The sequence below is a fragment of the Nomascus leucogenys genome, chromosome 2 (genome assembly GCF_006542625.1).
Source record: "Nomascus leucogenys isolate Asia chromosome 2, Asia_NLE_v1, whole genome shotgun sequence".
NCBI lineage: Eukaryota > Metazoa > Chordata > Mammalia > Primates > Hylobatidae > Nomascus > Nomascus leucogenys.
This window is the reverse complement of record NC_044382.1, coordinates 152,289,669-152,361,757: the sequence shown is the minus strand read 5'-3', so window position 1 is coordinate 152,361,757 and position 72,089 is coordinate 152,289,669. Positions and strand designations below refer to the sequence as shown.

Sequence of the window (72,089 nt, the reverse complement as noted above, 5' to 3'; positions counted from 1 at the left end):
TCTCTGCCCAGTATTTGCTCCTTTTGATTGATCACCTTGTGCTATATAACCTGAGCGGCTGCAAGCAGCAATCTGTAATTGGCAACATCCGGAAAGCCACTGTCAGCTGCAGGTATCAGAGTCAGCAGCCCGGGCCTGTGGGAGGAAGAGCTCTCCCAGGCGGGACCCATGACATAATCCGGGGGTCCGGGGCTAGCTGAAAATGCAAGGCGCTCTGCTCAATTGTTACCCATTTTAGGATGGTGTCCGCAGAGCATTAAACCCAGCACAGGCCTTTCTGAGTGCGGGCCCCTGAGTGCCTGCGTAGGCCACGTGTCTGTGGAGCTGGCCTCACTCCCAGGTTACAGTGAGGCAGGCAGACCCAAGCCGCACAGATGGGGCCACTGAGTCCAGGCAATACGGGGGGTCTCAGTCAAATGACGTTCATTTTTGATGAGGATTATGGGGTTGGCAGAAATAAGATGGCGAATGTGTCTCTGCAGGGGAAGCCTTAGCTCAAGCTGCAGGCTGACTTCTGATCCCCAGATGAAAATGAGTGAGTGTACATCCCGCTCTCGGCACACTTCAGGAAAGGAAGAACAGGCAGTGGGAGACCCCTCAGATGGGATAGGCTGGTGGTGGCCAGTCCCTCTGCTGTAGCCAGGAGGAGCCCTGGGTGTCCTTAGATCCTGCAAGCCGAGGCTCAGCCCTCCTGCCAACCCTGCTCCAAGGCTCCTCCCTGCCCCAGCAGGCTGTAGGGTCAGAACCCAGCACACACCCCCCAGGGCAGAGTCCTCACCCTTGGCCTGCACCCTGTTTTCCAGCCAGAGCCTCTGAGAGCGGCCATCCTGCAGCACGGCCACCACATGTGTTTAGCAGAGCCAGTGACTGGGGTCTGAGCGACCTGTGAGCTGCTGGGCTGGGCTGGTGCTCAGCATGGGATGGTCCCAAAGGAGGGGCCCAGGTGCCTTGCAAGGCCACAGCGTGACCCTCATAGCGGGGGGCTCTTGAGTGCAGACATGTGTGAAGTGCTGTCCATGTTTTCTTACTCTAGCCTCGTGACAACTCCACGAGGGGCACCGTCATCAGCTCCTGTGGATTGCTGAGAAGACAGAGGCCCCGAGAGGGCAAGTTACTTGCCCAAGGTCACACAGCCGGTGCTGATGGTGCTGGACTCAGACCTGGGCATCCTGGTTTTGGAGCCCCTCATTCTTACCCAAGGTGCTTCTTTGCCACCCCAGGACAGGGTGTGGTTGCAGAGAGGTCCGTGAGCAGGTGTGGCCACCCCTGCAGGCACAGAACACAAGTGTTCTCTCCAAATGATGGGTGTCAGAGTCCAGCCAGCCCTGCTCCTTGATGTGGATGGAATTGAGCAGGGTCCAGATACCTGACCTTGGCTTCAGGGTCTCTCCTCCCAGAAATGTCCTCTGCTGACCTCCATGCGAGGTCAGCATCCTTTTCCAGGCATCCCAAAGTCAGGCGTAGCTCATATACACTGCAGATCAACTCAAAATCACTGTTGATATCCAAGGTGGGGAGCAAAGGCCTCGAATCCCTGTCCACAACAGGACAAAAGCAGTGATGGTATCTGGCGTGGCCCTGCTCAGCTTCCTGTGAGTGGGATCAGGGTGACCATGACAGGGAGGCCATCTGTGCCGACTCTCAGTGTGGCTGCTGGCCGGCTCGCCAGTCTCCTCTGCTTAGCCTCCTTCCCTCTCTGGGAGGAAGCTGAGCACAGCAGGTAAGCAAGCACATGCTGGTGGGAGTGGAACTGCCTAGGTTCAAATCCCAGCACCACCACTTGCCGATCAGGGGGTGCTGGCCTGCAGTGAGTTCCCTACTTTCCCTGAGCCTCAAATTCCCCAGTTGCAAAATGCAGATGTGGCCCCACCAGGGATGCTGTGACCGCCACTGCACTTCGGGCATTCAGAGCCACGCCTGAGGTACCCACTGGTTCTTCTTATTGAGAAATTGAGACATATGGAAGGTGATGTGGGGCCTTTAAGGCTCCTGTCCATTCAGCAACCTCCTTGCAGTTGGCTGAATGATGCCCCTTCTGCCAGACATCCATGTCCTGATCCACAGAACTCGTGAATATGTTCCCTGATGTGGCCAAAGGGACTTTGCAGATGGGATTCAGTTAGGGACTTTGAGAGCGGAGAGTTACCACGGATGATCCGGGTGTGTCCAGAGTAATCTCAGGGTGCTCACTGGGGGCAGAGGGAGCTGTGGCAATGGGAGCTGTTCAGAGACACCATGTGGTCCGCTCTGAAGATGGAGGAGGCGCCAGTAGCTGAGGAATGTGGGTGGCCTTTGGAAGTCGGAGAAGGCAAGGAACAGATTCTCCCCTGGAGCCTCTAGAAGGAACCAGCCCTCCGGACACCTTGATTTTAGCCCGGTGAGGCGTATGTCAGACTTTTTACCTCCATAGCTGTAAGAGAATAAGTCTGTGTTGTTTTAAGGCACTAATCTTGTGCTCATTTGTCATGGCAGCCTAGGAAACTAACGAACTCATAAAGAGGAAAAAGGTTTCCCAATCTTGCTTAACCATGATTAACTGCTGATTATCGATCACCTACCAGGGTCAGTCTGCTCTGGGCCTTACAGACGTTATCTCATTCGTTGCCCCAACTACCCCAGGACATGGATGCTATAATCAGCATGTGCAGCTGAGCAAATAGCCTTTGAGAGGCCACACGGCCTGCCTGAGGCCACCTAGCTGTGAGAGGCAAGGGAGAAATTCGAATCCAGGACCACGTGGCTCCCAAGTCTATGCTCTTTCCACTTTACCAAGCTCCTTCAGTTTCAGGGGATCAGACAGGACCCATTGAGCAAAGCACCCCAACATGCCAGACCAACCATGGCTTTCCTTCCTTTTCAAACCCACATGGAAAGGAAATCCAATCTGTCTGTTCCTGACTCATTTACACATAACTCATCAGAACGTTCTTCAGTTGGAGTCATCTGAAACCCAAAAAGCCTAATGAGCTATTTTTCCTTTGAACCAGGAAGCTGATCCTGCCAGCTCCGGACAGAACTGAAACTTGGAAAGGTCCAAATTCTGTTCCCAAATTAGAAGTGAGGAAGTTCGCTGAGATCTCCACACGGCAGAGTGTAATTAGGACCAGGCTATCTGTCTCCAGTGGGGTCAGGGCCTGGGGCCGGCCCTGGAGCAGGCAGAGCTTCAGGAAGGCCATGGCTGGCTCTTCTCCACAACCCCTCCCTGCAGCGGACAACTGGGAGAGGCGTGGAGGGGTGTGCTGGCGTCACAAACAAAATAGGAATAATAGATGACGACTACAGGACACCTGCTCTAGCCAGGACAACTCTAAGTACTTTACATGAACTGCACAGTGGCTTCCTCGTCATCCCATTTTACAGATGAGGAAACTGACGTCACACACAGATTGATTAAAAGACTCCCCCAAGACGACACAGCCAGAAACCCCGGGCCGGGGTCCTCCAACTGCCAGGCACACCGAGATCCCCAGAGCACTTATCAAAGTGCAGATTCTGACTCAGCAGGTCTGGGGCGGGGCCTGAGACTCTGCACTTCCAACAGGCTCCCAGGGGACACCTGTGCTGCTGGTGTGGGGACCTTCCTTCCAGAGCAACAGGTTAGGGCAGAGCTTTTCCACCCAGGCTGCTCTGTAGAATCCCCAGGTATAATACAAAAGCTCAAAAAAAAGAACAGCTCTGACGGCCAGGACCCTGCCAGACCAAAGCAGTCAGGGCGTCTGGGGTGGGCAGCAGATGTGCATGTTTTAAAGCTATCCAGGTGATTCTAACCTGCACCCTGGGAAGAATTGCCATTCCAGGTCGACGAGTCCAGGGCTTTTCCTCCACGTGGAAGCATTCACTCCCACAGAGAGCCATCTCCCCTTAGCAAGGAGCCAGTTGAGCTGGCATGTCCAGGAAGCATTTGCAGGCCACACCATGCATGCTTGCAGTGGAGCTCAGGCCATGCGTCTCTGTCCTTGCCTATGAAATGGGTAGAACAAGGCAGGGAGCTAACAGGACCTTTGGGAGGAGTAAGGAATTGATCTAAGCGAAACTCTTCAAAGGACACCTGGCTAGTGGCAAGCTTGTCAGTGTCAGCTGTTCTAGTCATTGGGTATTAACTGGGCACCCCCTTGCTAACACACCCCTGGCACTGCATAAGAATCTGCAAATGCTTGTGAATAAATGAGGTCCGGGTTCAAGAAGCAATGAATGAATGGATTCATGAATGAAGGGCACACATCTGAGGCAGGATGCATCCCTGGGCTCCTTCCTGGCTCCCCATTTGGGCATCTCCCTAACAGCAGGGATCAGCTTGAGCCTTTGCCTAAATTAAACAGCCCCCTCTCCTGGGCCCCACCCTCACACAAATACACACTCACTCCCACAGCCCCAGCACACATGTGTGTTTATTTTCTTTGCCATTCACACTTCTCCTTTTACGGTCCCTTCCACTCTGATCCTAAAGGCTTGTCTGATTTTGTACAGAGCTCAAAGCATAGCACTGAAGACACACACCTGGTCTTCCTGCGGTAGGTCAGTGAGTGAAATGGAGAGGCTGTCCAACACTGAGCACCCTAGGGGATACTTCTTGAGTGTCCACCATGCTGGGAGCCATGGAGAGGCACAAAAAAGGAAAAGGTGTGTATGAAGTTCACTCTGCAAGGAGGCAGCAATGTGGTATAGAGGAAGGAGCCACAATCTGTGTGGTGTATGGGGAGTGACCACAGTCTGTGTGGTGTAGGGGAAGGGGCCACAGTCTGCATGGTGTGGAGGAAGGGGGCATGGTCTGTGTGGTGTAGGGGAAGGGACCATGGTCTGTGTAGTATATAGGAAGGATCCATGGTCTATGTGGTATAGGGGAAGGAACCATGGTCTGTATGGTGTAGGGGAAGGGGCCACGGTCTATGTGGTGTGGAGGAAGGGGCCATGGTCTGTGTGGTGTCGGGGGAGGGGCCACAGTCTGTGTGGTGTTAGGGGAGGGGCCACGGTCTGTGTGGTATGGGGGAAGGAACCATGGTCTGTGTGGTGCAGGGGAAGGGGCCACAGTCTGTGTGGTGTAGAGGAAGGGGCCGCAGTCTGTGTGGTGTGAGGAAGGGGCCAGAGTCTGTGTGGTGTGGAGGAAGGAGCCATGCTCTGTGTGGTGTAAGGGAAGGGGCCACAGTCTGTGTGGTGTAGGGGAAGGGGCCACGGTCTGTGTGGTATGGAGAAAGGGACCACAGTCTGTGTGGTGTTGGGGAAGGAGCCATGGTCTGTGTGGTGTGAGGAAGGGACCACGATCTGTGTGGTGTGAGGAAGGGGCCATGGTCTGTACAGTGTGGAGGAAGGGGCCACAGTCTCTGTGGTGTAGAGGAAGGGACCATGGTCTGTGTGCTCTAGAGGAAGGGGCCATGATCTATGTGGTGTGGAGGAAGGAGCTATGGTCTATATGGTGGTGGTCTATGTACTGTAGAGAAAGGAGACCATGACCTACACGGTAGAAAAGTAGGATCAAATGATCTAGGGCTGCACTATCTGGACTGAAAACCTGGGCACCATCATTCACTAGGAGTGTAAGCATAGTTCACATCTGTGTTGGCTACATGTTATAAAAGTGCCTGGCACAAAGCTGATTTCTCAGTCACCCAACAGTTCACTCCTATGTCCAGGCTATTATCATGGGACATTTACTTGGTTACATATTTGTCTGCTCTTCCAAATAAAAGGAACGAGTATTTTTATTGCTGAAACCTGTCACATATCTTATGTATACACAAATAGATTCTTAAGTTAATCCCTCCTCCAAAAGTATAAAATTTTAAAGATATGGAAATAGCAAAGATAACATCAAGGACCTAACTAATCTCCACCTTTGGACACTGTCTCATCTCAGGAAGTCACTGTCTGGGGCCAGCTAAGAGCCATACTATGCACAAACCATACCCAGGACTTCAGGCTGAACCCAAACCCTCCTCACCCAGCCCAGGCAAAACGTAGTGACTGCCAAACAAAACAGGAAGTCCCGCCCCAGGAACTTCCACCCCAGGAAGTCCTGCTGCTAGAGGTGGGCCTTTCCCTGGTAGGCCTATGCTGTCCAATATGGCAGCTCCTCTCCCTACGTGGCTGCTGAGGGCTTGAGATGTGCTTGATTTGAACTGTGAGATGTGCTGTAAATGTAAAATACCTAACCAATTTTGAACAATTATCAAATCACAGTTTAAGAAAGAATTTAAATATAATAATAATTTGTATGTGCATTATAGGTTCAGGTGATATATTTTGGATATATTTGCTTAAAATATTTAAAAAGTTAACTTCTGTTTCTTTTTGATCTCACAATAATCCTGCAGCATTTTCTTGGAGAGATGGGAGAAGGGCCCCAGGCCACAGCTTGTTGAGAACTGCATAGTCCAGAAGCTGGCTTCTGTAGGTGGTTTCACTCTCATCCTCAGAGAGTCCATCTGCCTGGACTCCTCTCCAGGGCTCCTTGCATTTTAAAACTGGGGTTGCCAAGGCCTTAAAGCGCACCCAGCTTTTGCATCCTCCGAGTATCTGGACTTCTAGGGGGACAGCTGGCTGTGATCCCATAAGCCTGAGGGAGCTGTAGGACAACTGGGAAAGTGGAAGCAGAGTGCCTTCCCTACCCCACAGCCCTCCTGCCCTGAGCCTTCCCTGCCCCACCTCCCACTGCCCTGTGGCCCCCTATCCCTGCAAGCCCCTCGCCAGGCAGGCTCCACGTCCTGAGCCCTCTGCTCCTCTTCACTGCTCAAGGAGAGCAGGGCTCCGTGCAAGTGAAGAGGCTGCCATGTCACTTCGGTTGAGTGCTGTTTCCATTAGGGTGACTGTTGACAGGAACGTGTCAAAGAAGACGGATGCTGGTTTTGTCCCATGAGTCCTAAGACCTCAGTGCCACAGGTGGCCCTGAAAGGCCTTTTTTCAGCAAATTACTGCATTTATTTAGTCCTTGAAGGGTTGTATACAGACTCCGCCTGGCTCAGGAGGTGGCCGCAGCCACTTACTCCTGGACGGCCATTGATTCTGGGTGGGGCTGTCCCTGGACGGACTACACTCTACAGACGCAACGTCAGAGCCAACCTGGCTCAAATCCCCCACCTTTTGGCATTTCCTTAAGCATTAGAAGCCCATTTTGTTACTCTTTTCAGTCTTCATTAGATATAACTTCACTGGGACATTTCGACTTAGTTACAGCAGCATGGTGAGCTAAAGAGAACACCATGGAAGATCTGAAAGCTCCCAGATCAGGGAACCACTCACAGCCCCCATGCACCCTCGCACTCCCTGGGTGAGACCTGAAAGCCATTCCCTGCAGAGTGCCTGCTATGCTCCCCTCTCTGTGCTGAGGAAAGCCCTTCAACTAGGATTTAGTAGCCCCATTTGGAAACTGACGTGAGGAGAGGCGGAGACCCCCAGGAACGGCGGCATCAGCACTTGGAGGGGGGCTGCAGTCCCACGACCCTGTGTAGGGTGCTGATCACATAACTAGTAGGAGGCACCACCGTTTCCTGCGGGCCACACATTGATTTTTACGTCGATCAGTCAGGGCGTCACCTCTCCAGAGATGCTACTGAAATAAGCCTAGGCTGGAGGAACTGGATCCCTCCCACACTGCTGGGGGGAATGCAAGATGGTGCGGCCGCAGTGGAAAACCCCTGGCTGTTCCTCAAAAAGTGAAGCCTAGAGTGACCACTGAAAACAGGTATTAATGCAAAACTGTACACAAATATTCTTAGCAGCCTAGCCGTGACAGCCAAAAAGTAGAAAGAACTGTCCATCAGTAGTGAATGGATAAACAAAATGTGATCTATCCACAAGATGGAATATTATTCAGCAATAAAAGGAAAGTAATTCTGATACATACTGTAACATGAATGAACCTTGAAGAGATTATGTCACGTAAAATAAGCCAGACACAAAAAGATTCCATATTTTATGATTCCATTCATATGAAATGTCCAGAATAGATGAATCTGTGGAGACAGAAAGTAGGAGAGCTGGGGGCTGGGGAGAGGTGGGAGAATGAGGGATGACATCTCATGAGCCCAGGGTTTCCTCCCGGGGTAATGGAAATGTCTTGCAACTCGACAGAGGTGGCGGCTGCACACAGTGTGAATGCACTAAATACCACTGAACTGTTCACTTTAAAATGGTTAATGTTATGGTATGTTAATTTCACCTCAATAAATAAAACATTAGAAATGAGCCTGGGGCTGCAGGAAGCCAGAGGCCCAGGCCTGTGGGCTAAGTCCCTGCCCCTGAGACTGCAGATTCTCTATGTGATATGCGGCAAGAGGGCTCAGCACCACCTACCAGCCATTCTTGTGTTGTCTTCATTTTTTCACAGGGTAGGACCCTTGTCTCTTCCTCCCAATGTGGCCAAGGGACATTTCAGACAAATCACCACTATGGTCAGACACTGAGCCTCTGTGTCTTCCACAGAGGACCAACTTCACAAACATCCAGCCCACTGAAGCCATGAGCTCCTCAGCCCTTCCTGAGAGCACGTGGGCACTGCAGACAACTCCCCAGGCCCCAGAAGGTTCTCCACTGCAACAGAGAGGAGCTCTCCTTATCTTAAGTTTCTTTCGAGGACAGCAGGAGAGTTTGCAAGCCATTTCCCCACCTGCAAGTCTCAGCAGAGGGCATCTCTCATGCCTCGTCTCCTGCCTCCCAGTGCCCCCATTAGGCCCGTGAAGCAAATTCTCAACAGGCAGCAAAGACTGATAACTGTCCAGAGAGGTGGTCCCGGCCCCCCTGCCTGAACTCTCCAAAGGGAATTACATGCTTTTATAGAAAGATCACCAGTTTCTCCTGGGTTTTTTAAAACCCAGTAGTTTCTCTCCCACTGCCTTGTTAATGAATTTAGGGCTCCCTTTGTCAATCAGGTTCAAGATGAAGATGTTATAAAGTGAAGCTGGGTGATTGGAAAACCCTGCTTTTTTTTTTTTTTTTTTTGAGACAGAGTCTCACTCTGTCACCCAGGCTGGAGTGCAGTGGCGCGATCTCAGCTCACTGCAAGCTCTGCCTCCCAGGTTCATGCCATTCCCCTGCCTCAGTCTCCTGAGTAGCTGGGACTACAGGTGCCTGTGGAAAGCCCTGCTTTTTAAATCCCCCAACACACACATACACAAAGTTGTTAAAGTCATAATCCTTGGCGTTGCCAAAGGCGTAGAGACATGAATGGCTGCTTGCTTTGCATATATGGACGTGACATTACAACCTTTCTAAGGATGATGTGGAAGTTCCTGCCAGGAGCTTGTAACCTTGATGTGAAACTTCTATGTATCACTCCTTCCGTGTTAATGCCTGTATTTGGAACTTATAGAAAGAAATCAACAGGCAGGTTCACACAGATTTATGTGTAAGAATTTACATTTGCATTGTTAGTTATAAAGGTGAATATTTGGCAACAACCTATGTGCCCAACAATAGAAGATGGTTTAAATAAACAAAAATGAGCTACTAGGAAGACACCAAACTGATGTCCTCACTGTGCTTTTCTCCTGGCTTTTCTGCTCATAGGCAGAATCACCTTCCTTCTCTGGACTTTATCTTCCTCATTTTTTACAACAGGAATATATATAAATATACACACACACGTATATATACATATATATACACTATATATATATATCTTCCCAGGTTCTAGGGGCTAAGTGGCCTTGGTTTTTCCAGAACTGCTTGGGGCCTTATGTATATATATTTCTTAAATAATAAAGAAAAGGAAACATTGCATAAAAAAGGTTCTAAAATTATATATAAAATAATTCAAACTGTGTTTAAAATGTACATAGGGAGAAAGAGACAGAAAGAAATAAAATATAGCAAAATGCATAAAGCAGTTAATCCCAGGATGGCAGGGTTATATTGATTAATAAATTACTCCTTAAACATTTTTATTTTTTAAAAACACTTTCTATAATGAATATTTTGTTTTGTAAGAAATGTGATATCTTTACAACTGAAAGAAACATGTTTGTTTTTAAACCTCTGCCCATTGTAAACTAAAACAGTTATAAAGGAAAATGCAGGAAGGACAGGTACACGTCGGATAATCGCACCTCACACGTTTTAGGTTGAAACATCACACGTGGAGACGCATCATTCCAGGAGGCATGAGTGGGTTGTGGAAAATGGTCTTGATCTCATTTTGTGGCTCAGGAGACTGGGTTCTAGGGGCCAAGGAGCCTTGGTTTTACTAGAACTGCTTCAGGTCTCACCTGGGAAGTGGAGATGAAATATCTCCCTTGAGGCTGTGATGTCACTGGGGTAATGGCTGTGGAGACTGCCCAAGCTGTAAGGAGGAGCCATGCGCTTGGGCACAGCAGAGAATGGACAGCAGCCCCCACCCATCCTGGGTGGCACAGGTTCACTGCTTGCTCCACCTGGAAGGAGAAGAGCCCTGGGCTCTGGGTCCCACCCTGCCCTCACCTGGCCAATTATAGCCATGCCTGGGCCACCTCGTGGCCACCTTCAGCTGAGTGAGGGCCTGGTGAGTGCTCTGGCACTGACCTCCTGGAAGCCTCCACCAAGTCACTTGCCCTCTCTCTGGGCCTTGGTTTTTCCCACTGTAAAGACAGAAGATCTCTAGGTCAGTGTTTCTGAAACCTCATCATTCAAGTTCTGCTAAACTGTCAACATTTTTGCTGCATCTCTTTGCTATCCTGTGTTTATCTACTTAATTTTCCTTAAATGCAGTCTAATTTTTAAACTTTTAAAATTTATTTATAAACATAAATGATATCTATTATCCTTTGATTTTTTCTGAGGCAGGGTCTTGCTCTGCTGCCCAGTCTGGAGTGCAGGGGTGTGATCATGGCTCACTGCAGCCTCCACCTCCCAGACTCAAGCAATCCTCCTCCCTCAACCTCCTGAGTAACCAGGACTACAGATGCATGCCACCATGCTTGGGTAATTTTTTGTACTTTTTTGTAGAAACGAGGTCTTTCTATGTTGCCCAGGTTGGTCTCAAACTCCTGGGCTCAAGCAATCCTCCCATCTCAGCTTCCCAAAGTGTTGGGGTTACAGGCGTGAGCCACCGCACCAAGCATCATTTGCTTTTCAAAAACGTTTCATTTAATAAATATCTTTTTAAAAAACTTTTATTTTAGACTCAGCAGGTATATGTGCAAGTTGGTTTCCTGGAAATATTGCATGATGCTGAGGTTTGGGGTTTGAATGATCCTATCACCAGGTACTGAGCATAATACTCAACAGTTATTTTCTCAGCCCTTGGCCCCCTCTTTCCCTCCCCTCAGGTAGTATGCAGTTTCTATCGTTGCCATCTTTCTGTTCATGAGTACTCCACGTATTTCTTTTTAAAAGGAAACTTTCTATGGCAATTGTAAATGGGAAAGGAACACCCATCAACATAACCATACAAATTATATTCAGTGAAAACAAACTAACATTATTGAATTCGAGCAATACTGTAGCCTGATGAGTTTCCACTCCAAAGGCCTTGGCTTTTATTTTTTATTTTGTTTTAGAGAGATGGGGGTCTCGCTATGTTGCCCAGACTGGTCTTGAACTCCTGGGCTCAAGTGATCCTCCCAGTCCTCCTACCTCAGCCTCCCAAAGTACTGGGATTATAGGTGTGAACCACCACAGCTGGCCTGCTTTTTCTTAAAAGGAAAAGGCAGCCCATGCTAGAAAGGTGTAAGACAGAATAGCACTGAAGGAACACTTTCTACTTGATGTAATCAGAAAGCTGGAAAGACTGGGAGAAATAATGTACTCACTTCTGATGAGATGTATTGACTCCCTGTCCTGTGGAGATGAGCAACGAGACGCCATCAGCTTTGAGGCCTCGGCTCCCAGCTGTTCTCCTGAATCCTAGCAGGCTTCCCAGGCTGAAGGCCTACTTGCTTTTCATAAGGCCCCAGAACAATGGAGGGTGTTAAGCTGTTTATTATTTCAAGTCAGCAGAATTAGCGAAGACTTCGTGCATGGTACTTAAACCTATGCCACCCTCTAGAAATCCAGTCTCTTTCAAGAGATGCAAATTGTTCTCAAATCTCTTATTAGCAATACTCTTAACTGTTGAAAGATTACAGGCCATTAAGAGGTTTGAGAAACCACAGAGGTCCCTGAGAGCCGCGACAGAGGGCTGGAGACACCGAGGGGGTTTTCCTGGGCACTCGGGGTGAATGTGCAGCTCGCTGACTGTGCAGCCCCGCCAGACACCGTGTCCTGGACACTGGACACCTCACATGGCCTCGTCCTCACCACCACCCCGCCCATGGGGAGTATTAGGCCTGTTGTACAGATTTTTCAGTGGAGCTCAGAAAGGTGGAGCCATTCTGTAAGCACACTTCATTCATCCATTTAAAAATGTTTACTAAAGCCTCCTATGTCAGGCATGGTTCTGGGCACTGGAGATACGACAGTGAAGCTGTTACACTGGGTAGTTAGTCAGGTATGAGCGGGGCAAGAGAGGGCTCCCCCCACACACCAGGAGTGTCGGACAACCATCAGCTGATGGTCAGGTGGTTGTTACTGTCTCACTAAAGTCATAATTGGTCACAGCTGGTGCCAGGGACGGGCCTTCTCCTAGCAGATAGAAAACACCTGAAACTGGTGATCAGCTACTTCCCAATAAGATCTCAGGAGTTAGAAGTAATGCAAAACCAGCCAGGGCGCAGTGGCTCACGCCTGCAATCCCAGCACTTTGGGAGGCCAAGATGGGCAGATAACAAGGTCAGGAGATCGAGACCATCCTGGTCAATATCGTGAAACCCCTTCTCTACTAAAAATACAAAAAATTAGCCGGGCATGGTGGCGGGTGCCTGTAGTCCCAGCTACTTGGGAGGCTGAGGCAGGAGAATGGTGTGAACCTGGGAGGCGGAGCTTGCAGTGAGCCAAGATCGCACCACTGCACTCCAGCCTGGGCGACAGAGCAAGACTCCATCTCAAAAAAAAAAAAAAAAAAAAGGTAACGCAAGACCCCGAAGTACGCCAACGTAGAAAGCCCCAGGTCAAAAGGTCAAGCTATACACTTCATCTCTCAAGTCACCCACTTGGCCCTCTTCCAAGGGTACTCTCTTTCCTTCCTTTCGTTCTTGCTCTGAAACTTTCTAATACACTTTTACTCCTGCTTTAAAACTGGCCTTGGTCTCTCCTTGTGCTTTATGCCCCTCAGTCGAATTCTTCCTTCTGAAGAGGCAAGAATTGAGGTTGCTGCAGACCTTCTGGATATGGATTCTCCACCATTAAATAGACCCTAACAGGCAAAAACTACCTGCTTAATGGAACCTGCATTCTCCTGGGGGAAGGTATATATCAGAGATTCAGAGTGGTGTCAGGTGGTGCAGAAAATACCTGCAAATACGAGGTATAGGGTGGAAGGGGTGGGTCCCAACAGCATCGTCTGTGCTTCACCTAGCTCTGGGTTCTTTTTCAACATTTTTCCTGAATATGCTAAACACATATTAAACCCACGAGTGGGTTGCATCAAGGTCAGCATCCTGGTAGTAACAATGCACTGTGGTATGAAAGATGTTACCGTCGGGGGAAACTGGGTGAAGAGCACAGAGATCTCTCTGTGTTACTCCTCACACCTGCCTAGGAATCTACCATTATCTCAGCATAAAACGTTTTTTAAAAATTAAAAAAAAAATCTTTGACCAAAGCCAAAATAGTAACAATGACTCCCATCGGTCAAGTGCTTGGAGAGGCTGATGGTTAACAAACAGCCCTGGAGCCAGACCGCCTGGGTTCAGATCTCAGCTCCACCTGTGGCCTTGGTCAAAGGGCATCACTGCCCTGGGCCTCAGTGCTGACATCTGACAAATGGGTTTGTGGTGGTGGCCACCTCCTTCGGCTGCTGTGAGGAGGAGATGTTTATGAGCAAGGGCCCCACGTGCTGTTTTTTATTGTTATGACTTTGTGGAGGGTGCTGGAAGGCTCTCTACTGAACTTTTATAAGCATCGAGCATTATCTCAGGTAATCCCCATAGCCACACTTCAGAGGCAGGATGAGGCCCACTTCACAGTTGAGAAGACAGGAGCACCTAGAGCTGAGGTTGAGCGGTGGGTCTCTGGGACCTAGAGGTTGCTGGTGGAAGGGAGGGGGCTAAAGGACACCTCCTGGACAGGGGTTGCTACAGACCAGTCCTGCCTACCCCTGGAGAGGCAGGACCCTGCCCTGGCCACACAGGCGGCAGGGCTGCTGGCTTTGGGGCCGGGCTCTGTGCAAACCATCATCTCCCCCAAGGAAAAGCACCGAGGCACCGTGTCCTCTGGGGTGTCTGGGATTCAGAGACTCCCCAAAGCTTTGCAAAGCAAGGGGCCGGTGTGTCCTCCCATCATCTTAAGGAAAAGCTGGAGCTGAAAGTCCACCTCATTCCCAAAATCCAGAATCCAGAAGACAGAGGGCCTCCCTCTCCAGCCGGGGTCCTACTTCTTTTCTAAGCCTGCTCCAATTTTTGTTTTGTTGCCATGTTTTTGTCTCAAGCCTCATGTGTTGTCCCAGCAAAAATTGGTTTGATATTTCCAGAAAGGTTTCTCCTCTTCCCTGAGAACAAACAGACCCTAGCTCCGCACAATTCAAACCCTGAGGGCTCAGGAACCAGAAAGAATAGAGGAGGAAATCGGTGTTGGAGGCCTGGGCGGGTGCACAGGGGAGAGAGGTGCAGCGGGCTCCACATTGCGGGGCCACCCCACAGCAGGCGCTGCAAATCCCAGCTATGGAAGAGTAAACTCGGGCCTCAGAAAGGAAAAGTGACTCCCAGAGCAGCAGAACTGGCTGGGGCTGTGGCTCTGAGGGACACCACTTAAGAAACTCTCTTAAATAATCATCACGTTTTCCAATTTAATAATAGTACCCTCCTCTCTTCTCAGCACTACTGCCCTGCAGAGGTCAGGGGCCGAATCTGAGCTCTGGTACTTACTAGCTGTGCACCTTGGGGCAAGTCTTCTGGGCCTCAATTACCCCATCTGTAAAATGGGCACAAAAAATACGTGCCCCATAGGGTGGTGGACACAGCAAAATACATTAACCGATGTGAGGCTCCTGAAATGGTGCCTGACTCACCAGACCTTCTCTCTCTCTCTCTCTCTCTTTCCCCCTCTCTCTGTCTCTCCTCTCTCTCCCTCTCTCTCTCTCCAAATATATTTGTATGTTAGCTGTCATTGAAGAGGTTTGTGATTTACAGAAAAGCGGGCCAATGTAGCACTGTAAATACTTATAACAAATAGCTGGAATTCATCTTAATTCAACAAGGTTTGAATTTTTCCCAGAAGGCTTTTAAGTTTTCTCTTTTGTTTTGTCTTTCTGCATTTACTAGGAAAGAGAGCCCCACGCTGATGAGAGGGAGCGTTCCTGAGGTCGCTTTTGGGCCAGTCCTGTGCATGCTCTTGGTTTGGACAGCAAGGCCCTGGGACTAGGGTAGGGACCAGCACAAGATAACCAGGGGCCGCTTCACTTTCCTTCAGACCCAACCCACAAACAAGGGGACAGAACAGAGGCGAGCATCCTGGAAACCTCTCCCACGCTGACAGCGTTTCTGCTTCACGAAGAATCAGTCCCAAGCGCCCCTACCCAGCTCACACCACGTCCCGGCTGTCAAGTAGTCTGCAGTGGTGCTTTACGCGCAGGCTGCTGTGGCCCTTGGACCAGGGTAAGCCCCCATCCTGACAGGGCACCGTTAGGGAGCAGGAATTAAAGACAGAGAAACAAAACCTCAGAAGTCTCCAGTTCATTAAATGGAAGCGTATTTCGTAAGTTTGAATATAGAAGTTTAGGCTTAGGGCCGTTCTCAACCCCTGGCTGCACACAGAATTACCTGGGAGCTGGTAGAAAGGAAGGAAGGAAGGAGGGAGGGAGGGAGGAAGGGAAGGAAGGAAGGAAGGAGGGAGGGAGGGAAGGAAGGAAGGAAGGAGGGAGGGAGGGAGGGAGGGAGGGAAGGAAGGAAGGGAGGGAGGGAGGGAAGGAAGGAAGGAAGGAGGGAGGGAGGGAAGGAAGGAAGGGAGGGAGGGAGGGAAGGAAGGAAGGAAGGAGGGAGGGAGGGAAGGAAGGAGGGAGGGAGGGAGGGAGGGAAGGAAGGAGGGAAGGAAGGAAGGAAAGAAAAGAAAGATGGAAGGAAGGAAGGAAGGAAAGAAAGAAAGAAGCCACATGCCCTCAGGGTCTTCTAAATCCCTGGGGGGCATCTGTGCTGTAAAACTCTCTAGGGAATGAGAACTGCTGGGCCTGGGATGAGAGCCTTGGGCTAGGAACAGCAGGAGACAAAGGTCTCTGCAGCAGAAGTGAGCGCCAGCGACAGGAGAATTGGGCAGATCCCTGCCACCTCCCCCAGCCACCCACCCAGACTCTCCTCATCCGTGCACTTTCCAGAGAGCACCGCCTGCCGCCTCCTCCCTTGACCCTGCCTCATCTTCTCAGCTCTGCCTGGCTGTTAACAGCACCAGGGCTTCTCCCCTCTCCCCAAGTCTCTAGCCCCAAAGCTTTTTCAACTCCACCGCTTTCTTATCTGCCTGCCTGGAGCCCCATCTTCACCTCCTTCATCTCCCTCTTTCTGGTTTCCCTTCCTGGTGTCCCAGGCCTGCAACAAACTGAGTGCTGCAGCTATGACCTTCCTCTGGCTCTCTGCTTCTCTCTTTTGATGCTCAAGAGGTGTAAGATTCTCACAGCCACAGCAGGGAAGAAAAAACAGGCTTCTCTGGGCTCTTACTGATTAATTGAGGCAGCCCTTAGGCCCTTCTCAAGCCTGGCCTCCAGCTCTGGCCTCCAGGCCCTGGGAGGGTCGTTAAACACACAGCCCACCCACCCTGGCTTCAGACTTTCATAGCTTCTGTCCTCACACACTTGCCACTACACCTTCCCCTCTGGCCTCATAAGGACCTTCAAAGTAAATCAGGAAGGAATCCTTAGCCTGTTTTCTTTGGAAGTGGGTATGGAAATTCAGCTAGAAGTTGGGGGAGCCAGAACTTAGCCTGGGGACTGGTGATTCTCTCCAGAGCCCTCGGAGCCGGAGCGGCCAGGTGGCAGGTGTGGCTGCACAACCCCTAAGCTTTCGGTGTCCTTCTTCAGGGCCACTGTCCCTCCGGGCAGTAGGCACAGTGGTTAGGAGCCTCACTAAGAAGAGAGGGTGTGACACCTCTGGAGGTTAATGGAGGTGACATGCAGAATGCACCTGGAATACACCTGGCCCTAGAGAGTGCTCTGCAGTGGCCTCTGCTCCCTATCCACCATTCTCTGCGGCACTTTAAAGTCCGTCCGCAGGGTGATCTCATGTGCTGCCCTCACCGCTGGCTGGTAGGACTTACAGGAAGGAATCAGGCCGAACCTCTGGAGTGGGTCTGGACTGAAAAATAAGCTGCTCATCTATCTGTGTTGTGGGGAGGGGAGGCAATCTCCTGGACGGGCCCTGGGAGAGGTTCAGTGTTAGGAGTGAATCTGGGCTAGAGACCTGGGAAGAGGGGAGAAGCCCTGGTGCTGCGTGAATCTTCTGTGTGATTTGGAGATGAGACGTGACTGGCAGTTTCAGACAGATCAGTCAGGGGAGGGCTGTTGGGCTGTGTGCCTTGTTGGGTTTGCATGTTCTGAAGTTATTTGACAATGAAAACAGTAAAGAAGTGAATAAAAATATCCACTTGTGTTTTTGAAGCACTTTTATTCTAAGACCACTTTCAGGGATGAAGCAGGAAAGACATAGTCATCTGCTTGCCCCAGCTCACAGCCGGACGCTGCGGCTTTTGGGTAAGATCTTAAGCAGTTTTCTTAAGGTCTAGCTTTGAGCTTCTGCCCAGCTCCGTTCCTCTGTGTCAGAAGAGTTTAATGAGTAAGAGGGTGGTCACTGAGAGACGCAAAGAGTCTCAGGAGAAAACGTGGCCCAGAAATAAAGGCACGCCCGTGGTCACACAGAAAATGGGAATAAATGCTCAGTCTCCCATCTCCCTAACCTCCAAGGAGACCATAAACCCCAGTTCAGAACTGGCTTGCTGGACACTGCCGCCTTGCAGGGGGGAAGGCAAATATCTCCTCAGCTAACAAATGTGGGGAAGGGAAGCGATTTTATATTCCAAATGCTTTTTTTTTCTTTTGAACATAGACATCTGGTGTCCTATAAATAAAATTCAAAATGTAAATACCGTAAAGCCCATTAGAGAGTGGTTTTCGGTTTGGTGGGAGCACGGGTCAGTTGCTAACCCACTACACCGTGGTGGGAAAACATCAGCCCACACGTGGGTGTTCTCGGCTCCAGCAAGCCGCCTGCGTCACTGCACCAGCCGGGCTGCACTTCGTCTTACGGATAAACATTAAAACACGGGTCAATTGTCTTATATTTATTATGTTGCATGAACAGTTTTAAATAGCTACCTAAAAACCTTTCTGCTTTCATTTTACACATTGGGGAAAAAAACACCTTGTGAAGGGAGAATACCACACTTCTTGCAAGGATCCAAATTCCTGTGCTCACCAATTACGCCCTGGGACATGCACTCGGCCAGATTTTAATATCGGGTTTAAAATGCTCTTCAAAAGACATTTTCTGTTTGAGACATATTAAACAAGCTTTATTTAATAATCCTCAATTTGACTTTTCCAATTTAAATATTTGCTCTGATCAGCAACCATTTGATCCCGGCTTCATTTCAGGCTGAAGAATAATTTCTCCTGGCTGTTTTTCTTCGGTGCTGGGTTGATCCTGGGGCCGAGTGGCTGCTCTCGAGTTCCCTACATTTCTCGAGTCTGTGCTGTGAGTGGAAAGAAACAGAGCCATAAAAAGCCTCTCCCAAAGCTGCTGCATAACGTTTACATTGTACGTCCTCACATCTGTCTGGCTGAAGACAAAAGATATCATTTAAAAGACTCCTCCTAACTGGATAATTATACGGAGAGACTTTATTTTTTAAAGTACAGCATCCGAATGCAAAGAAATTCCCAAGGTGTTCTTTTTCTAGATCTATTCTGCTTTCTACCCGCTGCTTTTCCCCTATTCGGGGATTTTTATAAGAATTGTATACACCAAATGGGTGGTCATCCATTAGCAGTCAAGGATTTTGAGACAGCAGCAAGAAGACGGAGAGTTATTTTAATATTTGAGTTCAATGTGTTTTACAAGAGGGAATGCCACCGTAGATTCCACTAATCTTAGGAACACATCAGATCGATCCTTTGGTTCCCGTCATTACTATTCTGATTTTACTAGCATGATATTTAAAAAGCAAACCTTGAATTTGGTTTTATCTTCTCATGCCACCTTCGGAAAATAGCCACCATGAAGCCCGTGGCCCTGGTCCCCCTCTCGAGGTATCGTAAAGCCATTCATAAGGGCATAAACGCCTGACAACACTCCCTGATACCAGCCCGGGGTAAGTCGGGCAGTGGTGAGGGTGGAAGAAATGCTGTCGGTTATCTGAGCACCCTCTCTACAGAGACTGTGATCCCAGCCTGGGAGGAGGGGTCTTTTGCTGTGAAAGGAGCATTTATTAGCGCAGGGCCAGCGCCTGGTTTATGGACCCCAGCCGGGTGGGAGGATGCCACCCCACCCCGCCTGCAGCCTGCGTCCTGGCCTGAAGTGTTTACTGTCGGGGTGATTTACACCATCCAGGTGTTCATTTGGGAAGCATCTCGGCTCTGAGCTGACGCGGCGATTGCAGTGGGCTTGTAGACCGCAGCGTTTTTCTATTCATCAGGGTCCAGGGGCCAAAAAGACAGTTTTTGTAAATGCTGGCCCAAAGCAGGCTCCTCTCCTGTGATTCCACAAAGGAAGGCTGAGTGACCACGTTAGCCATGTTTCCCGGTGCCCTGTCCGTGTTGGAGAAATGGGCATTAAGTGCAGTTGCCCTGCTCTCTCATGGATCCACTCATCAGATCAGATCCTCCAGGCAGTCCCTGCCCTCCGAGCTTTGGTGGCCGTGTGGATGCTAAGCCGGGCTTTCCTTCTGCTCCTTTAGCACCCCAGGGTTTTTCAAAGGGGTCTTGCTAAGCAGTTTCTTTTCTTAATGGAATTTGGGATTCACAGATGAGCCTGGAGTGATGGCGACTGCTCCATTTCTCCCCAGCCCCACAGATCAGCCTCTGCCGGGTGCTTCCATTTTAAGGGAGGCATTTTTCCGGAGCCGCTTTCTCGAGATAACCACTCTATTATTTTTGCTCACATTTCAACGCAGGTGACGGTGTTATTGTTTTGTAACTGGGTTTCCACGGGGAGTCCCTGACACCTATGCCTGGCATAATTTGAATGCTGAATTAAAACATGCCCCAAGACACTAAATATTGCCTTTTTGATTAAAAAAAAAAACATAGATTTCAAAATTTGTTTTATCATATCCACCTCACCTCCATTTAAAGGAGTTTGGACATTTATTAACATATCCATTTTTACACTTGTACTCATCTTTTCTCCAGCCACTTCTGGTACTCTGATGAAAAAGCAAGAAAATGTATTTTTTGCCTCATAGAACTCTCTCTCTACACACACACACACACACACACACACACACGAGAGCGAGGGAAGGATTCTTGTAGTGAAGTAAAAGATGATTCTTTGTCTATGTTTAATTTTTGCAAATAACTTTTTACTGATCCTGAAAGTAACTTTTTTACCAATCCTGAAAATACTGATGCTGAAATTTTAAGAGCTCCTTTCAACTTAGCTGGTTTTCTGTCCGTAACGAAATTCTCCAAGAATAGTTCTTTTGCACCCTTGCAAGATCGGTAAACGTAAAGCATTTGGTCAAACGCAGGTGGGTTAAAAAGGGGGAACCATTTGATCCAGCTTTAGCAAATAATGTTATTCCTTCTGCTTTGAACTCTATGTTTAAAATAGTCTTTTATGCCAATGATTTGAATACTAACAAATTCCCTTAAAAAGCATCCAAACTTCCCGTTTGTGCTCTTTTCTCCCTGTACTATAGATATGTAAACCTCCCCAAGAGGGTAAAAATAGCATTGATTTGCCGCACTAAACAGGGAAACGTTTGCACCACCAACAACTGTTTAAAATTACTGGTCCTGGGATGAGGAAAAAAATGGCAGAAATAAAACAAAATTTTTTATTTCCAAGCATCAAGTTGAAGCCCTTTCAAGCGATCATAGGCTCCCTGGGAAATGCTTTTTCTCTGTTACCTAGCACAGCCAAACATCAAGAAGAAACGTGAAAAACATCACACTGACCCAAAGAAAATCCAAAGAAAAGTACTGAACAGACCGATTCCCACCCTTGCTATAGACGGAATAAGTATGTGCATTTGTGAACCTTCACTGTTCATCTAAATATGTTGCTTCAACAGATACCCACTTGTGGATACAGACACATGAAAATACACGAGATCACGCTCTATGTTAAAGAATTGCTTAAGAGTATTGAATACTCAAACCCACCGCACAGCACCGGTGCAGCTAAGAGCACAACTGAATGAAACCACCAGATTCATTTATTTTAACCTCCACTGGAGCTGTCCCAAAAAAGCAGGTGACTATTGAAAGTGTTTTTCTGTTTTTTTTTTTTTTTAATTCTAAATAACAAGAGGGATAAAAATTAATGTCATTCTATGGGGTCTGAACATTAAAAGGTACGAGAGAGTTAGCCAGGGCCTGTTAAATGGCTAAACAGATTAGTAGCCTTACTTTTCAACATATAAACATCTGAAACCCGTTTCCTGTTTAAGAAAAAAAAAGTCTAGGTGGATGACCTCGGGCACTTTTTTTTATTAACAAATGTGAATTGTACATCATGGTGGAAAAAAAAATGGTCCACACTTGGTGGTCTTTCTACAGTCTGTATATGGGAGACAGAGAAAAAAATACAAAAATAAACGTTACCTTCTCACTTGCAGGGTGGGCAATGCCATTTCTGCAGCCGTCCAGGGCTCTGGCAAATGTTAAGGCTGTCACTGCAGACAGAATCCCCATGGTCTGTCTGTGTGCCTCGATAGAGTCCGAAGAAAAACATTCCTCGCATTCCTGACGGTTGGTCCTATCTCCGGGCCTTGGACTCGGCCCTGCAGGCTCGTGTCACCCCGTCAAATGGCCTAGGCCACGGCTAATCTAAACCCCTGCCCTCCCCAGCCAGCCCTGCGGCAGGGTGAAAACTGGGACCAATTTGCTGCCTAAACCCTGAGGATACAGCAAGTTGATTCTCGACCTTTAAGGACACCAGCTGCAATTTGTTCAGCCGAAAAGAGCTTAGCGGTTCTGGCACATTCTGACAAGATACATTTTATAGGGTTTGTGCTAAAATTTGATATTGGAAGTTGGGATTCCAATTGTATGCCTCCAGTGATAACAATAGCAGCTGGGACCTTTAAGAAATGTGTGTATGCCTTCTATTGAAGAGTTACATAATAAAAGCTGTTTATGTCAAACACCTTATAAGGGAAAGATTTAGCCTAAATGTCAATATAATATACAATACTTTTCCATATTTAGATAGGACGAAAAAATCTACTATCAGTGCTGCATATAATCTTTGGTTTGGAGTATTAGATCTGTGGGGGCTTTCAACATTTTAAGTAAGCATCTCCTTGCCTTAATTTACGAATTCATCGAGGGGCCTTTTTTTCAATATTGTTTCTGTATAAAAAACAAATACCGATACCTCATTATTTGGTTTTCCAAGTCCTTCTAATGAACGCACACAAAAGAAGGGCACAATTTCATGTTGTTTGATTTGACATTTGTAATTCCCAAGCATGCCATAAAGCCATTCAGCGGTCCCTTATAAACCGAGGCTGCTTCTGTCTCCTGAAAATGGCTGTGGTTTTGGAGAGGAACTGGCTGACCAGAACCTTGATAATTCTGATGAAGGAAGAGATCAGCCGCTCAAGGAAGAAAACCTTTCCCAGCAAAGAAACAGCAGCGCCCAGTTCAAGGCAACATCTGCAGCTCGATTTCGGAGGGGCTTAAATCCCCTCCAGCTTCCCTGGTGGCACCACAGCAAGCTTTCTGAGGAGGAATCCCACCACCAAACAGACAATGACTCTTGTTTACGCCACATGCTTAGGAGTGACCACGCGTGGGCCTGTGAGGCGGGCTTGGCTGGAAAATCCCAGCTTCCCTCTTAGCTTTTCTGCTCAGACGGCAGCACCTAACTGAGATGGGAAGAGAACCCTAATTAGCAAAGCCAGGGGTTCCCCTGCACCCGTGCATGTGGCGGTTCCGTCCCCTTGCTTCAGTTTTCTTTGATGAATTGGACGGTGTGACCACGGGTTAATGAGAAAGCCCAGTGGACGGCGGCACGCACGGTCATCTGGACGTTCTCTGCTCCTGCTCCAGCCCCTGAGCTTCCCGCTGTGGACCACAGCCCCCGTTGGGGAACACAGAGGTCACGGGAGCCAAATGCAAGCACCACTTCTCCTTGGGACCTGTTGGAACCAGGCGACACCAACTTAAACTTGGCAAAACGCAAGTTCAGTTTCTTTTGTTCTGAAGTCACAACTTGGATGTAACAACTCCTAAGCCAATACGATCTGAAAAAGAACTCACTACTGAGCTGCCCCCTTCCCACGGTCCGAAAATTGCTTCAGCCTAAACGGAAGGCAATTTCCTTTTCTTTTATAACAAGAGAATCGCTAAGCTTCACTTAGTATTTTCCCCCAGTTTCACCACTAAATACCAGTACTTAGAAAAACATCCCTCATTGTGTCAACTGCCAGGCTGTCTAATATGTTGAATTTTAAATATGTTGGCTACATGATCATTCTCAGAGAGAATCATGCTCCAGATAAGGACCAGGAAGTGCATCTAAAGACAGCAGGAATATTTAGAATAAAAATGCGCTGGCCCAGAGGTTTCTGCGGAGACTTACATTTGAAACAATGGCTTTCTGTGTTCTGTGTCCCATCCACTCAGTGACATTGATGCCAACTGTCATTATCTACATTTCACATCAGAGGAGATGGAAGGAAAGGAAGATTCAGTTTCACAAGGGGAGAACGTAACAGATGAGGCTTGACAGTAAATAATAATAATTGTATTAATAACCACCTTTACGGAGTTATTGCCAGATGCCAGGAGTTTTCTACTCCTGTTATATCATCATATGTGGAAAGACTCATTTGACCCCCACAACAACCCAGGAGGAGGGACTATTATTAGCTTCATTTGGTAGATGAGGAAACTGAGGCAGACAGCGGCCAGCCCATCGCTGAAGACCAGGCTGCTGGAGAGTGACAAAGTGTCAGAGTCAGGAGCCCAAGCCAGGCTGTCCACTGGCAGAGCTGGAAAAACAGGAGATAAACATCAGCATTGAGAGCCCAGGTCACACTGCCGGGGGTCACAGCCCAGACTGCCACCTGGGTGAAGGAACCATTCTGAGCCTTAGTTTGCTCTTCTATAAACTGGGGAGAGCAATGGTCCCTACCTCATGGATTTTTTGTTGGGATTGCATAAAATAGGGCCTGAAAAGTGCATGTCCCGTTGGACGTGCCCAGCAAACACAAGGTGCTGTGCGTGTGGTCTGGGCTGGCCGCCCACCTACCGAAAGCTCATTCGTCTCACTGACCAGGTCAGGACTGCAAGGTTTGCTCCAGGAATCCGTCTGAGAACTCTGTCCATGTTCTCAAATGCCTGGATGGCAAGGTGGCTGAGGGCAGTATCGTGCGGTCCCCAGCAGCCAGGACTCAGCCCAGCTGACCTGTCCCCAGCCAGCAGAAGATGATCCGCAGATGCCCGCAGGAAGGGGATGCATTGCCAGGTCCACCAGCCCTCCCAGGGAGGCCATGTGCAGAGCCCCACAGACAGCTCCAGGCCTCGCTGCCAAGTCCGTGTCCTATATACAATGTCATCTGAGGGTGGAACCGAACACCCGGCTGGCTTGCTGGCCACCCACCAGCCTTTCAGCCACCCTGGCTGCCCTCTCGTTTCTATTGCACCTCTTAAAAGGCAGATCCCTCTGGATGCTTTCCTCCACTCTTTTCAAAGTGCCCCCGCCCTCACCCTTCAAACATCAAGTTGATGGTTGTACCATGAGCCGCAGGAACAGTCAACAGCCCTGAAGCCACTCAACTCAAGGCCTCAAGGCCCTCCCGACAGCCAGCCGCCTGCCCTGCCACGGAGGCTGGGCAGCACAGCTGGGGGCTTGAGAGCTGGTTCAAATCCTGTGTCTGCCCCCTGCGAGCTGTGTTTGCGCAGGCAAGTAGCTTGCCCTCTCTGAATCTAGTTTCCCTGTCCGCAAAAGCATGGGCAGACACGGGCAAAGTGCAGGCTTGCAATTCTCAATAAATTACGGATTAGCAGATCGCTATTTAACTCAAGCAACAAAAGGAAAATACTTGATTGTGTGGAGAGCAATAACTCTTAAAAATGGGGTGGCTGCCCCATAATAAGAAAAGCTAGAAAAAAATAAATCACAGACGCAGTGATTTGGCATGGTGATACACAGAGGAAACTCTGCCATCAGGAAACAGTATTGTCCATACGTTTTCTTCCTACCTTCTTCAATTACTAAATAAAATCTTCAATCACTGAAAAATCACTGTAGTATAAACAAACATGCCGTTCCCAGTGACATTAGGGTATTCTTATATTTAAAGCATCTATACATTCATAATTAAAATATTAACATTTTGCAAATATAAAAAACTTGAAAAACAGAGTGGCAGGATTGTGGTTGAGTTCTTTTCTGTGATACTATCTTTTATTAACGTCTTCTATTTTTTCTTCCTCAAGCTTTTCTGTGAATTTCTTGCCATATACATGTAGTTGGAACCTCAAAGCAGTTTTACAGAAGTATTTTAAAGTGGTGAACAATATTCTAACACAAAACCATCTTCCTCTCTATTGTTGGGCATTCACGTTGTTAAATTGATCTCTGTTACGGAAATATTTCCCCTGTAGAGCTTTTTACCATATTTTGGGTTATTTCATCGGGACAGATTCCCAGTAGTGATGAGAGTCGAAGGCTATCCACATCGGATGATCCTTGATGGAGCTCAGTGTCACTTATAAAGGAGCCTCCCCTCAGATAAATAAAGAACCTACACTCAGGCAGTCACCTATAGGTCAAAGTTCAGTGGAAATGACCCCACGGATGGGTCTTTGCCTCTGACTTGAATCTGCATGAACTTTTACTGGGAAGTGGAGTTCATGAAGATTTTTTTTAATTGTCGCAAGTTCTTTGGGGAGAATAGCTTTATGGATAACTGGGATTAGAATTAAGGGAATTGTTTACAGATAATACAGAGAAAACATGTCTAGTAATTAATTAACAACAAACCTTAAAAAAGGGAAACACACAAATGGCCATCTTAATATAAAAACAGCCAGTCCCTGAGCTGCATCATCTCTTAAAACCCCCGTGCATTCGTGGTGGAGGGAGCTCATGGAGCCGAAATCACAGAGCGAGGGCTGCGAGGGGCCTTGGAATTCCTCCAGCCCAGTGGCATGCTCAGAAGCCCTGGGGATCTGACTAAAGAGCAGGTTCAGATTCAGCCATTCTGGATGGGGCTTAGGGTCTCATCAGTAACTAGCACCAGGGAGGCCAGAGTCACTGGTCCTGGAACCACACACGGTGGCTGGAGCTTAGAACAGAAAGGACGTGGTTTTCGTCTGTTTGTGGTAGTGGCTTCCTGAAGTCTTGTTTGAGAAGGATTTGGAGCAACAGATCTTAACTTTTAATATACTTTAGAATCACCGAGTGGGGGCTGGGCGGTGGGGTTTAAAAACCTCCTAGGTAGGTTGCACCCCCGGCTAACTGAATTAGAATATTTGGGAGCGGGACCCCGGTACCGGGATTTCTTCAAAGCTCCCATGTGACCCTAATGTGCAGCTGAGGCTGAAAACTGGTCATTTAGATGCTTTGTCGAGCCTGGGCAGGAGGGAGCCGAAGGAGGGACAGGTGATGTCTGCCGGGAGGAAGGCGGTGGTGAACACTGTGAATTTGCCATCACTGATGCGAAGTTTGCAGGGAGTAAGAGACTTACCCAAAGTCTCGACTGTAGTGGAGTTAGGGAGTTAGGAAGTCCATCTTCAGACTCTCACCTTCAGGCTTCTCTTTGTTTTGTCTTTTTTCCTTTTCAGATAGTCTCACTCTGTCATCCAGACTCTCCACCCAGTGGCGTGATGATCACAGCTCATTGCAGCCTTGAACTCCTGAGCTCAAGCAATCCTCCCACCTCAGCCTCCCAAGTAGCTGAGACCACAGGCATGGCCCACCACACCTGGCTTTTTCCTCCTGGCCTCAAGCAATCCTCCCACCTCATCCTTCCAAAGTGCTGGGATTACAGGTGTGAGCCACCATGCCCAGCCGGACTCCAGTTATAATTCAAGATTGACATGGATGGGTAGAGGTCCCTATCTTGAGGTCCCCATTATATTGAGGTCCCTATCAATCGTATTGTACTGTTTGGCCAATAACAGTTAAGCAGAGGCCTGGCATTGAAGTTCTGCCTCAGCAGTGGTGAGAGCCAAGGCTGCTGAAGAAGAGGCTGAGAGAGGACTCAGTGACACCTTGAATTTATCCCAAAAGACAGAAGCCGGTCTGGGAAGGCTGGAAAATGGGGTGCGTTCAAGTGAGCCCCACTGTCTGGGATCCTGGAAGGTCACAGGAAGGCTTCAGACCATGGCAGATTGTCCAGAGGAGAGAGTTAACCGATACCAGCAGGTGAGGGCATCCATGTCAAGAACACGATTTAGGAATCTGGTGTTTTTCCAAATACACTGAGAGTCGAAATTGGAAGTGTGGCCATCTCTGGGATAGTATTCTGAGGTGGCTGCAGGATTTACAGGGAGGACCCTCTGGGTGTCCACATATGTGACAATCTTCAAGCTATACATTTAAGGTTTGTGTACTCTGTACCCTATTCCTGTATGTACGTTGCATTTTGATTGCAACTTACAATTAAGTAAAAATTAAAAGAAAGAAAAAATTAAAAGCCAAGAAAGATAAATCTACAGTAGTCCTCGCCTATCTGCAGTTTTGCTTTCCGAGGTTTCAGTTACCCTGGGTCAATGGGGGTCTGAAAATAGGTGAGCACAGTATAATAAGACGCTGAGAGAGAGAGAGAGGGAGAGAGACAGAGAGAGAGGAATTCAGTCACATAACTTTTATTGCAGTATATTGTTACTGTTCTATTTTATGATTATTCATTGTTCTTACTCTCGTATTGTGCCTCAGTTATAAATTAAACTTTATCGTGGGGACGTACAGGAAAACCCTAGTATACACAGAGTTCCATACTATCCACAGTTGCAAGCATCCACTGGGGGTCTTGAACACCTCCCTTGAGGACAAAGGGGGACTACTGTATCTTACAAAGAAGATGACTGAAAAGGCATAAAAACAGAAAACAATTAACAGAAGGAGTAAGTGACAGAAGATGAACCAATAAAGCAAATCAACACACGAAATATGATGACTGCAAAATGCAATTATGATCCTCTGCTCTCTGCTGGCTTTTCTTACATTTTTGGAGGTTTAGTATTGCATTTCTGTTGAATCTCCCAGGGCATAGGGGCACACTACTATCTTTCCAGTGCCTGTCTGAATCTGCTGTGGGCTGGATTAAGTGCTGAAGTGGATCAGGTGACACTTAAAAGCCTGCAGGGAATATTCCCTCTAAGCAGGGAAGATCTTGGAGGTTTTAAGCAAAAAGAATCCTTGAAGCAGCCCCAGATGAATTATGCCAAGCCCCTAAATAAGGCTCACAAAGATGTGATTAAAATCTATCCTGACTGTAAAGTAGAAATTACATCAAAACTTTTCCTCCTCTCTTTGATGTATCAAATATCAAATCTATTTCTCAAAAATGAAAACAAATTTTCATTTGGAAGAGGGAACATGGGGTGGGGGTGGAGGGACTGTTTTTCCAGATGAGCTAAACAGAGGCTGCATTCGGAAGAGCCACACAGGTGATGACAGGAAGGCTAACAGAGATTTGGTTTCACGGAATGTGTCTGTCATCAAAAGAGACTCAGAGTCAAGGAGGGGATGTCAGATATAGGGAGGTAAGCCCCTGGGATCCTCCCTAGAGGAGCAGGTGCAGCCACCGCAGCCCCGGGCAGCCTGAAGAACTGACGGGCAAGGGCTCAGTGATCCTCCGACAAGGACAGCAGGGGAAATCCATGTTATCACAGGCAAACCCCAAAAGCGTCTCTTGTCTCTGCCTCACTGAAATGTTTCACCACAAAACGTGATCCCTAAAAACGCACCTTCCCCCAAGAGGAATGGAAATGCTAGAACAGAAATTCACATCAAGGTATAAATGGCTGCAAAGCCAGGATGGATGAGGAGCTTTGGGGGCCTGAATGCAGGGTGGGGAGGGCCCTCTAAAGCAGGAAGTGTGGGCTCAGGCCAAGTCCTTGCCCTCTTCAGAGGTGTGAACCATAAAATAGCAGCATGAGCTCTAGGCCATGTCGGCCCTCACTGTTATGGAAGATGTCAATGAGTTCAGGCTTCATTATAATCCATGCATCTTTACAGCCCATGCATCTTTATAATCCACGCATCTTTACAACCCACGCATCTTTATAATCCATGCATCTTTATAACCCATGCATCTTTATAACCCATGCATCTTTATAATCCATGCATCTTTACAGCCCATGCATCTTTATAATCCATGCATCTTTATAACCCATGCATCTTTATAACCCAGGCATCTTTACAACCCATGCATCTTTATAATCCACGCATCTTTATAATCCACGCATCTTTATGATCCACGCATCTTTACGACCCATGCGTCTTTACGACCCATGCATCTTTACGACCCATGCATCTTTATGACCCATGCATCTTTATAACCCATGCATCTTTATAATCCATGCATCTTTACAGCCCATGCATCTTTATAATCCATGCATCTTTATAACCCACGCATCTTTATAATCCACGCATCTTTACAACCCACGCATCTTTACAACCCATGCATCTTTATAACCCATGCATCTTTATAACCCATGCATCTTTATAACCCATGCATCTTTATAATCCATGCATCTTTACAGCCCATGCATCTTTATAACCCATGCATCTTTATAATCCATGCATCTTTACAGCCCATGCATCTTTATAACCCATGCATCTTTATAATCCACGCATCTTTACAGCCCATGCATCTTTATAACCAATGCATCTTTATAATCCACGCATCTTTACAACCCACGCATCTTTATAACCCATGCATCTTTATAACCCATGCATCTTTATAACCCATGCATCTTTATAACCCATGCATCTTTATAACCCATGCATCTTTATAATCCACGCATCTTTACAGCCCATGCATCTTTATAACCCACGCATCTTTATAATCCACGCATCTTTACAGCCATGCATCTTTATAACCCATGCATCTTTATAATCCATGCATCTTTACAGCCCATGCATCTTTATAACCCATGCATCTTTATAATCCACGCATCTTTACAGCCCATGCATCTTTATAACCCATGCATCTTTATAATCCACGCATCTTTACAGCCCATGCATCTTTATAACCCATGCATCTTTATAATCCATGCATCTTTACAGCCCATGCATCTTTATAACCCATGCATCTTTATAATCCATGCATCTTTATAATTTTGGAGCCCCTTTTAGCTGGGTGCTGCGGGAGCTCCCAAGTAGGAGAAACAAAGGGTTAACATAAGGCCTGTGCATGTCCACTAGTGAGCCCAAACCTGAAGGGGATTCTGAAAATGGCAGGCAGCCCCTTCTGGACAGTCCCTACTCTCAGGTAACCCAGGACCGTGCATAAATGAAGAGCAGCCTGGAATCACAATCGCTGTAATCAACTGTAACCAGAAATTGCCCGACAAGCCCCTTTTCTCTCTCCATCATCCGCCAGCTAATGGGTGTGTCTATTCCAATGATGCACCCTAGCACTGGGGAAATAACCAGAGGACAGGTTCAGGGACCCGCCGCGCCCACACTAGGAGAGACCTAAGCTAGAACTCCACAGATCAGTCAGCTTCATAAGCCCCTGGTCATATTGGTAAACCCAGTGACTTTTTAGGTCTCCTAGAATTAGTATCAGTTCAGAGCCAGTGTCTAGGAACCTCCCAAAGCTCTAATTATATCTTTTCCCTCAAAGCCATTACCCTGGTCAATGGCCATTTTTTTCCCCATCCACCCTCTCTGACTCTGAGCCATTCTTGCAGGGCAGCCTGAGTGCTTTCATCAACAAGCACAAATATGTCATCTTCTTGCTTATTAAATCCTTCCTAGAGTGTCTGTATGGTTCGCTGTTCCAACTTGGACACTTTTGAGAGTCCAGGGGGATGTTGCCAATAATTACAGTGGAACAACAGTCACAAACTTGGGACATGCAACAGGCGAACTGGGATGTGTGGTACCTGTGTGTTTTACGGGGCTCCGAATGCTGGGTCCTCGCTCCCACACCAGCCTTCTCCCATCTGTGGAGCCCAGCCAAGCAGATCTACCCTCAAGCCACCTGCTCTGAGACACTGCACATGCAGGTTCCTCTCCGTCGGTCTCCCCTCATTATCTGGATGCCTCTGATTCATCCCTTGGATGCATGCAGAGGCCAAACCCCGGAGTCTCGAGGGTTGTTGTGTTGTGAAATCCCCTTCCCATGGCCCTCACCACACCTGGCCTGCCATCTCTGCCAGGCGGTGAGGACAGGGCTCACCACTGCCTCACCACCATGGACCTTCAGCATTGGCAGTGCCTGGTACATAACAAACAGCCATAAATATCTGTTGAATGAATAACTGGACTTCCTTACATGCCTCCTGCAGAAAGGAAGAAGTAAGGAGCTAGAAAGCTGCTGGGAATTTCTGCAAGTTTCAGCAAACACAGTTTAGGCAGCTTCCTGGCGCTAGCGTGCTGCGATTTTGAAAGACGGCCATCCAGTGGAGAAAGATGAAGAGTCTGGAACAACGTGCACTGCTAGACTGTCTTCCCGGCTGCAAGTGAGACCAGGGATTTTCCTATCCACTGTTCCATGAGTGGCTACTGAGAGGGAACATCATTCTGGGGAACATGGGTCTCTGTGGACACAGCACAGAAATGGGAGTGGGCAGAGGTATCTTAGAGGAATAGAAGGACTGCCTTGGTGAGCCCACCAGGTGCCTTTGCCAGAATGATCAAAATAGTGTCCCTCTGCAGGCAGACCGGGCTCTCCACTGGGGTGAATGGCTTCACAGCTGCCCCCACTCCCCGCCCCAGCCAGGCTGCCCTGCGTAGTCAGCAAACCACGCAACTGTTCCTGCAGCCCTGAAGCATGGGAGCAGAAAGGGTCTAGACCAATGGAATGCCTCCCTCTCCCCTTTCCTCCCCTAAACCCCAGTGTTGGCCTTTGTGGAACCAAATCATAGTGGAACTTTCCAGAAAGCCTGCAATGACGACGTTATTTCTTTGAGGCTGTGGTAGGTGGCTTCTCTTTGTTGCCCTATGTCATACCAATGTTATTTCCTTTTATTATAAATAGGAATTTCGCTCAAAGGGGTGCAGCCTAATACCCCCCGGCTGCTTTGTACTTTAATCAGGGCTTTCCTGCCGAAATGTTTATCTTCCAGCAAAGAGGTGCTAATTTTATCTTGCAAAAGTGGATATCTGCTTACGTCCCCTTCTACCTTCAAGAAAGATAACCAAAAGCATATTATGTCATCTAAATACAGCATCCTCTGAGATCAAAAGGCGTAATGTACACATCTGCCACAGTTGATGGAGCGGCCATTGGCGCGTTCTTCCGCCCGGCTCGCGTGTGCTCCATTGATAGACGAACTTGGCCATTTCTATGAAAGAAACTCCCAGGCGCTCTGTTTGTGCCAGTTGATTTCGATGATATTGGGAGGTTTTGAAATGAGAATCCAAAATAGATATGCCCTTCTCACCCCTCTGTGTAAGCCCTTGCCACAGGAAATGGCACAGGTTCAAATGTTCGTGTTGGAAGCAACGTGGGACTAGATAAGAAGTATGTTCCTGATGGACGTCTTCATGTTTAAAATCTAGTCAAAATGATGCATAGTCAGAGGCCACCTGAGTGTGTCTTCCTTTGACTTGAGTCCTACTTCTAGTTCAGTGTTTTGAACCACATTCCGTTACAAGAGCACGCATGTCAACACAGTACCCACACGTGTACACACATCCATTTGAAGTAAATGCTCAAAAAACTAGATGTGATCTGACGTGCATTGCATGCTGAAACATTTTGTCCCAGTCTGGTCCAGCTTAACACCTTATCCTTTGCTAATCAAAGTGTGGTCCCTGCACCAGTGGCTTCAGAATCATCTGAGTTGGAAATGCAGAATCCAGGGCCCCACTGCAGACCTGCACGGTGTCGACCTGCATTTTAACAAGCTCCCCCGGCAGCATGATGATGTATATTACAGTTTGGGAGTGCTGGTCTATTTCATTTTTCTAAGTGTATATTTACTTTCATAATTTGGCTGCAGCTGGCTAAATCAATGTCCCCACTCAGCAGTGCTTCATGACGCAGGATTGGACAAACCTACCGCAGAACACTAGAACCAGGATTCCGAGGGCTCTGGGGTGGCTGAGTTGGGAAGAGAAAGCAGCATTTGCCTACAATGCTGCCCTTAGAAGGCAGTTTTCCCTTAGGCACTCTCTCAGACTTTGAACCAGGAAGGTGACATCCTGGACACTTGTTCCCCTTTCCCTGGCCCGCTGCTTCCTCCTCTGCCTTCTCGTCAGAAATTCCTCCAATGCTCCTCTCCTCGGCCTCTTAGGTCTCCAATATGCTCAGAAAAGTGAAGACTTCCTATTTAGTGTGGTCTCTGTAAGCTTTGTCACAAATTGAGATTTAAGCTTCCAAGCTTGGTGGGGTATACAAAGACTCCTGGAGATCAGGATGGCGGGGGGTGGGGCGGGTGCTGGCCTGGCGATGTGGCTCCCTTACCTGTCACCTGGGTTAGGGTCTTCTGTCACCCTGGGTGAATGCATCACCAAGGGGCCTTGGATTCCGGAGGGTCTAGCATGAGGCCACTCCTGGGAGACAGAGTATTAAGGAGTGTGAGAGGGATATATCAGATGTTAGGTGAAAAGGCCAACTCTTCCCTCCTCGAATTAGAGCTGAGAATAAAATAAAAATGCCCAAAACATCTTCAGGCACCCTCACACGAAGGCCGATTAGCTCCCTCAGCTCAGGATGGATTTACAAGGATAAAATAAAATTATAAATGGACATAGCTTTGAAAACTGAACAGCATATCGAACTTGCCTGGACTTAACGGCAGGAAGACTGGTTTCCCTTATAGAGTAGAAAAATACGCTGTAAAACTCATTATCACTCACGTGCTGATTTTTAACTTTTTTTAAATTTCAAAAGTAATCACTATCTCGAAAAATAGACAAAAGCACAGAGAAATGATGAAAACCACCTATAAGCTCTACACCAAGAGAAAACTGCTGGCCAATTTGCTATGTATCCCTCAAGACAGTGTTCTGTGAATCCACACACATATAAATGTGTATACATATAATATTTACCACCTTGTGTTCTTACACATAAATGGCACAATATGGAACACATTATTCAGAAGCTTACTTTTTCTCCCAGCAATATGTCTTAGAGACCTTTCTATGCCTACAGTACTTTACCACCTCATTTTTTAAACCAATGCACAATATTCAGTGTAGAAACATTATCGTTTGTTTTACCATTTTTATATTGATAGTCATTTCGGTACTTCCAATTGTCACAAATTGGCATTTAAGCACCCAAGCTCGGTGGGGTTTGCAAAGATACCTAGAGATCCAGATGAGCAGCAGGGAGTGGTCACATGTCCCCGCGTTACTCATGATACTATCATAAAAATGTTTCCAGTGAATACCTCAGACCTGCCTCTTTGTGCACATGTGGGTATTTATTTTCCAAAATGGATACCAAAACTGATGTCTGCGGTGAAGAGATTAGGAGTTTTCGATTAGAATAGGTATTGTCTAATTGATTCCAAAAACAACATACCAATTTATGGGCCACCAATAGAGTCACCCTGCTCTCCATCTTATCCCCATTGCTGGCTATGATCAATTCTTTCATTATTACTGATAAAAGAAAAACAATATCTTGGGGTTATTTTGTTTGTTTGTTTTAAAGACTGAGTCTTGCTCTGCCTCAGAGACTGCAGTACAGTAGTGCCATCATAGCTCACAGAAGCCTCAAAACCCTGGGCTCAAGGGATCCTCTCACCTCAGCCTCCCAAGTACCTGGAACTACAGGTGTGCACCACTATGCCCAATTAATTTTTTTTTTTTTTTTTCTGGTAGAGACAAAGATCTCACTTTGTTGCCCATGCTGGTCTCTAACTCCTGGCTTCAAGCAACTCTCCTGCCTCAGCCATCCTCCTGCCTCAGCCTCCCAAAGCTTATCCTTTGATCATTTTTCTATGTATACACCTATGTGTGTGTCTATCTTTTTATGCCTGATTTTTAAGCGGGCTCTGACTATCTTGGATATTATTCACTCCTCTGTTTCATATTTTTCAAGTATTTTTTCCCAATTGCTTACCTGAATTTTCACTGTTTATGGTGTTATCATATTATTTTTTACATAGTTCAATTTGTCATTTATTTCCTTTTTTACTTTTGCATTTATGTTATAAGGAAAGTTTTTCTATCTTCAAAGTTGCAAATGTGTTCTTCTACATTTATTCCTAACATTTTTAGAGTTCAGTTTTTTACTTTCATGCTTTTTCCAGTTGTCCCAAAACTACTGAATGCTAGATACTCTTCACAATGTATTGGAGTGCCTTCTTCACTGTGTAATACATCCCTCAGAAAGCACCTGTTGATGGACTCTGGTCTATTTCATTGGTCTATTTCCAGATATTTGGGGATTTTTTTCATATACCTTAATGTTGATGGTTTCTAGTTTAATTTCACTGTTGTCAGATTTAAATTTAAATTTAAATGTGGTCAAGTTTAAATTTAAATTTTAAAAATATTTAAAAAATTATTTTTAATTTATTGAGTCTTATTTTCTGACCTAGAACAGGGGCAGAGAAGGTTTTTCCGGAAAGGGCCAGAGAGCAAATATTTTAGGCTTTACCAGCCACAGAGTGTCACTGCTGCATGTTCTTCTTTCTTTAGTTTTGTTTTATTTTGTGCAACCCTTCAAAAATATAAAAATCACTTTTAGGTCATGGTCTGCACAATAAGAAACAGGCCATAGGCCATGGGCCATAGTGCCCCAGAACATGGTCTCCCTTGGTCAGCATGCCACGTGCACATGGGCAGCGTGTTCTGTAACTGTCAGTTAAATCAGGCTGCTTTAGAGTGTTGTTCAAGTTTTCTGTATGTCATGATCATTTTTGTCTATTTGTTTCATCAATTATTGGGATAGGAGTATTGGATTCTCCAACTGTAGTTATGGATTTCACTCTTTCTCCTGTTAGCTCTATCAGTTTTTGTTTCATGCATTTTGAAGCTGAAACACTTTGTCATATGACCTCATGAATAATGATTACCATCAAATCAGATTGTTGAATGAGTGACAAAAACACCACGAATGTCCATGTCATCACCAATCCTCGCAATAACATTTTCAGATGCTCAGTCATAGAAACACCACTTCCCTAGTCTGCAGTTCTTCCAGAAACCAATGGTGAGGTCACTTTGATCAGGGTTGTAAGAACCGGCCCTCAGTTTTCCCATGTGTAAAATGGGCATGATAAGACCCCACCGTATGTGGGAAAGATTAAATGGGACAATATATACGTGTAACACTTAGAGTGGCCACTGTCAGACAGCGTGTTCTCAGTGCACTTCACTGTTGGTATTGGTGTTAGGATCCGTAATCGCAGTATTTCCTAGCGGGGTAGAGGAAAATAAGAGAGGACTTTTGCCAGGCACGTGGCCATGGTTGAGCAGGAAGGAAAGGGGCTGACTGGGGGCCTCCATCTAACAAGATGAGAAGCAGACCAGGACATGTGGGCAGGCTTCCACCACATGGCACGGACTGTATTCTGACTTCCACAAACTGTTGAGATCACATCCCTCCCACTCACCCTGCCAGCCTCAAAAGCTAAAGCCCACTCACCCAACAATAGCTTCTACATTCTCCAAGAATTTAAACCCTGGGCTTCAATGAGAATGCTAATGATTATGAGAACCGCAGTACAAACTAAGTGGAGGCACAGGGATGCTGGAGTCAGACGTGGGCACAGGCTGTGACCTAAACACTTGTCAGGTGTTACTGGTTATGCTTGATGAAACAGTACCGCATAGCAACCAGCACAACACCTTGGGAACAGAAGCACAACAGGCGCAGAGGGTGCATGCGTCCAGGGTGAGCTCGAGTCTGCTGGGTAGCTCCACTGCTCTTGGCCTTACTGACCTGGGCGGCCGTCTCTCACTGCAGCCTTAGCCCAGCACGTGCTCATGGCCTGGCAAAGAAACCGTGAGCCCTGCCGCTGTGGTTGCTCACATCCCATTGGCCAAGTGAGCCACGTGGCTGAGGCCACATGAAGGGGCGGAGCCTGTCATCCCACGCACGTGGGCTCTCTCAGTTCAGCAACAGCAGGCTGAGGGTGGGGAGCTGGAACCAAGGGCATGGTTCACCCTACACCTGTGCACATGGACAATGGCTTCACCTCCGTGGTTCAGCCTGTTGACTGCCATGGGAAAGCAGCTCTGTGTCTCAGGCAGGGAGGAGTTCTGGTTAGGCAGTAGTGCAGCATCAGCAGGTGCTCTGGTGCCCACCCCAGGGACATATTCAGCAAGGCGCACACCCCAGTAAGTGCCTGATGCTCACCCCAGTGCAGGCGCCTGGGGAAGAGGTGGCTTTTCGTCCCACCAGGCCCGACTCTGCCCATGCTGCATTTCTCTAGAGGAGACACCAGTCTCCACGTTCTGTGTATGGGGGTGTTTCTGGTATGTGTGTGAATGTGTGTGCGGTGTGTGTGTATATATATACACATGTGATGTGTGTATGTGATGTGTATATATATATATATGCATGTATGTGATGTATATATATGCGTGTGTGGTGTGTGTGGTACATGTGAATGTGTGATGTGTGTGTACGATATGTATACATATGCATGTGGTGTGTGTGTGTGTGTGTGGATGTGTATGGGATGTGTGGATGTGTGTGTGTGATGTGTATACATCTGGGTGTGCATGTGTGTGATGTGTACACATATGCATGTGGTATGTGTGTGTGGTTTGAATGTGTGATGTGTGTACATGTGTGCAAAGTGTATATATATGCATGTGGTGTGTGAGTGTTGGTGCATCTTGTAGGTGTGATGTGAACACATGCACATGGTGTGTGAGTGCATGGTGTGTGTGGATGTGTGTGATGTGTATATAAATGTATGTGGGGTGTGAGTGTGGTGAGTGTGGATGTCTGTGTAATGTGTGTGTGATGTGTATATAAATGCACGTGGGGTGTGAGTGTGGATGTGTGTGTAATGTGTGTGTGATGTTTATAGATATGCATGTGACTGTACTGTGATGTGTATATATATGCATGTGGGTGTGTGTGGTGCATGTGCTGTGAGTATGATGTATATGCATATGTGTGTGGTGTGTGTGCGTGCAGCGTGAATGTATGTGCTTGGCAACCCGAATGCCAACGTAGAGTGAACGGTACTAGCCCCTGGAAAACAGCTTAAGCTTCCTAATCAGAAACTGCCAAGTCACCTCCCTCAGGGACTTTCCAGTAAACGAATCCAGTCTGTCCTTGTCCCGCTTGGGGAGCATCTTATAAAAGCCTCCCCTGCGCCCCTCGGGGGAGCCCTGAGCAGCCTGCGATCTGGAGCTGCCTGATCCATGAAGCGCTGTTTGCTGAATTACACTCATTAGAATGTTGACGTGCCCAAGTTTATCTTTCAGTAGGTGTGTGGGTGTGAATGTGTGTATGCAGGGGGTGGTGTGTGTGTTGTGTTTCTGTGTGTGTGTCTGTGGTGTCGGTGTGAATGTGTGTATGTGTGTTGAGAATGAATGTACATATATGTGTGTGCAGGTTGTGAATATGTGTGTGGGGTGGCTGCATATATGTGTGTGTTTGTGGTGTGAGTGTGAAGATGTGTGTGTAGCCAGAAGAGTGCCCGAATCTTGCCTTGGTGAAGCCCAGAGTGAGCCTGAGGTTGAAGCAAACCCTGATTGCATGATACAGACATTTTCCCAATAAAAAACCAATTCAAAGCTCTTACCTAACACCCACCTGTGATACTGGAGCTGTCCCTGGAAAGATCTCAACCCTCTCCACGCCTTCCGCAAGATGAAAATACTGCCCCCTTTTTAAGCAGTGGAAGCAGACATTTGCATTGGCCAGAGATAACATGTACACCCTTTTCTGCTATTGGACAGATTTTTTAAAAATCAATCTTATTGAGGTAAAACTGATCTACAACGAAATGTGCTCATTTTAAATTCTGAAAAATATATGTGCCATGTGACCATAACTCCAACAAAGATGTCTTTTACTTAGTTCATTTATATCACCATGAAAATTCCTTTATGCCCCTTCCCAATCAATCTTCCTCTCCAGGCAACCACAGATCAATTTCTATAGCTATGGATTAGCTCAACCTGTCCCAGAACGTCATAGAAATGGAATCACGCAGTATGTACCCTACTGCATCTGACTTCCTTCACAAAGAGTAATGTTTTAAACTTCATCGACAGTGTTTCCTGTATCAGGAATGTGCTCCTTTTTATTGCTGAGTAGCGTCCCATGGTATAGATCTACCGCAATTTGCATATCCATTACCCTGTTGGTGGGCCTTTGGGTTGTATCCAGCTTTTGGCTACTGTAAATGAAACTGCTCTGATCATTTGCATACACATCTTTTTGTGAACAAATGTTTTAATTTATCTCGGGAAAAATACCTAAGAGCAAAATTGCTAGGTCACTCAGTAATTGTACATTTAACTTTATAAGAAATTGCTAAACTGATATTCAAAGGGGCTGTGCCATTTTACACTCCCACACAGTGTATGAGGGTTGCAGTTGCTCTTCATCCTCTCCAACATTTGGCAGTTTTAGTTTAATTTTAGCCGTCTGGCAGGTGCATAGTGTTAGTATACTATCATTTTAATGTGCATTTCCTGATGACTAGTGACGCTGAGCATCTTTTTTTTTTTTTTTTTTTTTTTTTTTTGAGATAGGGTCTCACTCTGTCACCCAGGCTGAGGTGCAATGGTGTGATCTTGGCATACTGAAACCTCCACCTCCTGGGTTCAAGCAGTTCTCTTGCCTCAGCCTCCTGAGTAGCTGGGGTTACAGGCACCCACCACCATGCCTGGCTAATTTTTTTATTTTTAGGAGAGAGAGGGTTTCACCATGTTGGTCAGGCTGGTCTCAAACTCCTGATCTCAAGTGATCCACCTGCCTCAGCCTTCCAAAGTGCTGGGATTACAGGTGATGATGAGCATCTTATTGTATGCCTAATAGACATTGATGTATCTTCTTTGTGAAGGGTCTGTCCAGAAGCATTAACCATTTGTAAAGTTGGATTGGTTATCTTCCTAATATTGAGTTTTAACAGTTCTTTATGTATTTTGGATACAATCCTCCCTCTAGACATGTGTTTTGTAAATACTTCCTGCAGCCTGAGTGGCTTGCTTTGCTTTTTAACTTTTAGTAGTAGTTTTAAAGTTTTTTCTGTTTTGTTTTGTTTTTTTATGGAGTCTCATTCTGTCTCCAGGCTAGAATGCAGTGGTGCTATCTCAGCTCACTGCAAACTCTGCCTCCTGGGTTCAAGTGATTCTCCTGCCTCAGCGTCCCAAGTAGCTGGAACTACAGGCACCCACTACCACGCCCGGCTAATTTTGTATTTTTAGTAGAGATGGAGTTTCACCATGTTGGCCAGGATGGTCTCGATCTCCTGATCTCATGATCCACCCGCCTCAGCCTCCCAAAGTGCTGGGATTACAGGCATGAGCCACTGCAGCCAGCCTTTTTAAAGCTTTTAATAATACTTTTAAAGAGAACAATTTTAAATTTTGATAAGTATCATTTCATCAAAATTTTTTCTGTTCGGTGCTCTGTCAGGTCTAAGAAAACTTGGCTTGCCCCAAATTTGTGGAAATACGTTCCTTATGTTTTTCTTGTAGAAATTTCAGTTTTAGTTTTTACATTTAGCTCTTTGATAAATTTTAACTTATGTATACGGTGTGAGGTGGGGTAAGATATCTTTTTTTTTCTATATGACTATTCAGTTGCTCTTTAGCAACTTGAGGAAGTTTCCTTCTAGTTCTTAATGACCATGTGTTGTATTTTGTCAAATGCTTTTTCTGTGCCACATCACACATTAAAATATCGACAAACATGAACTGTGCGAATAGTCACCAGGACTACATTGTTGGGAATGGAAACAGATCTCATTCCTTTTGATGGGTTTACTGCCTTGACAGCTGGGGGTTTCCCATAGACAGTGTCAGTTGGTGGCCCAGGGGCCATCTGCAAATCCTCCTTCCTTGCCTCCAAGATAACCACTTTCCCAACATCTCTTGCAGCCAGTGGTGAGCACGTGACCCAGTTTGAGCCAAGGAGCCATAAGGCAAAGCATGCGATAGGTCTCCTGAGAGTTTTTCCTCCTAGTAAAAGGACAGAGGTCACTTTTCTATCTACCTGCCTTTAGAGGTAGTCCTAGGAGGATGTGATGCCTAAAGAAACACCTGTCACCTTGCAACTATGCTGGAATGATCAGGAGAACTGCAGACATTCCCAGGGTCCTGACATCACTGGGAATTAATTCCATCATGGGATGCTGAACTTCAGACTTTTCATTGTGAAAAATAATAAATTGTCTTTATTATGTGTGCTACATTAGTTAGTATTTTATTATTTATAAATCATAGTCTTCTCCTCTACCCACCCTCACCCCCCAAAATCCTAGTCCAGTATAGAATAGACCTTCTCTCAAGCAAATAAGCTAAGTATTTTTTATCACCAATCCTTTTCAAACAAGAAAATGAGAGAGACTGATTCCATAAGCCACAAAGTCATGGGATGGGACCTAAGGAATAAAGTGGAAAGCCTGGGGATTATAAGCCTGGGTTCTCATGCTGCTTGCCTCCCCAGCATCTCTAGGCTTCCTTCATTTTCTCAAGGTTTCACACGCCTTTCTATAGTCTTCTGTCAGCCTGAAACACTCCCCTTAACCTAGACTCTTTTGTCTGGCTTGTCCTACTCATCCTTCAGATCTCAGTTTAAAGCTTATCTCCTCAGGGGTCCTTCCAGACCCCCCAGACTCTTTCTTACCATTCTGAATTTTTTCTCATAGCAGTAATCTCAATTGAAATTAGGTGTGTGATTTGCTGTAATAATCTCCTCCACTAGAACAAAAGTCTCTGACGATGAGGATCAGACCTTTTTGTTGTAGCCCCATGCTCAGCGAATACTGCAATGCCTGGCACATCAGAGATGTTATGCACATATCTAGGATGGATGAGTGGATGGGTGTGTGGGTGGATGGATAGGTGGATGGATGGACAGATGGACAGATGGATAGGTGGATGGAGGGATGAATAGGTAGATGGATGGGTGGATGGGTGGATAGGTAGATGGATGGCTGGGTGAAAGATTTCAACGGCACGGTCACCAACTTGCTGCATACTTAGGCAATTTATCTCCACTTTCTAGGCTGTAGTTTTCTCATCTGTCATGTTAGTTTGAACTAGGTGGAATGTAAGAGTCCTTCCACTGCCAACTGTTCATCAAACGGAACCCAGATGTTTGAATGTAGTTTTGCTTTTGAAATTAGCCCTTCCTGCTGGGCGCGGTGGCTCACGCTTGTAATCCCAACACTTTGGGAGGCCGAGGCGGGCGGATCACGAGGTCAGGAGATCGAGACTACGGTGAAACCCCATCTCTACTAAAAATACAAAAAATTAGCCGGGCATGGTGGCGGGCGCCTGTAGTCCCAGCTACTCGGAGAGGCTGAGGCAGGAGAATGGCGTGAACCCGGGAGGCGGAGCTTGCAGTGAGCCGAGATTGCGCCATTGCACTCCAGCCTGGGTGACAGAGCAAGACTCCGTCTCAAAAAAAAAAAAAAAAAAAAAAGAAATTAGCCCTTCCCCCATGTATCCATTTATTGCCCTCCACTGCTGATGACCCTGCAGTTGTCCCAGAAACTCATTCCATAAAAGCATCCCATGGAGGACAGCTGGAGCCGGTCGCCTTGACTACTCCAAGATGCAGGGTGCAGTGGTTTCCAGGCTGGGGATAGTTTCAGCATCTGCTGATTTCTCCACAATGCCAAGTCCCTAGTCCCTTCTCCCACATTAAGAAGGCAGAATTTGTGGTGGGTTGTCAGTAATCATCAGAGGAGGCTGCATCTTTATTAGCCTGATTTCCAACACATCTGTTCATAATCAAGCAAATGGCAGATAAGAAGCGAAGTCCTTTTTTCAGATTAAAGATTGCAAAGAGTGCAATTGCCTGCAATGCCCATAATGTGGCTTTTACATCTGCAGAGTGGGTGCTGCATTGGCTTAATCCTGAACATCTGTCTTCACATGGAAACCAGTCCTAGAAACTCACAACATACACACTTCTGTATGAAATCCTCTTATCATAATTAATAGTGGAAACAAAGGCTAAGACAAGTTCCATCACTTTTTTTTTTATATACTTTCAGTTCTAGGATACATGTGCACAACGTGCAGGTTTGTTACATATGTATCCATGTGCCATGTTGGTGTGCTGCACCCAGTAACTCATCATTTACATTAGGTATATCTCCAAATGCTGTCCCTCCCCCCTCCCCCACCCCACGACAGGCCCCAGTGTGTGATGTTCCCCTTCCTGTGCCCAAGTGTTCTCATTGTTCAATTCCCACCTATGAGTGAGAACATGAAGTGTTTGGTTTTTCTTGTCCTTGTGATAGTTTGCTGAGAATGATGGTTTCCAGCTTCATCCATGTCCCTGCAAAGGACATGAACTCATCCTTTTTTATGGCTGCATAGTGTTCCATGGTGTATATGTACCACATTTTCTTAATCCAGTCTATCATTGATGGACATTTGGGTTGGTTCCAAGTCTTTGCTATTGTGAATAGTGCCGCAATAAACATACGTGTGCATGTGTCTTTATAGCAGCATGATTTATAATCCTTTGGGTATATACCCAGTAATGGCATGGCTGGGTCAAATGGTATTTCTACTTCTAGATCCTTGAGTAATCGCCACACTGTCTTCCACAATGGTTGAACTGTTCCATCACTTTTTCATTTTCTTTTTCATCCATTTCCTCAGGGAAGAGTCACCAGCTCATCTGCTCTTCCCCTTGTGGTGGGAATCACATTAAAAGATGACCATTCATTGAGCCCCACTGAGCCAGGAACAGTGCTGAGGACATTTCACTCGTTCTCTCTAATTCTCACAATAATTCTTTACTGTGCATTCTCATTGTCATTTGATAGATAAGGAAACAGGCTCACAGGCATGCTCCGACTTGCGAAACTTCTGCAGCTAAAGTGGTGAGTCTGAGATTTGAAGCCAGATCTGAGCCTCTGAGGCTGAGCCTGTCTACTACTCCAGGTTGCTTATCCAGTAATATTCTGTGGCAAGAGGCAAGACGAAGAGACAGAAGATGGACTCAGAGCCAAGTGGCCAGCTGCTCAGCCACCTTCTTGCCTTCGTGATACCTGCAGGTGAGGTAGGAATGAGCTCTACAGCAGACCTCATCTCTTCACAGCAAGCCCAGTGACCTTCAACTTGAACCCACAGACACTACCCTGAGATTGTCTGCAACAGGGATGATGGCATTTTTTTGAATAAATCAAGAGGATCTTTTCTATAAAGGGATTGGAAGGGAGGGAGAGGGTGTGAAAATGAGATATTTAGATCTGCTGCAACATCTTGGGCTGGAGGTTAAGAAAATCACCGGCCGGGCGCGGTGGCTCACGCCTGTAATCCCAGCACTTTGGGAGGCCGAGGCGGGTGGATCACGAGATCAGGAGATCAAGACCATCCTGGCTAACACAGTGAAACCCCATCTCTACTAAAAAAATACAAAAAATTAGCTGGGTGCAGTGGCAGGCACCTGTACTCCCAGCTACTCGGGAAGCTGAGGCAGGAAAATGGCGTGAACCTGGGAGGCAGAGCTTGCAGTGAGCCCAGATAGCACCACTGCACTCCGGCCTGGCCAAAAGAGCGAGATTCTGTCTCAAAAAAAAAAAAAAGAAAGAAAATCACCAAGATGCCACGGCAGAGCGTTGAAGTGGCTTGGCCTACTGCCACATCCAGCCTTCTTGTCCCACGAGAAAAGCAGCTCAACACGTCCACCTTCTGTTAGCCATAAATGAGTTACTTGCAGCTGACAGTATTCTTAACTGATACACAACTTCAGCCAGAAACCACTTTTAAACATACCCAATCCCTTCGATGGCTGTCCAAAAGACAGATCTAAATCTTCCGCTTACATTCAGGACCCCTCATCACATGGCCCCTTTCTAAGTTTTTGAACTTTCTAGTTCATCTCAGGCAAGCCACCCAGTATACTTTGCCTCTCCCTTGCAAAACCCTGCAGCAAATTCCAACTAATATATTGTCAAGGGTCAAGGGATGCTTACCAGTGGGAGTAACAGACACTGTTCTCTAGCCGCACTCTCAAATTCTTTTAAAAATCACAGTTAGTTTCCCCACATTCCCAGCTCAATAAATACAACTGAATGATGGGAGATGAAGATGAAACAGCCAAGCATTCCATCTGAATCTGGAATCTGTAGCCCAGATCCTCCCAAGTAAGGCATGACTCCCATCACCACATAGCTACCCAACCTACCATTAGGCAAGGCGAACCCCTACTTACCATCAAAATGAACTTCATATGTAACCAGGAGGCCACTTGTTTCCAGGAATACCAGGCAGAGCCCTCCTCATCCCCAACCCTGCCCCACAAGCCTCCTTTTCACCCCCAACTCTTGTGCCTGTGCTAAGCAGAGGTGCCCTGTGATGGCAAGAACCTAACAGCTCTTTTTCTCATCTGTGTCATCTGCCTACCTCCTGCTGTAGGAAAAGTAATCTCTTTCTCCAGACATTTTCCTCTTATTCGGTGCTAGCATTTGCTTTTTTAGATGAGACTCACACTCCCTTCAATGGGACTGTGATAGAGTCAAATCTCAGAGACAGCAATTTTATATTTTAAAATGAAAATGCACATAGATTGGGCATAGCACAGAGGAAAGAGGAAACAAGCAACCTGTATTTGGCTTCAAGGAGTATAAATTAGTGCACCTTGCCTGGAGGGCAAGTGGGGGTACATAGCCAGATCCCTTAAAGTGTGTAAGTTCACTTCTGGTAACATCATCTAAGGCAAAAAAAATGGAGATTACACACAAATGTGTGTACAAAATGAATCAGTGTTTTTCTAACAAAGCATTGGGAACAACCTAAATGTTCAAAAAATATGGAATCATTGAATTGGTAAACTAGAAATTGATGAAAAGCAAGAATGTCGTCATTAAGAAACACTTCTGTAAAGAATACTTAATGCCGGCCGGGCACGGTGGCTCACGCCTGTAATCCCAGCACTTTGGGAGACTGAGGCGGGTGGATCACCTGAGGTCAGGAGTTCGAGACCAGCCTGGCCAACATGGTGAAACCCCGTCTCTACTAAAAATACAAACATTAGCCAGGCATGATGGTGGGTGCCTGTAATCCCAGCTACTCAGGAGGCTGAGACAGGAGAATGGCTTGAACCCGGGAGGCGGAAGTTGCAGAGAGCCGAGATTGTGCCACTGCACTCCAGCCTGGGCAATAAGAGTGAAACGCAGTCTCAAAAAAGGAGAAAAGAATAGTCAATGCCAAGAAACATTCATAACCGTTCATATATTCAAATATGAAACAAGGACTAGAATGAGATGTGTAACTGGATACCACTTATGTAATCTAAATATTCAGGTATGCAGAACCAAATATATCTTTTGCAAGAATACACTCTGTAATGGACACTTCTTGAGTGCTTACAGTTTGCAGGAAAATGTTCTAAATGTTTTGTATGCGTCTATTTACTTACCACAGCCACCCTCTAAGGTAAGGTTCGTTATGACATAAACTGAGGCTCCAAGTCCCACAGCTAATCAATATCAGATCTGAGATTCAAATCCAGGAATCCCAGACCCCAGGCCTTTTAGCTAAATGCTACAAATAAAAAGGTTTACATTGAATATATTAGAATGATTGTCAGTGAAGAGCGGGAGGGGGGATGGAGGATAAAAGGAACAAACAAGCCCACCAACGAGACAGGGCTTTGCACAGCACGGCAAGGCAGCTCTGCAGAGGAGGCCCAAGGAGGGGAGGAAAGAAGGGAGAAGAAAGAAACAGAGGCGGGGGAGAAAAGGAAGGGAGGAAGATATACATGAAGATATAGGTATAGATGTGTGTGCGTGTGTGTGCAAGTGTGGATTACCTTACAGTCTTAGTTCAGGCTGCTGTAACAAATATCATAGACTGCGTGGCTGAAACAATAAACATTTATTACTTAGAATCCTGGAGGGAATTCGAAGATTGGGGTGCCAGCATGGTCAGGTTCTTGCTGAAGACTCCCATCCTTATTCACAGAAGGCTGCCTTCTCACTGTGTCCTCACATGGCAGAGAGAAACATCATCTCTCCGTGTCTCTTCTTATAAAGGCATAACCCCATTCAGGAGGTCTGCCCATGACTTACCCACCTTCCAAAGATCCCACCATCCAACACCATCGCGTTGGGGGTTAGGATTTCAAAAACCTTTTGGGGGACACAAACATTCAGTCCATAACGTTCATAGGGCTTATACATATATAAAGACACATATATTATATTATATATTATATATAATTAAATCTGTATTCTATAATTATATATGTTATATATTATATATAATATGTAATAATATATGTCATATATTATATATTATAATATGTAATAATATATGTTATATATTACATATTCTGTGAAATATGTCTCATATATTATACATATGTTATATATGAATATGTAATTATATATTCATATGAGATATTATATATACATATATAATTATATAATTATACATTTTTATATTTTTAATATATAATAATCAATTTATTATATAATTATATATTCATATATTATTAATTATATAAATGTATATACAACATATTACATATAATATAATATATAATATATATGTATGTATGATCTCTAGCATGGCCTGTGACTTTGCTTCCTAGGAGGGTGTGCCGTGCCTCAGGACCCATGTTCCCACCCACTCACTCACCACCTTACCCTGGTCACAGCTGACTACATCAGGGATTAGCAGTGAACCCAGACGAGAAACATTCCCAGTATGTGCAGCAATCTCTAACCTCAAAAGGTCATCTGATTCACTCAAGGTCCAGCGAGTTTGGACTTGAGAACATGGAAAGAATCTACGAGTGAGGGTGGAGCTGGAGCGGAGAGAGGCGGCATGTAGGGTTCTGGGAGGCGACGATGGAGCGGTCTGGGGGCTGAGGCCTGTGCCTCCCGCCAGTGCTGTGAGGCAGGCTGGCGGGGCAGGAAGAACAGTGGGGCTGTGTGGAAGGTGCAAGAGTCAAATCTCACAGACACACAGGGACCCTTGGGGGAAGGGAGAGAGAGGGAGAAGGAGAGGAGAGAAAGAGAAAGAAAATGGAGACAGAGAGACAGAGAAAGAGAGAGGCAGACAGACCGATGGCACTAAGCACACTGAGCCTCCCCAGGTCCAGGCATCCTGAAGACAAGCCCATTCATTCCTAACAACAGCCCTCTAAACAATCCAAAAATGTCAAATACCACATTATCTACCTCACCATTTGTCCAATGCACTATGATTTTGCGAACCATGAGAAATCCACTGTATTAATTCATAAGAAACCATCGATTGTACAACGCACCCTGATTTCAGAGATATTAGAAAGTGGGAAAATGTGTATCTTAGGCTAGATAAATTTCTAAGTATGTAACTACTCTCCCCTTACTCTCTCCATGTAGATATTACTAATCAATTATGTCACTGTTTCTGGCCAAATCTACTTCTCAGCACACCATGACAGGCAACCACCAGCTGATCTACGTGGACACATGAATGTCACCTCTGTGTGTGGCTTCTGGTCTGTGCCTAGGGTTTCTCAAATGAGATTAGGAACAAGTCACTCCCTCACTGTGGTGGGGGACCATGGGAGAAATCTCAACTTCCTGTCCTAGAGAAATACGTCCATCATTTAGGAAGCCCACTGAGAAAATAACTTGAGGGCTGTGTTTCATTTTAAATAGGCCTCCACCTAATCCATGTGTTTCCTCCCCAGGGAGATGTGTCAAATGGGTTCTCAGGGCTGACTGTCCAGAAATCTTAGGGTTGCTTCTGGAACTCCCTGTACAAGGCAGATAATTTTGCCAAGAGAAAATACTCTAGTATCTGTGTGTAATATGAAATTATGAACACACACACTCGGCCATCCCATAAGACACAGTCAGTCATTTTAAGGGTCATTTGTCCATTGCTGGGCTTTGCTAGCAAACAAATACCCAGACTTGCCTGAGATTTGAGAAATGCGTCTGGTCACACATTGCTAGTAAGAAGGTGAAAGGGCACAGCCACTCTAAAAATACTGTGGAAAAATTAAACATGCAACTCCATTTGACCCTGCAGTTACACTCCTGAGCATTTTGTCCAGAGACGTGAAAGCTTATGTTCACTCAAGAACCTGTACAAGAATGCTTAGAAGAGCTTTATTCCTAATCGCCAACAACTGGACACCCCTAGATGTCCTTCAGAGAGTGAATGGGCAGCTTCTGGGAAATCCACACCATGGAACACTGCTCAACAGCAACAGGGAACAGAACTATTGATGCACGCAGCAGCCTGGATGTTTCTGCAGAGCATTGTGCCGGGAGGAAAAAGCCTATCTCAAAAGGCTGCAAACTCTATGATTCCATTTACAGAACATTCTTAGTCTTGTCCCCAGGCTGGAGTGAAGTGATGCTACCACAACTCACTGCAGCCTCGACCTCCCAGGCTCAAGTGATCCTCCCACCTCGGCCTCCCGAATAACTAGGACTACAGGCGCACAAAACCAGGCCCGGCTAATGTTTTCATTTATTTTTTGTAGAGATGGGGTCTCACTATGTAGCCCAGGCTGGTCTCGAACTCCACGGCTCAAGTGATCTGTCCATCTTGGCCTCCCAAAGTGTTGGGATTACAGGTCTGAGCCATGGTACCTGGCCTATAGAACATTCTTGAAATGACAAAATTATAGAAATTGAGAGCCAGAGGCTAAGGAGAGGTGAGGACGGCAATGAAGTGGATGAGGCTATAAAAGACCAAAGGAAGCAGTCCGTGTGGTGGTGGACACGCCCTTTCTCTTGTCTGTGTGATAATCCGTATCCTGGATGTGGTATTTTTCTGATATTGTACCATAGTATAGGATCATATAGTACTCTACTTTAAGTTCCCATTGGAAAAAAACTGGGTGAAGTGTGTATGGGATTTCTGTGTCGTATTTTCTATAACTAGTTGCATGTGAATGCACAATTATCTCAAAATATAAAGTCTTTTAAAACAGAGAAAAGATGCCCCTGGCAGAAAAAGAGACAGTGGTGCTCACCAAACACTCCATCTTCCCTCCTCACTTCTCATCCCCTTTCAGCAAGGCAGAGGCATGTGACTAGGAGCTCTGGGGTGGGTGGAGACATCCCTTCCCCTGCCTTAGTGACTGAGGGGCCTCCGTGCTGGGTTGGTGCAGCCACAGAAGTACAGAGACTCCCCCAGGAGGGAGAGGAGCCTCAAAGGCTCTGTGTGAGCAAGACACAAACCTAGGCTGTGCAAAGCCACTGAGATTTGTGAGCCTTCCATTACTGCTGCACACCCCAGCCTGCCCTGACTCCTCCACCAAGGAGAGGCCTTTCTCTTGCTTAGCTTGTAACGTGACTGCCATCTGACACTGGGCTCTGGACACTGCTGGAGTACAGGCATACTCATGAGAGAGCTGAGTATGTCTCTGTTCAAGGGACCATGACCCTCTGGGAGGAGACTCATCCTGAGGGATGAGAAAGCAGGATGATTCTGGCAATATTTGGTGGTTGAAGCAGAGGGCAGTTCTGAGGACGGCAAGCTGTCTGTCTCTAGAATTCATCCTAAGCCTGGCCCCATGGGTGAGTACTAGGGAGGGGGAGAAAGAGATCTAGAGGTGAAATTTGAAAGCAATGTTTTCTTAAATGTTCTAACACTTTGGAGCTCAAACAGTGCTATTGTGGTGTCTCCCAATTGTGCAGGACATAAAGTGGGCAAAGGCCTTTCCCCGGGTAATGCACAGACAGCCAGAGCAGACAAGGCTTATGGGAGACACCAGGATAGTGATGGTGGATTTGGGGGTCACTGGCAGTGGACTCATTGCAGCATCTGACAGAAGAAACCCTCTGGGCTTCCCAGATATTAGTGAGGGGATGAGGAAGTCTTTGTCTGGCTTAGAAGTGCTCCTTTAGCAGAGAAAGGACTAATGAAATTTGGACTCTAACTTCCATTGACACCCATGTGTCTTCACTTAGGGTGACTTGGAAGCAGGCACTGAGACAAGAATTGGGTCCAGGTAGTTTATTTTGGAGGTGACCCCAGGAACCCCAGTGCAGGAGGGAAAGAAGACAAATTAAAGCCAATAAAAGGCATGTGAATGAATGGGGGATGCTGTGAGCACCAAATGCTCAACCACTGTGGAGAACCTCTGAGAAACACACAGAACCTGCTTCATCCTTCCAGAAGATGGCGGACTGAGGTTCTTGTCCAGACACCTGCTCCTGCCGGGTGAGGAGTGACCCCGGGAGCATTTGTTCCTCAGCACTTTCAGGTCACACCTTGCTCTGTGGAGCAGGCTCTCAGCCCTCAGGCAGAAAAGGGATGGGAACTGAATACCACTGCTCAGAGACAGGCTCCAAGGACACAGCATGGGTGCCAACAGCCCCTGGGCCACCCAGGCATACTTATGGTGCATTTTCCTCTTGCGGATTGAGAACATGATGTCATTATTTAATATTAGCACAGTTTAAGGCCCACTGTTCTACGCAAAAGCCACTGAGTCCCCAGGATGAGTAAATTAGGGCACTTTTTTTAGATTCACCCTTGGGAGAGAACCTAGGGACTAGACAGTGAATCAGAGTCACGGAGAACAAACTCTTGGAGAAGCTAAGAATAACTCTTGGCTCATAAACTCTGATTTGTCTCATAAACTCGCCCAATCCCTCCCTACCATGGCAATGCCAAGTCTAGCCCCTCCCCAAAAAGGTATATGAGGTTTTTTTTTTTTACAAGGAACATGCAAGATCAGGGTCCTTTTTAACTTTAAAGAGAGTTTTAACCAGATCAAAAATGTTACAGTGGAAGAAAGATGCTTGTTTTAATTATCTATTTCTTCAGGACAAACTGCCCCCCAGAAAAGTGGCTTAAGTTAAAAAATAACTACTATTTCTCATGATTGAGTGCAGTAATGAGGTTCAGCTGGACAGCTTTACTCCCTGAGATGTCAGCTGGCTTCTGTGGTCATCTGAAGGTTCATCTTGACTGGACGTCCCTGGTGACTTGCTCACACACTGGCACTCAGTGCTGGCTGTTGGCTGGGAGCTCGGCTGGAATTATCAATAGAAGCACTTCAGTCCTTTTCCATTGCCTCACCGCAAGTACTGGGGTTCTCACCACACTGCATCTGAGCTCCAAGAGAGGGTGTCTGTGGAGATGCAACCTGAAGCTGAGCTCTCCTAAGCCCCGGCCTCAGACATTACACAGCATCACTTCCACCATGTCCCATTGGGCAAAGCAAGTCTCAGGCTATTCTAGATTCAGTGGGACAGAAAATGAAGTCTGCCACTCAATGGGAGAGGTGATGGAAATGTCTAGCCATATTTAACACATCACTGCCTGCTACACTCTGGGTAAGACTATTTATAATTCTCCCATGTTCAAGTTACACTCACCCCCACTCCCTGAGGCCCCCATAAGTCCTATTCCATTAGGATAGCAGACCCAAGCTAGAGGTCAGGATCTTGTCGTCTAAACCAGGTCCAGGTGCAGAGGAGGCACTCTGGGTTTCATTGCTTGAGTCTAGCTTCACACTGTGATTCCTTGAGATTCATAAACTGAAAATACAAATCATCTGCCTACACACACCGAGTATATGATGGAAGACGGAACCACAATGTCCACAGTGGATACTGTCATTCAAAGGATGGGATGGAAGCTCATGGTTGTCACTGGTCCAAAGCAATTCTGAAATCTAGCTGGGCCTGTTTTACCAATTCTCCCTGCTCTTAGAGCAGGAAATGTGTGTTGATTCCAGCCCAGTTCTGCCCTCTGGGTGTGGGGCTCTGCAGCTATTGACTCTCTCCTTTGAGTCATCCTTCCTTTTCCATAAGAAGTGGCCCATGTTTGTAGCTGAGTAGTTTCCTCAGCCTGCTTCCTCCTAAGAGATCCCTTTTATTTTGGGCTTTCTTTTCGTTGAAGCTGAAAGAGTTCTTTCAAATGAGGGAAGAGATGTATTATATATTACATTTTAATCTACTCCATAAGATACAAGATATACTCATAAGTCCGCTTGACACAGACATTTCCCAACTTTGGATTTATGTGAATCTGAGTTGGATGTTATAACACAATGCATTTAAGATCCTTGAAAGCCCACCGGTCTAGCTTAGAGAGCCTAGGGGCACCACTTAAAATCTTTCTCAGTTCTTACGAAGAGTATTCCAGCTGTGCCCTTGGACTGATCTTGATCTCAAATCCACATTTTAATGACAGCACCTGGATTTGATATTCTCTCCAGGACTTAATTTATTTTCAGGACACTTTGGTGCCTGGGGAGACTGTCCTGAGCTCTTCTAGGTCCTTTAAATTCGATGTGAAAATTGAACAGCTGTTTCTCCAATTCTTCCATGTCTTTCTCTCTTCATATGCATCTAAATGAAGTGTTAGGAATTCGAACAATGAAGAAATACCCTTGGCAAATTCCACAAGTCCATGGGGTACCTTTCCTATGCTCCACATGACCACTGGCAAAGGTTTTATTCATTGTGCTGGTAGGTCCTCTTTTCCCCAGTCCCCAGTAGTGACTTCTTCACGGCCTTCATAGCCTCTGCTAATAGTCTCCTAACTGACCTATAGGTCTTCACCTACCTTCTAATCTCACAGCCAATACCATGGGTTTAAAATTTTTGTTACTGTTGCACCCCACTTCTGGTAACAATTTCTGTTTCATTATCTACCACTGCATTACAAACCACTTTAAAACACAGTGGCTTAAAACAACAACAAGCAGGGTAGCTTGGTTTTCCTCTTGGAAAGTGGCTTGGCTTCTCACTGAATGGCAGGGGCTTTCAAGAGGGAGTGTTCTAAGCATGTTCAGATGTTTTAAGACCAAGCCTCAGAATTACGCAGCAATGCTTCCACCACATCCCATGGGTCAAATGAAGTCTCAGAATGATCCCATGGTCAAGAACCCACCTTTTAATGAGAGAAACAGCATAGAATTTGGGGCTCTCCACCACAATGCTCATACAGAACCCTGCAAAGCCACTACCACTGCCAGGAATGACCCTGTCCACCAACTTGAGTCCTTTCTCTCTCTGCATTAGAGATTTTCATGGGAAGCACCAGACTAAAGCACTCATTATTGCATCAGCTCTAGCACTATTTCCCCACAGGACCCCAAGCCTTTTTAACTCTGAAAGCCTGTACCATAGACTTCACTGCCTATATCCTGCTGCACCTGCTCTTGTTTAGCAAATTCCCTCCTGTGACTGTGAGTTTCTGCCCTCTCTTTTTGCATTCAGTCGACCTCTTACCACCTACCCCCACCACTGTTGCAGTGTCTCTTAAAACTGTGCATTACTTACTTAGACTTAGTCCCCCGATAGGCCATTCTGTATACTGATTCCTATGTACTTACTTATCTCTTTTTCCTCTCTATAATTCTTGGGGGGGAAAAAACTCTGAGATTGACCTTGAAAACACAAAATCCTTCACCAGTATTGACGATTTGTCTCCATCAACCAGTTTAGCATTGGAATGACATCCCCAAGGGAGTGTGAAATGGAGTGTATGGAGTGGTGAAACTAAACCACGAGCCTGGGAGCCAGCACTCCGAGGCCTCTTCTTGGCACTGTGGATCTGTGTGGTCTTGACGGCCATTCATTTGTGACCCTGGTGCCTCTGTTTCCCAGCAGAAGTATAAATATCAATCTCCTTTCCTGCTTCAGGATTTTGTCCTCCAGAAACCAAAATGTTGGACTAAAAATACTTGTTTGAATGTGAAAATGAAACCACAGGAAGTCATATGCATATAAGACAACTGTATCATCTTCTTCTTTGTGGATGCGTGGTGGAGTCCACAAAGCACTGACACATAAGAGAAGACTGGGGTTCTAATCCGGCCTGGAGGTTAATATGCGGCTTTACACAAGTCGTTTAGCCTTCTTAGCCTCAATTTTCCATGTGTAAAAAGAATACTGGACCAGATTAGCAGTTTTCAACCTTGGTGGCACATTAGAGTCATGTGACGAGATTTTTTCAAAATTTCAGTCCCCAGACCTCACCACTGCAGACTCAATAAGTCAGAATTTCTGGGTGTAAGTCCTGAGTGGACTTGCAATTTTAAAAAATTCCTTAAGTGATTTCAGTGTGCAGCCAGGAGTAAAAACCCCTGAATTGGGTTCATAGTTTTAAAACTATTTTTTAATGGAGATTCACTTTTTTAAAACAAAAGTTACATTTAGAGGCCCTGTGTGTGGAGCAAACACCCATGCAGTTATTCTGTTTGAGCAGGAGAGGGGTCCAAAGTTCTGTCCACGCAGCCACACCCAACCCTGGAAGGGCCCAGGAGATCCCTTTCAGTCCCTGGAACCCAAATAAAACCGTTAGAGAGTAGAGAATTTCCCAGACTGTTTAAAGAAATAAATGACTGGTCGGGCGCAGTGGCTCATGCCTGTAATCCTAGCACTTTGGGAGGCCGAGGCAGACGGATCACTTGAGGTCAGGAGTTCGAGATCAGCCTGGCCAACATGGCGAAACTCCATCTCTACTAAAAATAGAAAAATTAGCCAGGCATGGTGTCGCGTGCCTGTAATCCCAGCTACTTGAGAGGCTGAGGCAGGAGAATTGGTGGAACCTGGGAGGTGGAGGTTGCAGTGAGCCAAGACTGTGCCACTGTACTCCAGCCTGGGGCCTGGGTGACGGAGCAAGGCTCTGTCAAAAAAAAAAAAAAAAGAACTAAATGACTAAAATCATATGATAATAGTCAACATTTGGAGCGTCATCTGGATCACAAATATCCCCACAAATCTACCTTCTTGAGGAAACCAGTTTCCACCCTATATCGTGTCTGGTGATGGAACCATGGGGCAAACTTGGCTACAGTCAGAAAACTCAGCCAGCTCCTGATTTCCATAGTTGGCCTCACCAGTCATGGGGCTTCCCAGGGTCCACTTCTTCCAGACAGTAAGAGAAAAGAGTCCACAGTGGTTCCATTTGTGTGGCAGTGAGCAAGGAATGGTTTCATCAGAAATACCTCCAGAACACTGCAGCTAATGATGCAGAGGGAAGATTATTTGTGTCACACAGGAAGTGCATGGAATCAATTTTCAAACGCAGTGAAGGGGGCATTGCTGTCAAAAAACAGAACCAATCAGGAGGTCCCAGTTCTAGCCCTGAAGTATTTCAGGGAACTTCCCTTTGGTGTACAAGCTCAGGGCAATGGATAATTCTACACGTCATCTTCACTGAGCCATGGGGTGCCCAGATTACATGCTGTTTCTGGGTGTGTCTATGAGGTTGTTTCCCGATGAGATCAGTATTTGAATCACTAGACTCTGAAGATTGGCTTCCTCAATGTGGGCGGGCACCATCCAGTGTATTGAGTGAGGACCTGAGTAGAACAAAAAGGTGGAGGGAGGCTGAATTCTCCCTTTTTTTCCTGCCTGGCTGCTGGAGCTGGGACTGTGGTGTTCTCTCGCCTTGGACTGGCGTGTACACCATTGGCTCCCCTGGTTCTCAGGCCTTTGGACTGCAGCTGGAACCACCCCCCACCCCCACTTTCCTGGAGCTCCGGCTTGCAGATGGCTAAATGTGTGAGTTCTCAGTCCCTGCAATCACAAGAGCCAATTATATTCTGCTGGTTCTGCTTCTCTGAAGAACTTTGACTAATACAGTCAGAAAACATAAACGTGGCTGGGCGCGGTAGCTCATGCCAGTAATCTCACCACTTTGGGAGACTGAGGTGAATGGATCACTTGAGGTCAGGAGTTTGAGACCAGCCTGTCCAACGTAGCAAAACCCCATCTCTACAAAAAAAATACAAAAATTAGGCAGGCATGGTGAGCTGGTGCTGGTAGTCCCGGCTACTCAGGAGGCTGAGGCAGGAGAATCCCTTGAACCTGGGACATGGAGTTTGCAGTGAGCCAAGATCGCACCACTGCACTCCAGCCTGCACAACAGGCTGTATCAAAAACAGGCTATATCAAAAACAAAAACAAAAAAAACGAAACAGAAATGTGCCAAACGTGGCCTGGAGAGCACGGGGCCAGAGTCCTCAGATGAGTGCCAAGTGGCAGGCAGAGGAAAAAGAACGACCACACAGAACCTTTGATCAGATAAGAAAAGTCAGCCTCAGTGCCACGACCAGGATCCCGACCAGGTGAGGTGATCCAGGCATTCACCTCATGTGTAACTATAAACCAAAAAATAAATGTCTAAGCCCCCAACCAACTGAATGCGCCCCTCTTCTCTACAAGGGCATTCCAAAGTTAAAATGAAAAACCAGCTGAGGCCATCATAGGAAGGGGGAGCCAGACATGCCTCATTATACCGGCTTCCCTTTTGTAATTAGACAGAACAGACTCTTGAAGTCTGATAAGAAACACTGACAATCTATTCTCCCTGAAGCCTGCTACCTGGAGATTTCATCTACATGATAAAACCTTGGTCTCCACAACCCCTTAGAATAATCCAGACATTCCTTCTCATTGATAATAATTCTTTCAGCCAATTGCCAATCAGAGAAACTGTGAATTCACCTATGACTTGGAAACCCCCACTTCTAGTTGTTTCATTTTTGCAGGCTGAACCAGGGTACATGATTGATGTCTCATGTCTCCCTAAAATGTACAAAACCAAGCTGTGCCCCTAATACCTTGGGCACACATTCTCAGGATCTCCTGAGGGCTGTGTCATAAGCCATTGGTCACTCATACTTGACTCATAATAAATCTCTTCAAGTATTTTACAGAGTTTGACTCTTTGTTAACATAACCTTTAAGTAACCACCAAAAAAACTCAGTGATCAACATAAAAATATTCTAATGCAATATTTTTGAAAAGTCTAAATTAATACAATTTCATGATAAACAGCATCAACAACATATGAAAATTTTAAACAATGAAAGGATCCATATTCCCAATTTTTCTTATTGCCACAGGCTCCAGCATAGCTCAGCTTGGTACTAACAGGGTCCTTTGGAGAGAAGCAAAGAAAGCTTCATTGAGTCTCCTACAAATGACAGTTCCACTGACAGTAAACAAAACTATGTCACCATGTCATCAGCAGCCCATCATCATCCTATTTGTTATGATGACTAAGGACATATCAAGGGCCAGGAATTACAAAAGCATTGTCTGCATTTAATTTTCACTGCCATTCTGAGAGGTATAAATTTATTATCATTTTACTGATGAAGAAACTGACGCCTCAAGACAAATCCTTTATCTAGGTGAAAGAAGAAAATGTGGGCCCCCAAGAAAACCATCTGCAGAGCCCAGCCAGGGAGGAAGGCTCTAAGCCAGACAAGAACAGAGGCATCCTGGCCAAGGTTCTCCCTGCCTCCTCAGCCAGGAGGAACTGGACTTTAATTCTGAGGCCCACTACATACTCTCAATCATGGCCACGTGTAATTGGGATTGTGTTAGCTTTACAGAAAAGAGGATACAATGTTACACTATATTATGCACTTAGTCATTTCAGCTTTGCAAGTCAGTTTGTTCTGCTGTAAAACAGAAGGACCTAATTCCAGAATCACCTACTTCTTAAGTTGCAGCTGGGTACAACCTGCGCTTTTCCCAAGAAAGGAAGTAATTGCCCCAAGGTAGAGGAGAGAGGAATCTTTCAGTTTTGCTCTCAGTCTTTTGTAATTTTTTTTTTTTTGACACAGAGTCTTTCTCTGTCACCCAGGCTGGAGTGCAGTGGTGCAATCTCGGCTCACTGCAACCTCTGCCTCCCAGGTTCACACCATTCTCCTGCCTCAGCCTCCCGAGAAGCTGGGACTACAGGTGCCTGCCACCACGCCCAGCTAATATTTTGTATTTTTAGTAGAGACAGCATTTCACCATGTTAGCCAGGATGGTCTCAATCTCTTGACATGGTGATCTGCCCACCTTGGCCTCCCATACAGCTGGGATTACAGGCATGAGCCACCGCACCCAGCCAGTCTTTTGTAATTTAAGGGGCCATCTTTACAAATTTGTCTCGACCGTCACATCCTTGATTCTGGTGGGCAGATCAAGTAGTTAACCCCCTTGCTGAATGTTGCTATAAGAGGATGATTGTCTGACTCAAGTTTCTGCTCAATAGGTTTAAGTAAAGCTGCAAAGCACAGCACAGCTGTGCACACCCCTAACTCTGTTCATCCAGAGACGTGAAGACAGAAGGTGCAGTAATGACAGGGAAAGCCACAGAGGCCTGTGTTGGGCCAAGGGGTCCCTCATTCAACAGGTGAATGGATAAACTGTGCTATGTTCATACAATGAAATACTACACTGCACACAAAAAGAATGAACTAGCAATACATGCAATTACCTGGCTGAATGTGGAGTGGAAGAAACCAGGAACATGAGAATACATCCTGCATGGTTCCATTTCTGTGAGTACAGAGTAGTGATTATCTCTGAGAAGTTGAGCCTTGACTGGAGAGGAACCCCAGAGAGCCTCTTTTGGGTGCTAGAAATATCCATAGCTTGAGCTAGGTGGCTATATGGGTATATGCAGATATCCAGTTCATCGACCTGTATGTTTCAGATTTGGTCACTTCATTACAGGCATGTAATTCTTCAACTAAAAATAATAAAAGATGCTTCTTGACCAGGCGTGGTGGCTCACGTCTGTAATCCCAGCACTTCGGGAGGCCGAGGCACGTGGATCACAAGGTCAAGAGATCGAGATCATCCTGGCCAAGATGGTGAAACCCCGTTTCTACTAAAAATACAAAAATTAGCCGAGCCTGGTGGCGCATGCCTGTAGTCCCAGCTACTCGGGAAGCTGAGGCAGGAGAACCGCTTGAATCTGGGAGGCGGAGGTTGCAGTGACTCGAGATTGGGCCACTGCACTCCAGCCTGGGGACAGAGCGCGACTCCACCTGAAAAAAAAAAAAGATGCTTCTTCCCTGTTCCACTGCCTTTAGTGGCTTCCGTCACCTTCAGGAGAAAGGCCATGTTCTTTAGTGTGGCACAAAGGCTCTTGCTCATGACTTCTAGTCCTCTGCCACCCTCATCACCCTCATTCTGTAAATACCAAGCTCCTCAACATCCCAGACAAGCTGTACTCGTTGTGTCTGTGTGTCTTCACACGCTCATCCTTCTGCCTGGAATTAATCTCCCTTCTCTTTTCTGCCCTGGGAATTCTCTGGCATCCTCAGGGCTCAGTTTGACAGTCACCTCCTCCTTGAAGCCCTCCCTGATATTCCAGGGAGAAGAAGTCACTCCTCCCCTGTGCGCCCACAGGTCTTCACGCACCTGTATTTGCTGTATGTGTTTCCTGGGGTACCCATAACAAATTGCCACAAAACAAGAGCGGTGGCTTAAAGCAAGAGAAGTTTATTCTCTCACAGTTCAGGAGGCCAGAAGTTCAAAAGCAAGAAGTCAGCAGTGGCCTGCTCCCTCTGGAGGCACCAGAGGAGAATCCACGTCATTCTCTTCCGGTATTCAGCTTCTGGTATTCATTCAGCTTCCGGTATTCAGCTTCCTGTATTCAGCTTCCAATGTTGGAGTATTCCTTGGTATTCGTTAGCGTTCTTTGACTTGCAGACACCTTCCCAGTCTCCCTTCCATCTTCACACGGGCTTCTCAGCTATGTGGTCCCTGTATGTCCTGTCTCTTTATTAGGCCACCCTCACTGAATTTCGAATTCACTCTAACAAAGTGTGATCTCATGTTGATCCTTAACGCATGACGTCTGCAAAGATCTATTTCCACGTGAGGTTTCATCTTGAGCTTCTGGTGGACATGAATTTAGGCAGACACTCTTCAGCCCAGTACACACCTCTTTCATCGCAATTTCCATTTGTGATTATTGCCCGTCTGTTTCAGGTGACAGTGAGTGGCCCCCCTGAGAGCAGGACTGTGCCATCCTCATGCTGTGTCCCCTGCGACTAGCTCAGTCCTCTGCAGACAAGAAGCTCCAAGCAAATGTCTAGTAAATAAGTGAATGAATGAGTGATCAGAATGCACTCTTCTTTGTTGGTGCCATCCCTTAAGCCCTTCTAATTGTGACTTCTTTTGGCTCAATGGCAAGTCCATTGACTTAAATACCTTGACCAGTTCTCTTATCCTAAAGTGTCTGGGAGTGTCCAAAAGCAAAAAGAGAACACCAAGTTGCTTAGCGGCTCTTCTGTTTGTTTTAGTTTAGTTGGGTCCCAGAAATTCTAAAAGCCAACAGCCAGGGTGATTTAGCAAGTCCTGAGAACTTCAAGCCTCTGCCACTGAGCAGTGTGATAGGAAATGACCAAATCTGTGCTTTTCTGTGTGGGTGGAGAAAGCCTGCTGTGAATATTTTCCAGGAGGGCAGAAGCTGGGGGACTTTTTATGAGTGTTTGTTCCAGCTGTTGGTTGGTGATTTGCTTCCTGGAGCAGCTGGAAGCAGGCAGCAAAGGTCTCAGAATTCCAACCTACTTTGCAACCTACTTTGAAATTACTAAGAAATGATGTGGCCTACAAATTGGGTAATCCCTGTAAAACCCAATCCCATTAGTAGGAATACCCCACCTGTGTTCCTAGAGAATCCAGCTCGCACATACTCTCAAGGTCTCTGGGTTTTTCCTGGGAGCCTGCAGGATGTTAATCCGGGGTCGCCAGCCAGGCCTCTTGAGTTTACCGGTGACTCCGGTTACCTCACTGATGCCAATTTCCTGCCCAAAGCCTGTCTGCTGGCAAGCTAAGAAGCCCTTGGACAAAAACCAGAAGAGTCTTCTTCCTCTGGCCTCATGTGTCCTCCAGCATTCCAGGCTCTGTCCATCTTGTTAGTCCCCAGCATGTAGTTCCCACCCTTCATCCCATCTCCTGGATGAAGGTGGTTTCTGGGGAAAGAGAGGCAGGGAGGCAATTTCCTTAGAAGCAAGAGACACAGCAGCTGTGTACCTGTTTCAGTTCACGTCCTAAAGGTGTGAATATGGTCACATGGCCACACCTGGCTTCAAGGGAGGCTGTAGATGGGTGACCAGAGACCTGATTAGAACTTGGGGGAACTTTATTAGCAAATAAAGAGGGAGAGAAAGGTACTAGGAGGCAGCTAGCTCTGGTCTACAGCAGACCTGCCTGCCTAGCAGTGGGCTTTTGTGAAGACTGGACACATGCTCACTGAGTGAGGACAGGAAGTACCCACTGAAATCTTGAACTCCTGCCACTGTCTGGCTCTTGGAAGGGGAGGAGAACATCTGTGTCCAGTTCCCTTGTAGGAGCTACCAAAGAAATGTTCAAAATTAGGTCAGAGCAGGTGAGCTTATGCACAACTGGAGGGTTACAGTTTGCAATGAACTATTCAATTTGGAAAGAGGTATCAAAAATTTTAAATGTAGAAATGATTTAATCTAACAATTATATTTTGAAGAATTTATTCTATAATTATATTCCCACAAGAGGCAAAGATATATCTTTAAAAATGCTCAATGTAGCATCATTTGTAATAGCAAAATTCTAGAAATAAACTGTCCACCAATAGGGAACTGTTTAATAAATTCTGGTATATTCATAGAGTGGAATACTATACACCCATCAAAAAGAATAAATCACATCAGTGAATGCTGATGTAGAGCAATCAACTATATATATATATATCTATTGATAGATATCTATCGATAGATATCTATATCGATATATACATGTTTTTAAATTAGGAAGCCAGATAAAGATGAAATGACATAGTATATTTCCATTGCATCCATGGGTAAGCAGAGGGGGATAAGCTTGCTTGCACCCCTGTGGGCTATTTATAAGGTCGCACAACAAACTGACAACTACTACTGGGCTCCAGGTGGAGACACAGAGACTGGCAGTGGGAGAGAACTCCTTCCACCATCTACTCCACTTTATGTATGTTGATTTGAATACCCATGTGCATCCTTTACTTATTTTAATTTTAAAAACCAGACAAATAAATAAATAGGTAAGTAAGTGGGCTTTAAAGATTCCTGTGGGTGAAAGCTCACTGGTGGGTGGACTTATACTGTCACCCACTGGTCTCCACCAGAGCTTGCCCACAGCCTGGCCAGACCGTCACCAGGACTGACACTCAGCTCTGGAAATCATCTCAGGGATTCTCCTGTTTACGAAACCTGAATTCAGCAGCCACCCAGCAGAAATATCCCAGATCCTTTGGCCAGTTAGTTTCCCAGCAGGCGCTCTACTGCTACACGGTTTTAATTGCAGTGTTTACTGGGTCTCCACAGTCTAATTAGATCTATTCTGTCCACAAAGCAGATATTTCAAAGACTTCCCAGGACGCAAGCCACCCTAGACAGTGGGATTCTACACTTGCAAAAAAACAACATCATCAACAAAAACAAACCAAGAGACACAAAACATCAAAAGTAAAACAGCAAGATGTGTGTATTTGGAATTATAGGCACCAAGGTGCTCATGTGGCTTGGTTTTAACTGGTTGGATAGTATTGTCTGTTTTCTCCTTTTCTCTGATTATCTGTAGTTTTTAATTTTTCTGAAGTGAACCAAAAAAACAAAGAAGTTTGTTTTTTAACTGCTCTGTTGAAATACAATGCACATAACTTATAATTGATTTTTTTAAAGAGTACAATTCAATGGTTTTTAGTATATTCAGAGAGAATGTGCAACCATCACCGTCGTTGATTTTGAAACATTTCATCAGCTCAAAAGAAACCCTGTGTCTCTAGCAATCACTATCAATTTCCCCCAAATTCTAGGCAACCACAAATCTACTTTCAGTGTCTAGGCATTTGCCTGTTCTGGACATTTCATATCACTGGAGTCATGCAACGTGTGGTCTTCTGTGTCTGGCTTCCTTGAAGAAGCATCATGTTTTCAAAGTTCATTCATGTGTAGCATGACGCAGAACTTCATTCCTTTTTATTACTGCACAATATTCCCTTAAATTAAATATTCCATTTTTTTACTTAAAAATTTTTTTATTTGAGACAGAGTTTCACCACTGTTGTCCAAGCTGGAGTGCAGTGGTATGATCTCTGCTCACTGCAGCCTCGAGCCCCAGGCTCCAGGGATCCCCCCCACCTCAGCCTCCCAAGTAGCGGGGACTACAGGTGCACACCACCACGCCTGTCTAATTTTTGTGTTTTTTGCAGAGACAGAGTCCCACTATGTTGCCCAGGCTGGTTTCAAACATGTGGCCTCAACTAATCCTCCTGCCTCGGCCTCCCAAAGTGCTGGGATTACAGGTGTGAGCCCAATTTCAAAATTTTAACAGCTACCATAAAAGCAGCAATCGAATGGGATGTAACTGCCCAGCTGCTCTCAGCTTCTGGAAACACTGCATGACTGTTTTCCAGATTCTCACTTTACTTGTGGGGACCGAAGCCCATCTGGGGCCCTCCCAGCCCTCCCCTCTTTATGAGGTTTTGGGGACAGAAGTTCACTTCTTACCCTCCTGCTGCTTTTAGTCCAGGCAAGTCAAGGGACCAGATGGGGAAAGAATTCACCTTGTAAAGAAAATATTTTAAATTAAAAATTGGACATATAGAGGTCTTGCTCTCCACTGGACCTGCCCCATGCTGTAGCTGTCAGCCTGCATGAAGGAAGGAGGGGGATAAACACGACCCTAATGCAATCATTGGTTTGTTCTGCAGCGATTGTGACTGCAGTAGGGGAACGTTAGGAGAATTGAAAGAGCAAAATCGTGCGCCAGGAACAAATGGAAGAAGAGCTCACTAAGCCTTAGCTCCCCTTTTTCTCTTTGAACTCCTGTGCTATTTGTTATCCAAGGAACACCCAGGAACTCAAGAACACTAAGGAAAATTCTGGGCAAAACATCCTGTCCTCAACTGTACTGTGGGTACCAGGAAGGCAAGAACCAAGCTTTCTTCATCTCTGTAGAGCTGACCTGGTACATCAACTGGAACATGCTGAATGAACACATGAATGAATAAATGTGGAAACACCCGGAGGGTAGAGACTAGACTGTCATCTCTGTGACCCGAATGCCTTGCACACAGCAGGTGCTCCATGGATTCTAGTCTATAACTTGACAATAACACCATGATCATTTCTCTTCAAGAGCTTTGAACTTTTCCCCTCTTAGTTGGATTTTTTTTTCTAAAACCCTTTACTTTTTAAAGGATAGTGTGGTAATACAAGCCAACCCTGAACTATCTGTTTAATCTTCTTTCCCCTAAATATTAGCTCAGTGGGAAAAGGAGGCTAACCTCTCTGTATATTTTTCTCTGTGTATACTTTTGGCCAGAAGGCTGGAAATCCAGGACTAAAGCACGGTGCTTAGAGATTCTGAGAAAAGATGGGGAGCAAACGCCGGCCAGAGGCAGGAAGAGGGGTGTCAGGAGGGTAAGAACAGATGGGACCCATCTCCCCTGGAAGGGCTCTGTCTGAGGGTTTGCTTGTCTTACATGTGAGCAATTCTCCATGACAAGCCACTTGCACCTCTGTGACCCGACCCGAGGGGAGGACAGTTTCCAGCTGTTGCCAGTGCTCGGACCCACCTGAGCCCACTGGGAGTGCCCTTTACAGAGCCCAGAAAATGCACAGCGGACACCTTTGTGGTGCACCCCTGCTCACAGTGCCATGTGGGTGCCAACTGGGGCTGGGTGGTGGTGATGGTTGTACAACCCGGTCAATTTATTAAAAGTCGATGAATGGCACATTTAGCCTGGCTGGGTTTTATAGTCTGTAAATTATAGCTCAACAAAGCTGTTAAAAAATAAAACATGCTCATTGGAAAAATTATATATACATATACACAAATATATATATATGTGTCTGGACACAAATACACATACACACGTGTGTCAAATCTACATAGACAAATATATACATACATATATGGGTATGTAATCGAGGGTATAAAGAAGAAAGGCCCTTTCTAATGGAAGAGTCCCAGGTTGCCAGGCAGGGGACCTGGTGAATGCGCAGGGCCCTCTTCCCTCTCTGGACCACGTCTGTGAAGCTCTTCCTTTCTCTCTAGAATCATGTATCCGCGCGGCAGCCAGGGTAACCTTTTGAAAACATCAGTCCTCTGGTCAAAACCCCGCAACGGCTTCCCTGTCTGTCTGCGTAGCAGCCGAAGCGCTTCCGATGGTCTTTACCAATCCTTACAAGGCTCTGGACTAGAGCTTTCTGTGATGATGAAATGTTCTAGACCTGGGCTAGCAGCCACCAGCCACTGGTGACTCTTGAGCACCTGAAACGCGGCTGGTTGATGGAGGAGCCGATTTTTAGCTTGACTTTCTTTTGATTAAACTGAAACGTAAGGAGCCACAGGAGACTCCTGGCTACTGAATTGCCCAGCGCAGCCCCAGGCCACCTGCCCCTTCCCACCGCACTCCACCACTGCTTCAACCTCTTCTCCCACTACCTCCCCCTACTGCTGCTCTTCCCGGCCCCAGGGAGAGTCCTGCCCCAGGGCCTTGGCATCAGCTGTCCCCTGGACCTGGAGCACCCTTTCCTAGGCACACACCTGGCTTGCTCATGCCCATCCTGCAGGTCTTTGCCCACCATCACCTTCTCCCTGAGGCCTACTTTGGCCCCTGTCTGAAGCCACTGCCTTCCCTGTTCTGGGTCCTGTGTCCCAGCACAGCTCACCTGGTTCACTGGGCAGCTCTCCGGGAATCACTCTCTGTCTCCTCCCTCCAAAACCCAAGCTCCGCGAAGGAAAGGGGCTGCTGCCTGCTTTGTGCATTGGTGCTTCCCGAGCTGCTAGAACGGTGGTTGGCACATGGCAGGGGCTCCACAAATATTTGTTGAACAAAAAATTTGAACAGACTCCTCGTACGGTTTTGCTGGTGGAGAAGGACTGTCTGATCATTGAACTTGCCACACCAAATATTCTCTTGCTCTTTCTGGCTCCCAGAATCCCGGATCCTCTAATTCTCTCATGTCCAAGGAGACGGGAATCTTGGGACTGAAATGGCAAGTGGCCCACCCCCAGGGTTCCCGGCTCCACTCACACTGTTGGGCTGCCTCTAACAGGCTATCGGGAGAAGGGGCTCTGTCTGGAGAGGCAAGGTCCCCCTTGGGTGGCTGAGCCCTGCAGACCTCTTCCCCTTCCCCAGCTCCCCAGCGTCTATGTTTCCTGAACACTGCTCTCCTTCTGCCTTGAGTGAAGAGGCTGGGATGGTGCATGTGCTGTGCAGGATCTTCCAACCGGCTCTAGTCCTCACGGCTCCATGTCTGTGAGAGGAGGCTGGCTCTTTAGTGGGGCCCTAAGTTTGAATTCCCAGAAACACCAGCACACATCAGGGAAATGAGAACTCATCTCTCTCCGGGACCACCCCCAGTCATGTGTTTCCTGGGCAGGGGATTGGTCTGTTTTTCCCCTGGAAAATTCACCCTTAGAAACTCTCCGTGGACCTGAATGTTCCCAAACTGTAGCTGCACCCCAGACTGTGTCCCCTCTAGAAATTCTGTTTTGCTTTTCTTTTGCTCCAGGGCACTTTGTTTCTGTGACAATACTCAGATTCCCTAGATATTGGGGAGGCTGTTTGTTTCCTTCCTGGTTGATAGATTCCCCTATCCCGAGCTCACTGTGGCTCGGACACCAAGTCATAAATACAAGGCCGCTTTCCTCGCTCAAGAAGTGTGTTAGTCTTGTGGCCAAACGAAATCTTTAAATGGTAGAGAGGCATTTAGATTTCTCTTCTGCCCAGATGACAGTAGGTTTACAGTTTATAATCTGGCCTTCGTAAAAGCATTTGTCAGCCTGGATATTTCATTTTTAAGCCCGACCACCCATGCAGAGGGACAGGCAGGAAGCGGCCCTTCGTCTGCACCCAGTCAACTCAGAGGTTGGCTGCAGAATCCCAGGATTCAGTCACAAAAGGGGACTTTTTTGGCATTATCTACTTCGCATCTCTGCAGCGAAAGCAGCCCTTGTTTATACGAAACTATTCCTGAATGCTAAATTTGGAAATTCCACGTATTCCTCTAATCCGCCAGGCCCAGAGCTGGACGGGGCCGCCTGTGAGAAGCCTCACCGCTTTCCTGGCGTTCCTCAGGTCTCCAGTTGAACCTCCCAGCGTGACAGGGGAGGCTTTCAGGGCTGAGGACCAAGTAGTGAGGCCCCAGCCAGCACCCAACCCAGCCACTTCTCCCGTCAGCCAAAGAGGCGCTCTGTAGCCAGACCGGCGGTTTTATTTTTAAGTGTCTGTGTACAAATGTATACAACATGGCTCCCTCTGGGCCAGCCCGGCCTGATCTCTGGCAGAATCTCAGGGCTCTGGTCCATAGGAGGGGGCCCAGGAGGAGGAGGCGGAGGCTGGGCAAGAAAGCATTAATTGATAAGGAATCTCCGGAGCCCAAGCTGGCACGATAGCAGGAATGCAGAATCATAAGTCACACTCAGGTTTTATCTATGCTGCTTGAAGATCTTTTCAAGGGAGGAAATCACACCGTTTCAGGCCACAGATAAAGGGGATAGTCAGAGATGGTTCATTTACAGAGCATCCCCCAGCCTCCTCTACCTGGGCAAAAACGCTGGAATTTGGCCCCCAGCCTTCCTGCTGCCGTTGCAACCTCTTATCACATACCAGCGGCCTCCCCGAGGCCCAGGCTCTCTCTTCCACACCTTCTGATGCTCTGCTTCCACCCTGCTCCCACCTCCTCTCCACTGCCTTCGCGTCACGGCTCACTCCTGGGGTGGTCTGAACTCTCCCTGACATGGTCACCTTCAGGGAGGCAAGGACCAGCTGGCTGATGGAGACAGACACGAATGAGACAGAGGCACAGCTTCCCAAGGCACTTCCTGACTTTTTATCTTCACACTTTTTCTTGCCCTGGAGCTGGGGTTACCTTTCTGCCCCCTAAAACAGGGCACTTCCCAGGCTCCAGGACTACCCAAGACAGAAGGAGAAAACTGATTGTCAGTTAGGAGCATGTGCCACATGCCAGAGGTACAGGCTCGTTCACTTCTTCCTGTCTCAGGTGGGGTTTTTCCCAAGCAGAGCCTGAGACAAGGATTCTAGCACAAATAGATTATCTGGAAGGCAGTCCTGGAAAACACAAGTCAGAGAGCTCAGGCAGGTGACACAGGGAAGAAGACAATACAGGGGGTCTCAGTGAGCAAGTTACCCCTGGGGGGTCCCTAGAGCACTGTCTTGGGAGGCCCCACGGAATAGCGTAGGGCATCCTCCTGGGATCGTTCACCTAAGGGGACAGGAGCTGGGAATGTGACCCACTCATTCCATCACCACTGGCTGAGGGACTCTCCCTGCACCATTATTTCCCTGACACTGCCATCCTACCATGTGCAGGGCTAGAGCTAGTTCCTGGACCCAGATGGAGCCCAGGCAAACGAACACAGGTGCAGGCAGTTGGAAGCCAGACTGGCATTTGCTAAAAGTTAAAGATAAGGGATATGGGTCAGGCGCAGAGAGCCTGAGATCACTCACCTAGAAAGGAATGGAGACGGAACCCAAGCCTAGGTGGTCTTACATCCTTACCCATCACACTGCTGCCTTATCCATCAAGTGTGAAACCCGGCTGGTTTGGCAGAGTGCCCTCTCCCCAAACCAGGGTTTGCTTTCTGTTCATGCCTTATTAATTCAAATAAATGCCCCAGTTTCTTATAAGAGAAGCATATTTTATTTGGATCTATTTCTCATGCACCATGTTGAAAATACCCCAGCTTCAAAGGCTAATGCTACACTTAAAGTCTTCCTAACCAAATTCCGTTAGGAACATCCATGCTATAACCTGATCCAACAGAAGTTTATGCCAAAACTTATCCTTTAATAAATTAAGACTAATTTATCGCAGAGCTGTGCAGATTGATTTTTCCTCAATGACTACATGGATATTGGGTTGGGCCAAGCATTTGCTCATGTAGATGTGTGTGGGGTAACTCCTTGTCTCCTAGAATACAGATGGCCTAATGCAGTATTTTTCTCCAAGAAAAGACAACCTAACCTAGAATAGGGATAGAATCTAGTAATGTCACCAATAATGATATTAAAAATCTGGGGGTGACGGTACTTCTATAGGGATGGATATGAAAATTGTTCAAACTCATTTATCCAAATGAATAGGATGGTGTTACTCTACTATTTGTTTTGTTTTTTGTTTATTTTTTTGAGATGGAGTCTCTCGCTCTGTCACTGAGGCTGGACTGTACTGGCACGATCTCGGCTCACTGCAAGCTCTGCCACCCAGGTTCATGCCATTCTCCTGCCTCAGCCTCCTGAGTAGCTGGGACTACAAGCGTGCACCACCACGCCTGACTAATTTTTTTGTATTTTGAGTACAGATGAGGTTTCACTGTGTTAGCTAGGATGGTTCCCAATCTCCTGACCTCGCTATCCGCCTGCCTCAGCCTCCCAAAGGGCTGGGATTACAGGCATGAGCCACCATGCCCATCCTCTACTATTTGTTTTTAACAGTGTAAAATTACAGAAAATTTTTTAAAAGACATAAAATTCTTCTTAATCTGAGGATCAATTTAGCTCATAATGTTAATTATTATCTTCACACTGTTTGATGTTATAAAAGCTCTGTAAGGATGGCTGCATTCTCAGGGTCATTTGTTGACAATGCTCATATGGACCAAGATACTGATACTGATGAATGAACGTCACACAGACCTGTCGTGTCGCCCAGATATTTTTGTATAGTTATTTCCCAATTTTTTTATTTAACAGCAATTGTTCATATGAATTCTTATATGGGACTTAGATACGTGAAGTAGATATACATGAAGTGGTTTTGATATAAATAGGGTAAGGAGTTCTGATTGAAATCTATATTTTCCACTGGGCGCCATGGCTCACGCCTGTAATCCCATCACTTTGGAAGGTCAAGGCGGGCGGATCACGTGGTCAGGAGATCGAGACCATCCTAGCTAACACGGTGAAACACTGTCTCTACTAAAAATACAAAAAATTAGCCGGACGTGGTGGCAGGTGCCTGTAGTCCCAGCCACTCGGGAGGCTGAGGCAGGAGAATGGCGTGAGCCCGGGAGGCGGAGCTTGCAGTGAGCTGAGATCATCATGTCACTGCACTCCAGCCTGGGCGACAAAGCAAGACTCCATCTCAAAAAAGAAAAAAAAAAAAGAAATCTATATTTTCACACACCCCCAAGGTATTTGCTCAAGCACCTCCATGCAACCACAAGAACTAAGTAAAAGAGAATAAAAATCAGAAATTAAGGCTAAGTTCTATACCTCACATGTGGGAAAAGTGAGGCCAAGTGATGTTAAGTCATTTGAGTAACACTGCAGAGCAAGTCTGCATGCAAACCCAAACTAGGACTCAACTCTCCTCACTCTGTGCTACCCTCTAGAGCCACGGATAACCCAGGGTATTCAGTATAGATCCCAGAAGGGTCACACCTTAACAGTAGGACTTAACTGGCCCTAGAGTAAAGGAAATTACCTTTAACAACCACTTAAAACAAGCCTCAAAAGGATCAAGCAACTTGACATATGACACACCTGCCATAATAAACATCAATTCTCTTTCAAGGAAAACTACAGAGTCCAAAAATTCAAAAACAAGCATTTGCAATGCCTGGCATCCAATAAAAAATTACTAGACATTTGAAAAGCAGAAAACATGACCCATACCAGGAAAAAAAATCAGTCAAAAGAAATAGAGTTCAAAGTGACAAATGATGGAATCAGCATGGGAATACTTTAAGCAGCTTTGATAGGTATGCTAAGGATTTGGATGAAAATACTGGCATAATGAAGAAACAATTGGAAGATATTAAAAAAAGAACCAAATGAGATGTTCAGAGCTGAAAATACTATATCTAAAATAAAAAATTCACTGGGTGGCTTTTACAGATTAATCATTGCAAAATAACAAATCAGTGAACTTGTAAGCAGAGCTATGAAAACAATATAAACTGAAACAGCTT

General features: G+C 46.4%; 1 long non-coding RNA gene across 1 annotated transcript; it reads right to left on the bottom strand.

The window, feature by feature from the left end:
• Positions 1 to 18,463: 18,463 nt before the first annotated feature.
• LOC100599165 lies at positions 18,464 to 22,653 on the bottom strand. The gene is made up of 2 exons (XR_177963.2): positions 21,746 to 22,653; positions 18,464 to 18,672 (listed from the first exon to the last, which is right to left on the bottom strand). It is a non-coding gene; the product is annotated as an uncharacterized LOC100599165 (long non-coding RNA).
• Positions 22,654 to 72,089: the final 49,436 nt, after the last annotated feature.